This window comes from Amphiura filiformis, unplaced genomic scaffold (assembly GCF_039555335.1).
Source record: "Amphiura filiformis unplaced genomic scaffold, Afil_fr2py scaffold_35, whole genome shotgun sequence".
NCBI classification, from domain to species: Eukaryota; Metazoa; Echinodermata; class Ophiuroidea; order Amphilepidida; family Amphiuridae; genus Amphiura; species Amphiura filiformis.
The window spans coordinates 726,612-798,700 of NW_027305499.1; the positions used below are offsets into that span (position 1 = coordinate 726,612).

General features: G+C 36.0%; 1 protein-coding gene across 1 annotated transcript; it reads left to right on the plus strand.

Annotated features, from left to right (window-relative positions):
• Positions 1–1,195: 1,195 nt before the first annotated feature.
• LOC140143974 (uncharacterized) lies at positions 1,196–40,835 on the plus strand. The gene is given in 40 exon segments (XM_072165807.1): positions 1,196–1,211; positions 2,607–2,798; positions 3,424–3,563; positions 5,232–5,376; positions 8,801–8,979; positions 9,811–9,954; positions 10,955–11,099; positions 12,243–12,583; positions 13,171–13,318; positions 14,525–14,944; positions 15,832–15,957; positions 16,149–16,430; positions 17,246–17,423; positions 18,009–18,250; positions 18,532–18,927; positions 19,457–19,497; positions 19,499–19,883; positions 20,245–20,454; positions 21,268–21,355; positions 21,483–21,637; positions 22,319–22,363; positions 23,230–23,598; positions 23,963–24,079; positions 24,611–24,739; positions 25,307–25,435; positions 25,886–26,005; positions 28,007–28,147; positions 28,857–28,973; positions 29,878–29,994; positions 32,834–32,942; positions 33,946–34,068; positions 35,119–35,190; positions 35,408–35,479; positions 35,582–35,653; positions 36,052–36,123; positions 36,349–36,420; positions 36,682–36,756; positions 37,265–38,343; positions 38,922–39,154; positions 39,538–40,835. Coding segments are annotated over 40 exon segments (7,431 nt in total). The 3' UTR covers positions 39,733–40,835.
• Positions 40,836–72,089: the final 31,254 nt, after the last annotated feature.

Consider the following 72,089-nt stretch of genomic DNA (forward strand, 5'->3'; position numbering starts at 1 on the left):
TGGACGGTCACCTATTATAAAATTTGGTAGTTATACAATACATTATTATTATGTTATACTGCAATCGTACTGCCCATACGAATAGATGGTATCCACAAGTTTTTAATGTTATTTGACCTGACCGGCTTTGCCCATCACCCAACCGATATCTGCACATTTTCCAGTGAATTCAATTACTCGCACCTGGAAACACATATTGTAGTTAGGTTCCAGACTTGCTCTAGCGGGTACAATTCAGATGATCAGATTCGTTAAATAGGCTATCCCTATTGTTATAAACAGAAAACGTTAGGCCTATGTACGTACTATATGTTCATCTTTTTGTTAAATTCGAAATATGATTAACAGCTCTCTTTCGGGCCTAGAATTTTGCCTTATAGCCCTTTTGTCAAAACCAGATTACCCCTATAACTACCACCCCAATTGTTTTTATTTGTCATAAAAAAAACGCGCGTGTTTACGCCCTAACGACCTAAGATCGTAGATCCCCTCATTATTTAATGAATAACGTTACCATACAGTCAAATCGAACAAATGTTTGTCCAACAACATGGCCAACAATGGTTATCAACCATTTTGAATTACATTTCTCTTGTTAAATGCACCATTTTCGCTATATTGTTGTAACCCCTTTTGTGAAATTCGTAATGTGATTGTCAGCTCCTTTTCACGCCTAGAGTTTTGCTTGATATCCCTTTTGTAAAAACAGATTAGATAACGAAAAGCGTTGTTATTTAATGAATACAATTACCATAAATTTGAATTGAACAACTTTTTAGCAAAACAAGTCAGGCCACCAATGGTTTTCAATCATGATTAAGCACACGTCTCTTGTTAACTACGACATCTTCACCATATGTTTGTAACAATGTTTATTAACTTCGAAATGCGATTGACAGCCGCCTTTCATGCTTAGAATTTTGCTCAATTTGTTTTGTGAAAAACAGATTAAATAAAGGAAAGCTTTGCTTTGCTATTTCAAAAATAAAATTACCATGGAGGTAAACAGTTCCAATTTTGGCACAAAAACCCCATAAAAAATAAAAATCAGGCCACAGATTGTTACCAACCATATATGATTGTCACATCTTTTCTTAAATTCGTAATATGAATGCCATTTCAGGCCTAAAGCTTTGCTTGATGATCCCTTTGTAAAACAGAATAGACGACAAAAATCTTCGATCTCTGTTAGAAGATGCATTTGCAGGATTGTAGGTAAAACAATGTAAACAGTTTTGATTGACAAATTCATTGAAACAATACTCTCGACTTTAGCTTTCGCTGTCTGTGCTGTCTGCTTGATCATAAGTCCACTGCTTTTTTATTTAATTAATAAAATTACCAATGAGTTAAACTGAAACATGTTTGGCTAAAACTTGGCCAACGATTCCGACTCAGAGAGTTGTTTAATAACTCTTTTGTGAAAAAATATAAGATAACAAAAAGCTGGTTTAGTTATTTACTGAATGCGTTTTAATTATTGGAAAAAACAACAGGCCACAGATGGTTACCAATCATTTTGAATTGCACTTCTCTGTTTTATGCACCATTGTCACCATATGTTTGTAACACCTTTTGTTCAATGTTCAATGTGATTGACAACTTTCTAGATTTTGCTTGATATCCGTATTGTAAAAACCGACATAATTACCATGATCATAATGTTTGGCAAATATCAGGCAACTGATGGGTATGTTTACTTCCAATCTTTTGTTACCATCTTTGCCAGTCTTCTTTTGTCTTGTAATGTCATTTGTTTTCTTTTTGTTTCTCAATTTTTTCCATTGTGAATTAATTTAACTTGAACTTTTGTAACGCTATAGCTTACAATGATTAGTCATTAAATGACATTAAAATAAACTGAGCTCAACAAGAAACTTATAATTTTTCACAACTTGTGATCATATCTTAAAATCCTGTCCATCCAAATGAACCAAAATTACACACAGGATTACTTCAATACTCCTCTCAAAACACATGTCAGTAACCAAGCAGTTGTCCAACTGACACAACAGTAAAATGCTATGACACGAAACAGCTTCCCGGACCACTTTCACAGCACATATTTGGCACCCAGCATAAGAAATCTGTACGCATGCATACAAGATCCTTGCATAGATGATGAAAAGGTGTTGCGTTCTGCTTTTCACGCACTTTCGTCAAGAAAGAGGTCTTGTTCCTTACTATTCAACTTACTCCTTAAGAGTTATCACCTGTGCAAGGATCTTGTAATCATTCTTATTTCATGTCAGTGCATTTTGCTGTTGTGTCAGTTGGATAACTGCTTGGTTACTGACATGTGTTTAGAGTAGAGTATTGAAGTAAACCTGTGCGTAATTTTGGTTCATTTTCATGGACGTTAAGATACGACCTTGTGAAAAATTATAAGTTTCTTTTAAGCCATGGTTATAAAATAGTTTTGATGACAAAAACATTGCATACAAATCACTGATCTTTAGTCACATACACTGCAGACAGAAACACTCACGCTTGTTTGAAGAAGACTCGTCAGACACATCTTGTCTGGTTTGGGAAATAAGACCTCAAATAGTAGCACACAGAGTAATTATTTTGAGCATGATTGCACCTCTGACTTTTGATTTCAGATGATTGTCCCCTACCACTTGGTATGAAATCTGGGATCATCGGTGACTCTCAAGTAACAGCGTCTACCTTTGGCGATTCAAAGCACGCGCCATGGTTCGCTCGACTTCATAATGATTCATTATGGCAGCCTTCAAGTGGAGACAATGCTCCCTGGATACAAGTCTCATTCCAGCAACGGATGATCATTACAGGTATGTCATGTTCCTTTATAGAGACATGATAATTGATCATGTGTCGATTTTTAATAACAACAACCTAAAACAACATAAATAAAAAAAGAAGTCACTCCACACGCGCACTTATGCATACATTGATACAACATTTTGTATAACACTTTTAACTTTAAAAACTTCCATTATGTTTTGATGCTTGGAAAGATACGATCATGTCGTGCCTCCTTTTTCAACCAAATCGACGGTAATAACTCTTGTAGTGAGGGATCAACATTTAACCACATATTGCCACAGGCAAACCTCACTTCCTGGTAACCCAGTACCACACAAGTTTATGTAACTCATTGACCCATTTGTGTTATATACTGCCTCTAGCTATAATGACATCCTTGTGATCTGGTCAACTCATTGACAGATACCAACCTCAGGAAGGAATTCAGTTTTGATCAATTCTCTTCAGGTAGTGAAACGTAATGCCAGCATTGATAATAAAATACACACACAAAAATTAACACCTAAATTGAACCATCTCCGGAGTTTGAAAAAGTATTTAAAAATCAAATGCCTTTATTCAAGAACCTCTTTGTGTGCACTAATTCTTTATGATTTAAATTTGATTTAATATACCTGTGCTTTAAAATAGGAATTATTGTCCAAGGTAATGGAGATACAGCCAATCAAGGGAGCTGGGTCAAAGAATTTTACATATCGTACACCACCAATGAAACTATACCAATGTGGAATTATTCAAACTATGAAACTCTTCCTAAACCTACGACTATCGTGAGTATAAAACATATTACAATGTATTATCCCCGATATTGCTATCGCTGGTCAGGAAGGCTTCATGATTGACGAAGGGTTTTGCCATTTTTGCCAGCGATACATTGCCTAAATGTAGTACATTGACCCACACAATTTTGTTGACGTGTTACTTTTGAGATTTTAGCATTTTATGTTGTGATGTATTTTACTATTAAGCACACAAGTATTTAATTGGAAAAAGAAGACTATTTGATTAATATAATGCCTGTTAACTTTGTCCATCCGTGCACTGTGTATTCTGGGATGTGATACCCATAATACTTATCAGAACACATAGGTATTTCAGAGGAGAATGGTTTATTAATGTTTACCTTTGTTAATTCGCACTTTGTATCACTATAAAAACGGAGTGGTATAATATTTCGATACCAAGTGCACACACATTCACTTATTAGGACAAATAATATATTGTCATAGAGTTTTGGATGAAGTGTTTTGTGTTAACTTTGCTTCATTGATACGAATTGCAATTGTGTATCAGCTGATATTAAGAGGGTATTATAGAGGTTGCGATTTCCAAACATGCGTATCGTACGCCCTTTTATATAATATTCAAAATCACTCTCCTGTGACGGGATTTTGAATAGATCTACGGGCGTACGTACGTTTGGAAATCGAAACCTTTCTAATATATAGCAGTTAAAAGACGTGCGTCTCTCTATTCTCAAACCTTACAACAACAAACATTCAACGATTTCAATATGTTCGGTACAATTCTGGCGATACGTAAACGTTAAAGATACTCCTATACTTATATTAGGATTCTAATTTTAGTGCGTCTCGGATTTTTCATAAACTGAACTATTTATATCATATCATAGTAAACAGGCTATCAGATAACATCAATATAAACCATGTCATGACCACTTGTCGCTTATCGACAATGTATATTAGCTTTGGAACATCCTTTATTAATTTTGTTTCGCCATTGGTACATTTTGTAATATTGGCGTAGTACGCCTAGCGGATATGGTATAATGTTTCTGAAGCCTCACGAAAACAATTGAGTTAAAGTGTATGGTAAAAGCTCGCAGATAAAAGTTTCAAATGTGTATACAATAATTATTTGAAAATATTTGAAGGTAGTAGTAGGCTTAATATGTGGTGTGATCAAGCAAATCAGTCTGGCACATTTAATTTCGGGCATATTTAATTTACAGTGTTTATAGGATTATGAACAATATTTGCAAAGCTACATTTTACAGAAAACCCCATCAAATTTGGACAATAAAGTCCTTTGTTTAGCTATATCTCAAAATCAATATTTCCGACTTCCAACTGATTTTCCTTGATCACATCACATATTAATCACTACTACCTTCAAATATTTTCAAATAATTATTGACAATCAATAACAAAGCTGTGTACATTTTCTGCGGACATCCAATAATATTGACAAAAAAGTACCTCAGCAGCTGCAGTCATTCTATTAAAAATATTTTATACTTCAAATTAGCGTAATGAAGAAAATAAATGTCGTGTAAATACTTTTGATTCAACACTTTTGCATACAAGATATCATCAGTTTAGATAGTTTCATTCTAATTATCAATTGATTGGTTGGCTGACTTACATTTCAAACTATTTTTAATTTATGTACTTAATGTGTATTTTCCTGTTTTTCAGCAATTTAAAGCCAATGGCGAACCAACATGTTCACATCCGGTGCTTTTTCAGCCACCTATACGTGCAACCATGCTACGTATCCATCCATTGCAATGGCGCACCAGAGTTGCCTTGCGGCTTGAGATCTTAGGATGTCGGGATAACGGTTGGTTTCATTTGCTTGTATATCCGGATTCAGATATGAAATCTGTAAAGCACTTGTATGCTCATTGATTTTTATTACATTAGCTAGCAATCGTATAAGCCTTTCCCTGCTGTTTTCTATAGATCAACAAATTTATAAAGAACTCAGAAAAGATATACAAATAATGGGAGATAATAGAGTAGATCAACAGCATACAATAAAGACTTAGCTCTTAAGAACATAAAAATTAATTCAGCTGACTCGTACAACGTGGCAAATGCAATTAAATGAATTCAATCTACGTTTTAGCATTTCACACTTTTCATGTGAATATATATAGTAAAGCGCGCTTCAGACTCCGTATTGCACGTACAATATTGTATGTACAATACTTTTCGTGACGTCAAAAAGTATTACACGTGCAATAAATAGTATGTACCGGGAAAATATATATTGTGCTACAATCATTGCTTGCTTAATTGATACGTAGTTGCCAAATTTCTAAGAGTGGTAAATTTAGTGAGTGTTCGTGCACCGAATGATGAACATCTTTTTATGTCTTTTTGTATTCAACTTTTGTACTTAATATTAAAAGGCCTATTAATACTAACGATATTAATAATATTAAAATTGTAATAATAATATAAATGGCGCATTCAGTTCTTATTTATTTATTTATAGATTTATTTATTTAGGCCTATTTGTTTATTGATTGATTAATTGATTTAGCGATTCATTTATACTGACATTTAGTCATATATTGATTTAGTCAGTTTTTTAAGTATTATTTGTAGGCCTATGTATTTATTATGGTTTTGATCTGATTGATACTGATATTTTTATTGTTTTTTAAAGTGTTGGCATATAACATTATACATTATAACACGTTGTGTTATGAATTTGCAACAGCTTTTTACATGTTGATATCGTTGAGGCATGTTATGATAGTGTATGTTATAGACCTACTTATGATCATCCCAATACATCCATAAACATGTTAATGTGAAACGAGATTACTTGAAATATATAAAGAGTTTCAACTATACGCCGTAGAAGTGACGTAGTTAATCGGATTAACTACCATAGCAATAGATGAATACAATTTTGAATATATCGCCCTGCACTACAACGTTCACGCGGTACCTATGCATTGAACCCAGAGAAGATGTAAACGAAGGAGATAGATCCAGCTATCCTCAAACAAAATATGTGTGTTGCCGCTCATTCAAAAGCAATCACGCTATTTAGGTTTAACAATAAAATACAACAAAAGGGTTCGAACCCATGACGGGTGTGATACACAAGTTGCTGCTTACTGGTTTTAGGGAAAGGTCAGTGTCTGTATACCATCAATACCATGCATACCATGCATGCAGATCCTAACATCCAGTTTATTTCAAATAAAATATGACCGAAGTTCCATGGCAAATAATAATTTTGCACGCTTGGTTACGCTTTCAACCTCTACGATTTATGATACAGACTATTTTCAATTATCAAAATATCTTTATTAGGTTTGCAGGAAATGACAGGAAAATACATTAAAACAATAAAATATAGATGATCAAAAATCATCCCGTTTCTAACAAAATCCTAAAACACTCTCCTAAATAATTAATATATATTCCAAAATGGGCGGATTTTTTTGGAATCTTATCTCAAGGATATAATTCCGTTCTTCCTCCTTCTTTTTCAACTTTCCTGATTGAACCATAGATGTCAAAGAAAGGCTGATCACTTGCACCTGTAAGATAAGTATGTTTGAAAAGAGCGGTATTGTATTCAATCTATGTTTGCTGACATACACAGGTGATCAGTGCAATCTGCTTGCAGTGCAGGGCGGTCTATTCAAAAATTGTATTCATCTATTGCTATGGTAGTTAACCAGATTATGACGTCACTTCTACGGCGTATACGAACATAATTCTGAAATATGTCTCTCTGATTGGTTGATTGTCAAGAGGATTACGGCATCCTCAAAGCCTCTTGCTGTAATTCTCTAATCGATATCTATTATAGGACCGATCTTTTGAAATCCATACAACCGTGTCAAATGAAATAGTCTCGGATCATAGTTTGTGGACGATACAACATTGATACGTCAGATTTCGGAATTGTATTAAAAATAGGCACAAATCACATTGAACAGGTTGATTGCTGGCAAAAGTAGATAAAATAACTATGGGTCGAATTTACATTAATCAGTGTCCTGGGCCAGGATAACATTTAGGACTCCTTCGCATTCTAAAACAATACTTTGAACACCAAATGTCCTTGCTTTCATTTTCTCATTTAATTTGTTTTAATTGTAATTAATTTCTTTGTCCACTGGCTCTGTGGTAAATCCGGTATTGCCAAATATTTATCGTCCATTACCCGTGTTAATCTATTTATTTATTAAAATGCACCATCTATTAAATGCCTGTAATACAATGTATACGCCTAGTGTATTTGATAACAAATTTGTTTTTATTTTTTATTGGAATTTGGGTGCCATTACACGATTTCATATATATAAAATATGTTTGGGCATGGCGGAATTAGTATATGATTAAAGATAGACATACTCTTAGGCCCCCTTTTTTCATGTTTGTACATTATTAATATTAATATTTATGTACAAAATGCAAACGAATGTATATATATTTGATTGTTTTGTAAACATTAAATTTGATGTTTACTCATAATTATGTCTGGAAAGTCAGGGAAAAACTAAGGAGCATCGGTATTTAGTTTCCTGGGAAAGTGGATCAGATGAGCAGTGAGTAAAAGCATTCGCCCTAAATCTGTATTTGATTTTTATTTTTTTATGAATTTATTAGGCCTACTGGTAAAGTGCAGAAAAAACCTCAAAACGCACTCTAGGATTTTTCATCAGCAGCAGTAGAAATTTATCTTGCATAGATTTTCTGGTGACTTCGCTTGGATTTAGCAAACAATGAACCGTCAGGGTTATAGCGCGTTATTTAATCTGATTCAACTAGTCGTGGCACGTATATTTATTGCACGTGTAATACTTTTTGACGTCACGAAAAGTATTGTACATACAATATTGTACGTACAATACGGAGTCTGAAGCTCGCTTAAGAGTGTATTACAATTTAAAAAACAATAGCGGTAAAAAACTTCCAAAAACGACACGCATAGATAAAGGGAACTTTTACGTAAACGAAACGACCGAGTACGTTTTAACCTTGGATATGTTATACTTTCAACACACAACAACGTGCAGGTGAATTAATAGAAAACATTGCATTTCAAGACAGGATGTTCTTATGCATTATAAATGTGCCTTCAAGGTTAATGTTCTTCATGTTAAGCTATGCTGAAAATCAAAAGTTAATTCGGTCTTTACTTCAAAATCTGTCTCATGTAACTAAACAATCTGTTGAATTGGCTACTAAAGTATGAACGTTAAATCGCATTTGCAATATTTTCTTTCCAGATTGTGATTACGCTCTTGGAGTAGCTTCGGGTAGAATTCACGATAGTCAGCTCACCGCGTCAAGCAGGGATAGTAACGTTAATCATGACGCTCACAAGGCTAGACTAAACTCATATGGCACCCCTTTAATGTATGGATGGATGCCACGTATCAGTAGCGAACGAGATGAATGGCTCCAGGTGAGATTTATTGACTAAAAATTGTATTACATAAAGTATTAAATGTATTAGATATTCATAGTTTTAGGAAATACCTGTATCATTGTAAGAAATTATTGAGGGACTGTATAGGTTATTGCCAAAGGTGAGGTAGGGAGAATCAAAAGTTATATAATACTTTATTTTCTGTTGTGTCGTCTGCAAAGGTTGTGGAACTGTACATGACATTTTTGTTCCAGACGAGATGTGTAATGATGCTAATTTTGTATGTCCGGGCAATTTTTGTTGCTTGTATGTAAACAATTTGAAATCGGATTGGTGTGTGTTTTTGGTAATTATTGAAAACAAAAACTATGACCTGCATTCATGCGAGTGTAACAACGGTACACTTACGATAGCTGCCTTTGCTTATTCTTATTCTTCGTCATTTTCTTCATTTCACCTCCTCCTCCTTCTCACTCTGCTCCTCCTCCTCCTCCTCCTCCTCCTCCTCCTCCTCCTCCTCCTCCTCCTCCTCCTCCTCCTCCTCCTCTTCCTCTTCCTCTTCCTCCTCCTCATTATCTTCCTCTGCCTCCTCCTTACCTTTTTTATTCGGCCATGCTCTTTACTTCTTCTTGTCTCCTTTTTTCCCACTTCTATTGTATTAAAGATACGCTGAAGCAAGAAAGTGTACAGTAGACTTTCATCCTTAATGGATAGGTACAACTATTGAAGGGGGTTATATACAGTAATAATGCTTCATGTTTTAATAAATGGTTTGCCATTACATTTTATAAAACTTGTCACAATTTTGCAATTAAAATAACTTTGAATTTGTATTAACATAATTGAACATTTATTCTCTTATTCTAGGTTGATTTTCAGCAACTTCACATTGTACACAATGTTATTACCCAGGGTTGTGGTCAGAATAAGTGGATGGAGAATTTTGCTTTGCAGTTTTTTGATGTCAAAAATAATATGCTCGCAAATTATAGTAACTACCGTGGACAGGTCGTGAGTATCATAACAAAATAACAGATACATAATGAAGCAATCAAAACACTTCGCGTCTTTTCTTATTATCACAAAAAGGTTGTCATGTTATAAGATTCTTTTTAGTCGAGAATAGTGTTAACTTTTAAACCGTTCATGTCATATTTTGTTACCTTAAAAGAAGTCTCCGGCAATCACAACATTATGTTAGAAAAATAATTATCAAACACGAATCACGTGGTGTTATTTCAAACAAACTCATATTTTCTTTAAAATAACAAAAAAACAACCGTCTCTCACCACGCGATATTCTATATAATTTCCCGGGCACCGAAATTGCCTGTAACAATGATGTCCAAGTAACACACTGAAGGCTGACGACAATTGACCACAAATAAACATGAAGTCATTGCAACAGGCAATTCCGGCCCGGGAATTTTGAATATCGCGTGGTGAGAGATGGCTGTTTTTATTCATTTTCATGGTCAATATGAGTTTGTTTTAAATAAAACCACGTGATTCATACTTGATAATTGTTTTTCTTATATATAAGGCATAATGTTGTGATTGCCGGAGTGTTCCTTTAAATAGGGTAACTAAAACCCTATCATGAGTGCACATGAAATTAGCCTTATGTAACCATGGTGAGTGCGACGGACAATGGGGCTCTACGGTTAACGTTCACGGAAAGTGAAAAGTTTGAATTTTGAGTCCTTCCATTGAATATAGTTATTTCCGCATCATTTGACGTCATTAAAATCTAAAATTAAGGACCAAAGTCGTCCTTGCGGACATTATGGTAACCCTGATTTTCGATTTCGACTTACACTTTGGCTATAAGAGCATTAACGGCAACATCATTATTATCGTGATAACTATATTAGTTATAGTTTTAGAGAAAAGTGAAACATCTTAGAATATTTTTTTTAAAGAATTTATTCATGCATTAAAAATAAATCAATTTCCAAAGCTCTCACTTACTTTGTTTCTTTGTTTCATTCTGGTTTATTTCTGTTTTCAGGAGTTTCCTGCTAATAATGACGCAAGTAATATGGCTATTATCTCCCTTGAACCTGCTATAAAATCAACAATAATTAGAATATATCCAAGAAGTGTAAACAAGAGTATGTGTCTAGCAGTTGAATTTGTTGGTTGTTTGTGGAAAGGTAAGCAAACAATTTTGCTTTTAAAAAATCATCTTTTCAAATTGTAAGTCAATTTAAACCACGCGAAAGAATATAATAAATTAAAATATTTCTCCAAATGAGTACGATATAGTTTTGCCTAGGGAAGTCTTAAGTGCTTTTCAGAGTTCTCTGAAAATGACTTTTCTATGGAAAGATTGAATTTTACTCATAGAGTACCAAATTGTACTTCTCCAAACTTGAAATATATATAGTTTTGTTGATATACCTGAAGTGATGGTGACAAATGCAATTGTGTGGCTATTATGGTAAACCATAGACAGTCGAAAGCTGTTAAAATGGCTGTCGAAAGATAAAAAGATAACCTTTTTAAATATGCTAAAAATTCAACAGTCAGATAGAAGCTTTGCGTTTATAAGGTTAGTTCCACAGCACAGCAGCAAATCTAACTTGATATTAGGTAAACGACAACACTTAATTAACAGGTTGGGGAGAACATTACATACACAACTGTTGTGGGTTACATTTTACTCTTTTCGGGATTTCCTACTTCACTCATCACTGAGTAAATTCTTTATCCAACAAGTTTTGCAACACTTTACCCAACAACAATCATGTTCCATGACTACTTTTTTTTTCAATTGGGTTTAATCAAATAAGGTTTGAATAAGCGTTTGCTTCATTTATTGGGTACTTTTTAGCATGGAAATTGAGTTCTTATTTTGTCGTGTTTACTTAAGCTAATAAATAAGATTGTCCATTAAAATGACATAAAATGTTCTTAAACAAATCCAAATAAAGGTGATCGATGTTGACATACCTCAATGACGTTTCGTGCTGTAACACAGCACTTTCTCAATTCGAATGACCAGCTTTTGACCTTTCTTGTCGGCTGCTTCCTATTGACAGCTGACGTAGATGGCGCTGTCAATAACCGATCATGTATGTGCGGAAGGAAACAATTACCATAATCCCTGTTGAGAGTATTAACTTGCCCATCTTTCTTATCCATATTGATTCCTTCCGCACATATATGATTAGTTACTGACAGTGCTATCTACGTCAGCTACCAGGACTCAGTCGACTAGAAAGGTTAAAGCTGGTCATTCAATTTGAGAAAGTGCAATTTTTTTTCAATCTACATTTATGTTAAATTTCTTGCAGCTTGTGGAAACCGTCTTGGCATGGAATCAAGGCAAATTACACATAAACAAATCAATTTTTCACATGGAGTTGTTAGCGATGATTTCAGTAACGTAACCAAGATCGACGCTGGGCGTCTTTACAGCCCCGTGTGTTGGATGCCTGATTCCGGAAGTAATCATTGGATTGAGGTCAATCTGAATGATCTTTACACTATAACGGGCATTATTACCCAGGGAGGCTTTTCGTGGAATACTAATGAGGCGACGAATATGTTCATGTGGCCAAAGAGTTACAAGGTACTCCATACAAGGCATACAGACTCTTGGTCAGTGTATCGGCAGATAGATTGGATACCAATGGTACGTGTTGCTTTGTGGTTGTGTGTAGGGGTGTAAAGGGTGTAAAGGGTGTGTATGGTTAAAATATGCAAGAAACTTGCATGTAATGAGTTCTTATTTTGTAAAGCGCAATGAACATGTTTGGTATTGCGCTATAGTAAGCGCCGTATATTATTATAACTTGAGTCCTAAAGGAACTAGAAATTAACACATCTTCAACGCTTGAAAGTTGAATTTACTGAGCAAGCATTGACATTTGCAATCAATTGAACAACATGAAAATCAAATAGACATAATTGCAGCAGCTTTTCTCAATTGAATTGTAAATTGGTTTCTTCAAGAGTTTTTGTAATAAATGTACACTCTAAGAAAGCAATGTTCCATTAGGGTTCTAATGTACCCTGTAGGAAGAAGCGTCAGTGTGTACCGCTTTTACCTGTACCAGTTCAAAATTTAAAACGCTTTTAAAACATTACATGTTCTTCTACTTGTTTAGAGAACCGCAAAAGGTTCATATAAGTGACCAAATATATCTTTATGGGTCCTTTTAAGAACCATCAAAATTTATGCTCAGAAGACATATGAAAAACTTTTTTTCCCCTTTGCAGGAGTTTGAGGCTTACCCTGACCCAGTCACAGAGAAACGTTATGATTTTGATCGACCCTTCATCGCCAGAAAAGTCAGAATACAACCCCAACCATCACACAGGGACGCAAACTGCCTTCGATTTGAGTTAATCGGCTGCAATTTACAAGGTAATTAAACATTAAACAAGTTTATCTAAAGCTTTAACAGTTTCTGTCTACAAGAACCAGAGGATCAAGAATTACCAGCTTACACATGGTTGATGCCATTGATGGTATATTACCCTCAATGGCCACAACCTCCATTGCAGTTGATGTTTTGTAAACACACATGTATACATGTATATGTCAGTAAATCATGGCCTGTTCTTGAAATTACACAAAATGTTCTCTAAGCAATAAAGATAACAGAATTAAAGGGTGTTCAAGAATTGACATACCCCTTCACATGATGACATATTACTTGATACATATATCAATGGAAAATGATTTAAAATGAGTTTAGAATGAAAATTATTTTCTCCATTTTTTTCAAAGACGCCCTTCGGTCCAGTAATAATAATCAATCAATAATAAACAACATCAATTAGTGTTTTGACTCCACCAGTATTTTTATTACATTTCAGTCCGTCCAAGTGTCTCAGCCACTTTCTTGTGTTTTTCCCATCTCGTTAAGCTTAATTGCAATTCTTCTTTCATTTGCCCAGTGCCGTCTTTAAATGTGGGTTAGGGTTAGGATAATATTTGTGCGCTGGGTAAACCAGAATTATTCTCCATTTTATCATTATATGACATATTCATTTCCAGTAGCTTCTTTCCAGGCACTTTATGCATCTTAGGCATGTTTTGATCGATTTCATTCAGCTGGCTTAATATTACAACCAAAGAAATGTTTGTTTGGTCAAATAGAAGTGAAATAATTGGGTCATTTTGTCGATGGAAACGGAGTCGTGACAGATCCTGACAAACTGAAAATTTTAAGAGTGTACAGCTACTGCTATAGTGAGGTTTGCTGAGGTTTGTAAGTTGTGTAGGATTAGATATTACATATTCACGCCTTGAACGAATGTAACATGTTGAGACAAAATATCGCCGGGTATTCAAATCATTTTACTAACCAAGGCTTTTCCTCAGATAAGCAAATGGTGATGTAGTATTGAAGTCATTTTCTTACGTTTTCAGTTTTATGTTTTGTGAGTGTATGCCAATACAAGCATTAAGGACTACATTTAGCATTTAAACATAGTAAAGACTGCCCGATCCGTTAACAAACATGGCGTTATTTTCATAGTATGAAGTCTTTGAACAACTTGAACGTACATTATGAATGAGCTTTGATAACATTTGAAAAACTAATCATTCTTTTTCTTCACATAGATGAGGGTCAAATCTGTGGGAGCCGAGCTGTGGAATATAACGGCTACTGCATCGCATCAGTCGACCACGAGAAGCCAAACGCCTGCCATGACATATTCGCTGAAAATAGTAAACCACTAATCATACACTCTAAAGATATGCAGAACATTCTGAACACTTACAAAGAGCATTTTGAAATCGATTACCGATATCAGTATGCTATTGGATTAAAAAACAAAATTGTGTATAATATTTCCCAAGAATTTCATTGGAGGGATTCCACTCCGCTAACTTTTGAAAACTTTCGGATTAAACGGGAGGCTACGGATTTAAGTAATGAAGCAGAAACGTGTGTGTATGTTGACATGAATGACAAGCTATCATGGCGTACATATGAGTGCGAGCAGGATATGCTTGGAAGAGCGTCCATCTGTCAGCTCGGTAAGATAATATCATAAGGACATTATAGCATACGGTATTTAAATATATGTTCATTTTGACTTGAGAGGTGTTTTGGTATGAACCAATTTGCTCCTATTCGCCGTAGAAGTGATGTAATAATCGGATTAACTACCACAGCAATAGATGAAAACAATGTTTGAATATATCGCCCGGCGCTACAACGTTCACGCGGTATCTATACATTCAACCACATTATGTCAAAGAACAGGGATACAGACCTGGATTGTAATTCTATAGAATGATTAGTATGTTTGAAAAAATGGTATTGTATTCAACCAATGATTGCAGACATACGAGTACACAGGTGATGCGTGCAACCTGCTTGTAGTGCAAGGCGATATATTCAAAAATTGTATTAATCTATTACTGTGGTAATTAATCCTGTTACATCATCAATACTACGCGAATTCATATAAAACAACGTATTTTTAAACAAATTGCATAAAGTAGCTTTAGATTAAATTAGATTGTTACCAAAGCACATTATGCGATTTATTGACAATAAGCTACATGATACAAGTTATTCACGAGGCAATTTTGAATAGCACACTTCTATTTTGTGCGTCGATATATTGGTAATAATTTATTGGAATATTCAGTCTACTGGTTTTACGCGGCACATCAATGGCAATATACCATCTGACATAATCAATCTTAATAGGCTCCATTTGAGTTTTTTCTTCATTGCGGCAATCTTAATGCTTCTTTTGAAAATATGTATATATTTACAGAGATGGAGTGCGAGAGATGGGGCGGGCGGAGAGAGGTAGAAAGAGATGGGGAGAGTGAGAGATAATAGGTGCAATAAAATACTATGAAATTGTAAACTGAAGCGCCAATACCTTTACTATTATATATAATTGCAGATATCGATGAGTGTGTGGGACACACTCATGGCTGTTCACATTTCTGCGTTAACTTTCCCGGTGGATATCACTGCGCATGCCCAACCGGATATCATCTAGATAGGCTTGATGGGAAACATTGTATCAGTAAGTTATTGCGTATAACTACCAAATTGTAACAAAACGTTGTAATCACTTTGTAAATATGTTAAGAAGAAAGAAGATAAACAATGTTTAGAATTCCCAATTAGCAATTTGCGATTACTAAGTAACATAATCCGTCAGCTTGTATTGTCTTAAATAATAGTGTTTAATATTTATTATTTATTATATTTTAGAGTTTTCTGAGTGTTCTACGGACAACATTCAAGACAGCTGTAGTGATCTTCTGTATTGTCTCAAAACTGACTCTATCACTGATGCTACTAACTGCAACGAAGATGGCAATTATAATCTTATCGAAAATAACCCACCAAAATATGAAGAACATTACCCGCGAAATTATTATCCAGGTTCTAGCGACTTTAATCCAACTCATTTGGGTCAACAGGAGGACGAACTCGAAGCTACCACTACAAGACCTGGAGAAAACTCATTTGACTATATGGAATGCAACAATGGTGTGTAAATTTTAAATAAAAAATATCACTTTGCCGTAAATTAGGTTTTGGTTCAAGTTAATCTGTTAAATTCAACTTTAAATCACGTTAAAATATTTAAAATGAATGACGTTTTGTTTTATGTACGAGGATGAACTAAATGATAGGTTAATTTCCTCTTCTTCATAAAGACCTCTTATTAATTAAACCTAGTATACTACGAGTGGGTTGATGTTTTACCCCCACCCCCCCCCCCCCCCCCCCGCCAACCCATTCTTTCCTCCGGCATAAAATAAGCCCTTGTGTTCTCACCCAAATGACTTAAGGTAATCCTAGGTCCATCCTTTTCGCTCATTTAAGTGTTATAATTTATCCGACCGACCATCAAAGGTGATCATATAGGGATGATGTTGAGGCTACCATAATGTTCTCTAATATTCAAGATTTCCATGTTGGTCTTGAAACATTATTCCAAGAGATGTTGACTTTTAAATATGTAGTTAGGTTGATACAGTTATTAACTTCCATATTTAGGAGAAAGGTTCGTAGAAGTTTAGCTAAAACCATCATAGCAACATTATGAGAGAAATCTTTGTTCTTATTTTGGTATCATTGGAAAGCGGAGACGAGACGATAAAAATTAGAACTTGTTGCAACAACCTCGTTCTTCGTAGTTTTTTTTAAGTGACTCACTGCAATTGCTGTCTTGTTATCAAAAGTTCATGCCAGACAGTAATTATGCTTAATATTTTAAAGAAGACCAGCTTTCAATGCTATATAATTCCTTGCCTCTTTCTAATCATAATTTGCATGTTGTTGTTTCTGATTATTGTCAGCGATGGCGGATTTGCGTTGTGAATGTATGTGGGAAAGTAAAACCTCTGGCAGAAGCAGCCACCACAAAGAAACGAACAAACACACTGGACTTATTCAAGCATTAGCCTTTCCGCCATTGTATAAAACTGGATATTGGTGTGAATTCAATATTCGTGTTTCTGATGGATACTTCGTGAGGTAAATATCGCAAATCGTCTTTCGCGGAGTTTGTCAATTCAGGGAGTCTACTTTTACTTCATGATAAATGTTACGAGACGAGAATCCTGGGTGTGTGGTCCTAAGTTAATACAGGAATTGGATACATAAATGCGTCTTTTGTCAATGCATTTTGAATCTTAGGATTACACACCCCAGGATTCTCGAATGCAACATTGAAATGGACTGAATTGTGCACTCAAAATTTTTGGAGTGTTCTACGCGGCAGACTATTTCCTGCCGAAAGTCGCCATAATTACCCACACTTCCCAGAGAACACGCTATCCCCTAGATTGTGTATTGTCGTATCACAGTTTACTCCAAAGCATCTATTCGGCTTAGAAGTAAATGTATCTAAAATTAGTCTCATGCATTTAGTGGTTTATTTAAAGTTAAAGTTTAAAGGGAAATGGTAAGACATTGTTATACCAATCGTTCTTTAGTAATTAGAAGACATAGCAACATATCACTCTTAGAGCTAAATTTTCAAATAATTATATTATTATTGTTATTGAATGATTTTAATTCTGGTATTCACTTATTATTGATGATTCCTTTAATGTTCAGATTTTTATTCCATGAAATTAATCTGCGACGGAGACATGATTCATCGGCATGTGTGGACACATTTAACATAACTGATCATTTTGGTGCACTTGGGTCTCAGCTTCGAGGTTCCTTTTGCGGAAACCAGACTGACCTGGTGATCACCTGTCGATCTAACAACGTTACTGTACGACTTGATATTGGTGAATATACGTCTGATATGCCGCCGAAACTTGGATTCATTGCGACGTACAACACAAGTAGTAAGTTATTTAAAATATTCTGCCTCTGTAAACTTTGAATAACTTTGGCTCTGTAAAGGGCACCTCTTTAAAACAGAACATGCTAATACACTAGAATGGCATCTATAAATGAGAACAAATACATACTGATACCTTTGTAACATCAGAACCAAAATAAGAGTTGCCACACAAATATTTTGTTTGGTTTCATATTGCTTAGTCATTTTTTACCAACGTTATAACCCTTTCAAATATACAAGTAATATGTGCAGTTTTCTTTTTTCACTTATGTTCCTTCGTAGATTGCTCATTTTCAACAGACGAATGTGACCCTGCTTGTGGCGCTAGAAAAACAATGACGAATTCTAGTGGCGAATTTTCCACCGTAAACTTTCCTTCTCGAGGACTTCCTTTCTCTGTGTGTGTATGGAACATCACATTACCACCGGACAAATATATTTCACTTAACTTTCCTGAATTCAATATAACACAAGATCCTAATACGGGGGACTGTGAAGATTATATAGAACTACTTTCTGAAGCTACAAGTCAGCTTTCTTATGGTTCCCGCTTGGGACATGTGCTATGTGGAGAGGCACCCCCGTTGATTTTGCTAAATACCTCAACTGTAGTTTTATCTTATAAAACCGGATTAGATGCCAAGTCACTTGGGTTTCGTGCAATATATGAAAGTAGAGGTACATTTTCTTTCATTTGCTAACTTTATTTCGCTACTTGAGTGTTCCTTATAACTTAATCCTAATTACCGAATTACTCTGCTTATCTCAACGCTAACCAGCATTCTACCCTAAAACATAACGATAACCCTAGTTTTAAATCCTTTTTTGCACGACCATTATTCTACATAATGCTTTCCACGTTACAGATCAGAAGTATATTTGGCATTCGTTTTAAATAATTTTAATCATATCAACTATTTATCTGTTACATTTATTCTAGTGAAGTTTTATTATCAATTTTCTGTTATGATATGGTTTCGGAAATAAGACTGTTTCAGTGTGTACTAGCATATGTTGCTCCATATTTGGTAGTAGTACAAGGTATAACAGCCTGTTATTATTTTAGCCACCTTTATATGAAAACAAATCATCACAAATTTTATTTTCTGCGCCAATCCGAAATCAATATTATGGAGGAGTTTTCCTTATTAGTACGTAGAGTAAAAGCGTTTAACGAATTCATGATTTATTTTTCCACAATAAATAGATGTACCTGGTTGTGGCATCGGATCATACACAGGAGAAGGAAATTCAAAAATGTAATTACGATAAAGCCGCCATTGCAACTGTGAATTACCCAAGGCAGTATCACTACAAGTCGCATTATGAATGGCACATTGAAACTCGCAAAGGAACATTCATCGAACTTGTTTTCCACGACTTTGATATACCGTCTGATGACGTCACATGCATGAACAATTACGTCAAAGTTGTGGATGATAGTAACAAGGAGTCATTAAAGTATTGTGATAATCATTCTCCTGGAAAGGAACCAATCAGATCGAGTTTTAACAGGATGAAAGTTGTTTTTCGTACTGGAACTACTGTTTTTGGAAAAGGGTTTTATGCCGAGTACAAGTCTATGACCTTTGACCTGAAAATGGAGGATGGAATAACACCAACCATGCGACCAAGTAAGATTGCTTTATATGTACCTTTCTGTCATGTCTATAATTAAACGAGAATAGATCACAAAATACATTTTGGTGAAATATCACATAAAAAATCATTTTAAAAATCCGATTTTACATTCAAAGTCCACTCCCGCCTCAAATATTGGGATAAGTCCCGATTTACAATCAAAAAGGCATATCCCCTTTTGTCAGTTTGTGTAGCAAATACATATAGATTATTTTCTACAATACCCAGTCTTTACAAATATACAAAAATGTCCTCCAAAAATATTCGCTACGTAATAATTAAATTGTTATCATAGGATGATGTTTTCCAGAGGTCAAAATAACCATGTTTTTGACCACTTATTTATTTTGAAAGGATCACAGTGCGGCAAAGGTTGGTCTTATTACAAAAACAACTGTTACAAATTAAAGACCACGTCAAGAAACATTCGATGGACTAAAGCTGAACGACTTTGTGATAATGATGACGCCCATCTTGTCAGCGTTCTAGACACCAATGAAATGAACTTCTTACACTACATGTTGGTTAATGTTTGGCATACAGAGGAAAATGAGACTTACCTCGGTAAGTCATTATTATTTTAAACAGAGACGACATAGAGTACCGAAGTGATGACGTCACAGAAAACTTTTTTTGCATTTCAGCGTTTTGAATACCATGTATCGGTGGAGCATGGTGAAAAACATCCACAGTCCAAATGCGTGTAATCAGTGTAAATTGGCCTGGTTCCAAACAGTTATGAACCAGGCCAATTTACACTGATTTCAATGGGGCTAATTAGGTATTCATGCGGCCATATCTCGGGCCCTCATGATCCGATTCCCACCAGATTTGGACTGTGGATGTTTTTCATCATGTTCTACTGAAATACTAAAAAGTTTTTGAAAATTTCGTGGCTGTTTGTTAGTCTTTTTCTGATGTTTTAATTTCATTATACCAGTGTCTACCCCTTGTGAAACTGAAGACACGATTTAAGATAAATAGCACCATCAGTGTTCTTTTCTTTAAAAGGACACAGATTATATGCTATCAAACATCCGTGTCCAGAAAGACAGAGTGTTTGTCTATAAATGTCCAATTTGAATTTAGGCCAATCATTTCGGCCATAAAATGTATTGATCTATTCACATTAGTATTGATCAGCAAAATTAATCAGATGCACTAACAACAATATTTCTCTGGACGTTGGCTGAGCAAAATCAATATCAGTATATGTACACACGTATGTTAATTGGAATACATGTCTGGATTGTTTTATGCTTGACTTTGTGTAACTGCAGTATGATGTCAAAGAACATAATTTGTTAATATATTCCACGTAGATGAAAGGATATAAGTGTTTAGTGACAATTACATGGTCTCATGTTTACTTTCTAGGTCTAACCTATGATATTCAATCAAGAAAAAGGCGATGGGTAGATGGTGCTCCTCTTACTTATACCGATTGGTTTGTCGTCAAAGATGAGTAAGGAAATTATGTAATGAAAATAATTATATTACTGTTAATAACCGAAATTTCGTGATGGTTAAGGATTAGGTTACAAAGAGTTTATTATTATTATTATTATCATCATTATTATTATTCACTCCAGAAATGACCGATTAGGACAGTCACAGCCTGATGGTGGCGCACTTGAGCAATGTTCTAAATATTGGTTACGTAATCTTCACTCAACCAACCAATGGCATGATGTCCCTTGTGCATCACCTTCTGCTCGACAGTTTGTGTGTGAACGACCGCTTAGAGGTAAATAAATATCCAGAGGCCGATTAAAGTACCTCCCATAATCCATTCCAAAAGTGTTTTCACCAGAGTTTGCAACTACTACTTGAAGTAGAAAATTGTAATTGTACCTGAAATTATGGTAAGGGCTAGGGTTAGTTTAAGGTTAGCATTATGCTAGGATTAGGCTTAGGCTTAGTCTTAGAGTTAGGATTAGCTTACATGAAATGAAATAACTAAGGATCGACCCAAATTCTATTGAATTCTAATAAAAATGGTAGACTAGGAAAGTTATCGGAGTTGGGGTACACCCTCCCGATTCCAGAAAATTGCAACATTATTCTTTTTTCGATTGAAAAGAAAATCGCGTAAAGGTAGTTTCAGTCGAGAATATTAATTATCGTGTTCAGATTTCCATGCATAATGGCTGTGCTTTGATTTCGGAATAGTGTGAAAGCTCTTGTATATTTACATGCAGGTTGAAGATGTCCAAAAAGTAACCACACCCCATTTATTTTGAGATTTTAAAAATGAAATTAACATGCATCTTTTAATTAAAGGAGTCGCCATGCTACAAACTTTTTTAAATCCAACAATTTTTTGTGTCGTAATAAAGAGGGTATTTACTTTTTGTTATGTGTTCATTTTTCACTGACTATAAAAAACTTCTTGAATTTATGATGTACAATGTAATTATTATTGCAGGTCGACCTGAAACCAAAACTGGAATAAGTAAACAGTCATACACTGGTAGGTATGAGTTGGAATTTAATTTGCATTTGGATTAAAGCAAGTATAAGATCAACTTGTCAAGAGTGATTTGATAAAATATATATGTACAATTGAAATGAATGAAAAAGTTAAGATAACAATTAACCTCTACTTTCCTATGAAACTTTATATATATTTCAGGTAAAGGATTCTATTACAGCAATTATTTGTTAATATCATGTTTTTTAACAAAAAGCCATACATACTATATCAACGATGTTAGAAAAAAGAAATCAGCTACATAATTCTGATAATTTGCAATTTTGTAATTCACAAAGAGTGCAAATTATTTAATATATCTTGTCTAAATAAAAGCACTTCCATCTTTGTTATTCACACAAGTCTTCAATGCAGCCATTATAATACGCCTACGCTTCAGAACTAAAAACCGTATTCACAATAATTTTACATAAAGAGAACGATGGTTTATGTGCATTTGAATGCATCATACGTCCAATGTCGTTCAATATTAGCATCGCGCTGGTGTTTTTTTAAGAGAAAACTACGAAATTTAAAATTTGCAGTAAATTGGTTTGGTTTGCTTTTAATTCAGCGCGAAGATAATAGTGGGTTTAACTGCTACAATGCTTGCGTAAATCATCATTGGTCGCTGTAACATGCAACTTTTAAATTTGGGTATCTTGATTTATAAACAGTACTTTGTTGCAAATATTGAATGACATTGGAAAATGTATAAACTATCAGTCTTCTGTGTTCAATTATTATGCATACGATAAATAATTATGAAGCTATGTATAAACGTATTATAACGGCTCCTTTACTTGTTGTGAAAGTTTTACATAACAAACGTATTAATATAAATGTACATGTTGTTGCATCCGCAGCATGTGAAGAAGGTTGGAATATTCTAAACAACAAATACTGTGTAACCTATATGATGTTGACAAACTCGTCAACATCTGGTGAAGCATACGCTCTGTGTCCCAAAAATTCGCACATGCGTAGCTCTAAAATAAATGACGTCACTGAGCAATTGTTATTCTACGTCAAACACGTGTGGAGGTTGCATACGGATATACGGTTACTGTTTAAGATGGCGCTAACAACTGCCCCGAAACGGCGACGAAAAGCCATAGATGAAGGCAGCGAGGGAGAGTGTGTCTCGGTAGTGCATACCAGCGAAGGGTGGGTGATTTTGGCTTCCTTTTGTCAAGATCCTGTTGACGGCGTCGTTTGTGTTAGTGAGGCTGAAGGTAAATTTGAATCAATGCTATCCTGTTGTAATGTTTTGTGTTTAATAATGAATGTCGTATTGAAATACAAAGTCAAGTTCGTATCGTGATTTTACTCCTGTCCATGTGGCCAATATGGTAACAAATTAGGTAATGTGGTATAGGCATGTCTTAGTAGTATGCCTGCTATTTTGGGTTAAGTATAATTTCGGCGACTTTCTGAGTCCAAGATCTACAAACAAGTAGGCTATATTTAGAACATAATGCGTGACGTACTTTTAAAAGTCTAAATATCTCAATATGGAAATGGCCACGTTCTACTTCTGTCATAATCTTTTATATGTATATATGTATATTGTGATTATGTTTTTGTGCTTGTCTCTAGTTGTCTCACAGGCATGCTCCGATAAGCAATTTACATGTGGATCCGGTGAATGTATACAACAGATCTATGTGTGTGACGATCATCAAAACTGTAATGACAACAGCGACGAAAATAATTGTGAGTTACATTTTTCTAATCTCATTTTCCTCTTAAAAGTCGATGTGGATATTATTTTATTCTTGTCCCCTGATGTCTAAATACGTGACATCGTAAACGAATAAACTGATATATCTTAATGGATACCATTATTTATAACTATTTGTAATTTATTTATAATTTATAATTTATTTATAATTGATAATACATAGATACCATTATAGATCATTTGAAGGATATACTTATATGTTAGATTTCGAGAGAAAAAATAAACATATGTGGTTTTTATAAACTATACAGTTTTTACACAATACATTTATAATAAGGAAAATGCCACTTTACGGGCATAATTGGAATAAATTTGACCAAGCCTGACTTTGTGTTGGAAGAAAATAAAGGTATATAGCTGATCAGGAAAAGAAGGACATCGCGACACCTTCCGATTCCCAGCCGTGTGATTAAAAAAAAGAGTAATACTGCCTCAGCTTTCACGAAAGTTTGCATGTAACTTTCGTCCTGACTGTTTGCAGTTTGTTCTGGCTTAATTTTAAGGTCCCGTCACTGATGACAGTGGATGTCCAGCAGGCAGTTTCCTATGTGATTCGGGAGAGTGTATACCCATATCGAATTATTGTAACTTTAAACCTGACTGCATTGACCAAAGTGATGAGAGACGCTGTGGTAAGCATTAAGTCATAAATAATTATGTAGTACCAATTATGAAACAATCAAGTGTGCAAAATAAGGTAACAAAGTGAAACAAAGTGTGTGATTATTATTTATCATTGTGATGTGGGGAGAAAGGGAAATTTAGCTTACTACTACTACTGTGGGGGGTGTTGAACGACCCGAAGATTTTCATCATGAAAAACGCATGTGATTACGCCCAAAAGTCTTCAGCTAATCGTAGAGCCATCATTTGCGCTCATTTTAGTGATACAATGTATTACCCAGCACCTTCCACGGGGGTAGCACCGACCATCAAAATTGACCATATTGAGTAATGATACGTTGGTTCCTACAATATAATCCATTAGTTTGTTCTTGTATAATCATTCCAAGATATATCAACTTATAACATAGTTGAACCAAAATCCCAGGAAAATCACATGTTCGTAGAACTTTAAGCCGAGAATGAAAAGACATTCGTTATTGTATAGTGACAAAATTGTTTTGCTGTGTTAGACTTCTTTATTCTCTCTCTCCTTACATTAAACAATTTAAAACAATGGCTATTGTATTTCACAGCATATCCAAATTGTACCAATGAGCAGTTCATGTGTAATGATGGCCGATGCATAGATAGAGGCAAACAATGTGATCTGAATCCCGATTGTATGGACTATCCAGGACAGTCATCTGATGAGCTGAATTGTGGTAATTCGCATATGTTTCTAAAATAAATATTATTTTCTAAAAGTAATCATAGTTTACAGATTATGTTGTATATATCAGATAAAACAGAAGATAAAAGTAGTCAGCCTCAATTGGTCGTAATTCTTTAATTTAACATGTTAGATACATGATGGTGATTGGTGAATTGTTGATACATTAAAGTACATACACTAGCTACGAGGTCAGCTATCAGAAAGGAGTTTGTTTGTGATATTTAAACATTTATGAAATAAGCCTAATACATAGAATATAGCTACAAATCCATCAATTAAACATATTTTATTTCAAGAATTATCAATTCAACTTCAGAATTACACCTCTAGTGTTTCAGTTTCATTACCTTATTTTAATGTTAACAAAAACATAGTTGTATTTGTCTGAGTTGATAGTAGGTACTAGGCACTCCCCAATGTTCACTTTGCTTTCTTACAGAGTCAGCTGTAGGTGGCTTTCAATGTTATGATGGTACATGGTTACCCTCGTACGCTTACTGTGATGGTATCAAAGACTGTCCGGGTAATACCAGAGAAGATGAACCAGCTACCTGTGATGGTGAGTATTAAAAGATTGACTCCAAATATAACTGGTTTTACAATTCAGGGGATAGAAAAGCAAAGGGGTAGACATAGACAGAAAGAGACAGAGAGAGATGGGAACACAGAGACAAAGAAAGCAAAGAAAGAGGTAGAGCGACAAATAGACAGATAAAAAAGAGATAAGAAGAAAGTCAAAGAGACACCGGATAAAGAAACAGAGGAGACAGAAAGACATACAGAGGCGCAAGAGAAAACATAGACAGGCATAGGGATGAAGGGAACAGGCATTCAAACAAACCACGAGTATTGCGCTTCTTGACCACTGATAAGCATTGGTAGTTACATTTAAAATCTTGTAGAGGGAACATCTGTTCGCCCCCGGTTCTTCTTGTCATTTAATAGCTCAAGATCGGGTGTTATTTTGGCATGATCAATAATTACAAGATTTATACCTTTGCCATGTTGTTGATTCTGATACATTCTATCCGAAGCTATCTTGTATTTCGATGTTTTGGCCTTCGAAGTCGGCATATTGAAAACGCGTCCCTAAAAGCTTGTCGGTAACGAAAGTTTGTAACAGTGTACACGAGTGGATTAATAGAGGCATTTAACCCTATCGCCAATTCCTCAAATGCAAAAAATATATAGGTGTCATATGGTGAAATTGTCCTCAACCCAAACAAAGGTAATGTTTTCAAAATGCGCCCTCCCAATTTTACAGAGCATAATAGAAAGAAAATTGACCCGTTTGCTATTAACATGACAGCAACTTGACGATTTTGAATTTCTAGATTATTTGACATTTTTTGCAGCGACGTGTTGTGCAATCTATCATTCAATGTTAACATGATACGGCGATACATGTAAAATACAAAACCACAAAGAGAGGGCCATGTTGTAAGGTAGCAAAATGCAAATATCTTCAAGTAAATGATATTTGAGTCACTTGATGATGATTCCGGCGAAAATGGTATCTGACTACTTGCACCCAGGAAGCTGGTGATCCAAGAAAAGCAGATTAATTTTATTGTCCTTCGAGAACCTTTCAGATATCGGTGCTTTAACGGATAACATATAGCCAAAAAACGCTCTCCAGAAACAAGAGAAATACAATTTATGGAACATAAGAAGCACCAGGTCCTTAAAGTATAAAACACCGCCGTCAAAGCTGCGGTCCCATCATTACCATTTAAAATATTGGCAATTAAAATGGTGTAACTCAATAACGTCAACAAATCTGAACAAGCTAGATTGATTAAATAGATGTAACTTGGCGTGTGCAGAGAAGGAGTGTGCGCAAATGTCCAGATGAAAGAAGTGTTGCTGAGGAATCCAAATAGAATGACGCATGGCCAAATAATCTGGTGTAGAATCCATTCACCAGGCAGATAAATAAAGTCAATTGTTGAGTTGGTTGCATTTGATGCATTGTTTGAACTCATATTAATTATTCTGTACTCGATTTCAAAAATCACAACTTTCACATATGATTAGATTTAATACAAAGATGGTAGTGCACCATCTTCAAGATCATAGTAATATAAATTTCATTAGCTGTATTAAACTGTTTGCTTCTTCAAATGTTTTAACACGTCGTTTGGATGTTCCAAGTATCTCGCATATATGTCTGAATCCAAGTGGTCTGAATCCAAGATGCACTAAGCACTTTGGTATAATACTCCGGAAAACCGCTCTATACTATAAAGTCAAAACGGAATACTAGAACTAATTGACGTCACCCATTTATATATTGGATCACTTTTTAATTGTTCGTTATTGGTAAGAGAGGTGTGTATATATACAAATGATATTGGATTTAGGCGGATCTTACAATATTAAAATTCAATGAATAGTTGTAGCGTGTTCTCCATTAACAGTATACACAAATATGCTATAGTTGACAAAGTTAGTGCTTAAGGGTTCGTATAGCTAAGATGAAGATTCTGATTATGATTGTACTATGACTCATGAAAGTTTTTTGATTTTTCATAATATTTATATCTACAATTCTTTGAAGATCTTTCCCGAAATTCAACCAATTGTGATTTGGAATGTTTAAACGGAGCATGCGCAGACAAGAAACATATGTGCCTCTATGACTTCGATCCGTATGGCTTTCCGACTGGTTGTAGAGATCTGACACACCTACGTTATTGTGGTGAGTAAAATTAAAAGCACGACTTTTAATATGGTACTTTTGCGTGTTTGCACTTGAACAAACATGACAAAGCCTTCATTACATTAGAATATTACTTTCCTTTATTTCACTATAAAATATATATGTCAACCTAAATACCGCTTGCGATGCATGCAAATTGACGGACTACTGTTAATGAAATTTGTGGACCAATTGACAAAATTAGATTTAGGCAAACTTTTTATTTTCATAGACATGACATAATGCAATATGCCTTCATTACCAGTGTTAACTCTCAGCCTGGATGGGGAACTGCTACTTCAAGGGTATCTGAGGTCCGGTTATTTAAAAAATAAAACTCCCAAGTCCATTATTTTGGACATCATGGATCCAAAACTCTAGTTTTAATCTGATATAGATACTAATATAAGTAAAAAATATTATACACAGCACAAGAAATGAGTCCCCCTCTGAACATTTCGTCATAACATTGTAAGGTTTCGTTTTGTACCAATAAAACTAACTTTGAAATAATTATATGTCTGTTTACTAAGTGTTGTGTAAAAATGTGGGATTTCCATGACTTTAGGGCTGAAAGAGCCTAAATTGAAGGCAAGAACTGACCCTTTCAAAAGTCACTTTACTTTACGATGTTATGACGACATTTTCAGAGGGGGACTTATTTCTTGTGATGGGTTTATTAAAACACTTTGCAGTACTTTCTTTCCAGAACTCTTTGACTGTCCAGCATTTACTTTCAAATGCCCCTCTTCTTACTGCATCCCTTTGAAGCGAAGATGCGATGATGTTACAGATTGTCCAAGAGGAGAAGATGAAGTGGGTTGTGGTAAGAAATATATTGGCATTAGTTGTTGTTCAAATCACATGCCATCACAAGTGAAACATGTGCTTTCTTATGTCAAAGCAAGCAAATAGCGATGCGCAAACCAGCAAAGACGAAACAGGATATACAATTCAGGTCCTAGTTTGAACCCTTTATTGAATTTTGAATATATATTCCATGGTGTTTTGTAAAACATTTCTTTCTCACTTGTTTTTCATTCAAATTGTGATCTTGTTTCATAGAATAATTAGCTAACTCTTATATTAACTTGTACATGTAAAAGCAAATAATATTTGAAATTTAGAATATCGCAGAATCTGAAAAAAGAGACAAAAAATTGATGGGAGCCCTATGTTGACCAAACTGAGAAAAGATGGAGCGCTCCATATGAATTTAGTAACCGTTGGTCTCTGTCCTTAAGAATAACGCAGATAATGAGTTGTATTAATATAACGGAGTTATAACAATTAACAAACACTTATATTAACTTGTTCATGTACAAGCAAATATTATAATTTGAAATTAAGAATATCGCAGAATCTGAAAAAAGAGACAAAAAATTGATGGGAGCCCTTTGTTGACCAAACTGAGAAAAGATGGAGTGCTCTATATGAATGTAGTAACCGTTGGACCCTGTCTTTAAGGATAACGTAGCTAATAAGTTGTATTAATATAACGGAGTTATAACACTTTGTATTTGAAATTAAAAATATCGCAGAATCTAAAAAGACGTAAAAAATTGATTGGAGCCCTCTGTTGACCAAACTGAGAAAAGATGGAGTACTCTATATGAATTTAGTAACCGTTGGATCTTGTCTTTGAGGTTATGTGGTTAACGTAGATAATAAGTTGTATTAATATAACGAAGGCGATGCATATATTCTGTCGTGTTCTTACTTTTTTGTAGGTAACTACAGCTGTCCCGGGGCGTATCGATGTCATGACTATAATTACTGTGTAACTCAAAGTCAGATATGTGATGGAAATCGCGACTGTATACTAGGCGATGATGAGCTATTCTGCGGTTAGTATTGAAAATTAAAGTAAACATTTAAAACCCGGCATTGTTGTTTTCTTTATCTTCCTCGTATGTGCGTACATGAATGTAAAATTTTCCTGTCGCCGGATTTCATCAACATATGGTTAAAAACCGCTAATTAGAGTCACGCGGTAGCATGACCAGCAAGTTTTAAAAAAAACGACTGATAAAGAAGAATAAGAAGATGCACCGCGGGACTATATTTACACGAAACAAAACGCTATTGTTCTATGATATTTTTCGCTGGGTACAAAATATATCTAAAACCATGCTAAATCGTATTTACTATCCAAAGTGTAATATTTTAATAACTCATTAATTCAAAAGTTACACCAATCATACAGTCAATCCGATTGTTTGATAATAAATAAACATTCTTGCTTTATTTCACGCGGTATTTCATAGCCAAAATTAGTGGAAAATCATAGCTAATCATACTGATATCCACAATCTTTCGTCACTGCTACAGCCATACATGGCTGTCACTGTCACTACCTTTTGAGATTCACTTTCAAATATACCCTAGTATATTCCTGGATACCCTACATACAAATTCTGGATCCCATTCGCCAAAAAATCAAGTTTTCGCAATTCTTTTATTCTTTCCGGACCACAGCATACATTCATATTAATAAATACTCCACTTTCACACGTCGTTATAACGGGTCGTCCCCGTGGCGAAGCGGTTAAGGTCCTGGACTTCTAATCCATTTATGAATTTTTGCTCAGGTTCGAAACTTCCCACCACTTTTTTTTCTTAATGTTTTATTAACCAATGTATTGTCATAAATCAAGAATAACACCATCTCGAACATCCATTGCTATTATGATATTATTTTTTTTTTCATCAAACAAACATGTCTGATTTGTTATTCTCATCTAGGCCTAGGCCTAGGCCTACTTTCACCATCCAGATGCTTTCACCATGCCTGACTATCATGACATCTTCGTTATTTAAAACACATTTATCATTGGCTCTGTTCACAGTTCAATCTGAAATTATATTTGCAATAAATATTATAAATTGTCACAAATTAAAATCACAAACCGCGAAAGATCGCCAACAACTGCCGCTGAATATTGATATCAAACTAGATTTCACCGCAGGGCTATAAAGAACCACAAACCGCGACATTTGGATATCCAACTAGATAGCCAGCAGGGCTACAAAGAATCACACACCACGAAATATGGATATCCAACAGGCTTAAACTATAAATTAGCTCCCGATAGAGGGCAGGGCCTGATAAGGGTAATTAAAATCACAAACCGCGAAAGATCGCTGACAACCGCCGCTTAATAGGGATATCCAACTAGATTGCCCCGCAGGGCTACAAAGAACCACAAACCGCGAAATTTGCATATCCAACAAGATTGCCCGCAGGCTTATCGATTATAAAGAACCACAAACCGTGAAATATGGATATCCAACAAATTAAGACCACAAACCGCGAAAGATCGCCAACAACTGCCGTTAAATTTGGATATCCAACTAGATTGCCTCGCAGGGCTATAAAGAACCACAAACCGCGAAATTTGGATATCCAACAAGCTTAAACTAATTAACTGCCGATAGAGGGCTTGATAAGGAAATTAAAATCACAAACCGCGAAAGATCGCCGACAACCTCCGCTTAATAGGGATATCCAACTAGATTGCCCGCAGGGCTACAAAGAACCAAAAACCGCGAAATGTGGATATCCAACAAATTAAGACCACAAACCGCGATAAAATGAAATGAAATGAAATGAAGAGCCACAAACCGCGAAATTTGGATTGCGTGACGAGCAAGTTTTAAAAATAAACGACTGATAAAGTTTTGTTTAATTATTTATTGTCATAAATCATGAACAGCAACTTCAAACATCTATTTTTCGTTTTATGGAGCACTTTGTAACCTGATGACTTTCCAAGCTTGGAGCTACTTGGTTACATTCATAAAAAGAAAAGAAATCTACCAAAAAAACGTTGACAACGTAAAGAAATCAGCAAGTTTAAAAAAACCCACCTCGGCTCACTTTTTGAAACTTGGTCCCATTTTGAATACCAACAGGAAATCAGTGTTTTTATTTTATTTCAACAGAATACAGCGTTTCCAACAAGATTACAAGCCTACTACACTTCTGGAAATGTTTTAAATTTATATAAATATGATGAAGTTTAAATTAATACCTTTTACAAATGGGACCAAGTTTCAAAAAGTGAGCCGAGGTGGGTTTTTTAAACTTGCTGATTTCTTTACGTTGTCAACGTTTTTTGGTAGATTATGTATTACACGGGTTTCAATGGGAAAATGGCTAATTTCGGGTGGAATTTTCTCATATTCAGAACTCTCACAGTTAAATGTCACTAATATCAGTTGAAACTATATGATTTAGATGCCAAATGGTCATAAACTCAACATAGGTTGATCTGAGACTTTTCTTGTTTTAACGCACTGAACCGTAAACACCTTAAAATAGCAGTGCGCCCTCGAAGCTGAAAGTTACAATATGGTAGGGCGAATATTTACTAAAAACCGAAGCCGTGCGTATGAATTTTGGTACTATTACAACAAAAATGTCATATAATGAGAGAAAATATACCATTTTGAAACATCAAAACCTAAAAAGTACTTTTTTGGCAATATAACTTGATCAATTTCAGCGATTTTAATACAGTCTTTTCATGCAAACAAATAGTTACTCGTCGTATTTCCATGTATCACCCATGCCTATTAGTGGTATGTAACCTATATATACACAAAAGTGCTCCAATGTGGTATGTAACCATATAGATTTTTCTATGCTATGTTTTTAGATTAATTTTTATTTCATATAAACAGAGGTTTCATGTCCGAAGGGTTGCTCTTGCTCTGGATTTTCTTTTACCTGTGAAGGTGTTGTTTGGAACAGGATTGCCGCCCAGTCGCTGCCAAAAGACTCAAGAAAACTGTAAGTTTCTTAGTTATGTTTTTTAAATTATTGTTGAAGGCATGCTTAATAGTTTTAGTAGCGAATCACACTGATCATTCGTAGGTAATTGTTTTATATATAGTCATAATGATGAATAAGAGAAAAGTATTGGATCCATAAATAATCTACAAGTTAGGGAGCCTGATATTAATGATTTAACAGTGAGTTATATCCAGCGTGGAACGTGAGCTACATAGGGCGACACACATTGTTAGCTAATAATTGTGCTGTCTCATTTCAATGTTCTGTAACTCAAGAAACTATATGTATAACATTATTTGAACAAACAGACGAATGTCTATTCTACACAAGTGACACAACTATATAACGATATAACACTTAAGAGATCTTCATTGGCTAACAGTTCATGAGAGAATCAAGTTCAAGACACTCACGCTTGTGTATAAGTCCCTGAATGGGATCTCTCCTCCGTACATTTCCAACTGTCGTACGGTCAAGAACTCCATACATGCTATGAGCACAAGGTCTAGTGAGAGTGTTAATTTTATCATTCCTCGCACCAGGAAATGTGCTGGGGATAGAGCATTTTCTGTGACTGCTCCAAAGTTTTGCAATGGCTTATCATCTACAATCAAGAATGCTATCAGCCTGAACTCATTTAAGTCATTGATCAAAACTCACTTAATTTTTTGCTGCCATTGCTCTCTGTATTCTTTTTTACATTTTTTGGGTTTTCTTTTCTCTTGCGCCTTGAATCCCTAGGCAAAGGCGCATATAAATACTTGTTGTTATGTTATGTTATGTTATGTTATGTTATGTTATGTTATGTTATGTTATGTTATGTTATGTTATGTTATTTGAAATGTATTGTTTATTAAACAAGTGAAGGACTGAGCGCAAGAAGACCGTAAGTCCACTTGGCCCTTCAACATGTATACACTAAAGTTACGTATAGTTTCTTAGGGTTCAGCTCAGGTCTTCAAGTATTTATAACAAATGTAACATATTGTTATGTTTCTAGGAACCTTACAGGATTGATAATCCCAACACGGCGTCGACGAAGCGTAGAAGCTGTCAATCAGAATGTCACTCTCAAACAAATTGTATTTATCGATCTAGTGGAGTTTCCATTTCTTGCAGAATTGTAAGTAAAGTAAAGGAAACAGTAATCTACAACTAATGTCTGTTTCAGCTTGGATGTCAACTCTGTTATAAACATACAGCAGAGTGTTGTGATATGACTATATGCCCTGTTTAATTCTTAGCAAATCAAGGTTGTATCGATTTTAGATTCAGTTGATGAATTGCATTCACACGTCTCCTCCCGTACGCCAAACCTCCAATAGTCTAGAGGGAAGTCTTAAATATATGGTGTGATGAAGCGCAATCAGTCTGAAATCTGGCATATTCAATGTTCAGTTTTTACATAATTGTATAAAGCTACATTTTGCAGAAAACCACATTGAAATTGAAAATTTAGTTTCAAAGATATAAACAGTTAAAGTGTTTCCAACACAATCCATATCCGACTTCCGACTGATTTTGCTAGATCACATCACATATATAAAATGGTTGAAGCAGTTGTGGGTGGAAGTTGATATCTTATCTAATGTGTACCCTCTCAAGCCCCGCTTCCCCTTTCAGTCATGACCCTCAAAACGACCCCTAAAATGACCCATAGGGTTATATAGGGTTCAAAAATTAAACATGCTAAAATAAAACCTGTATACGCCATTTGATTGATTGATTGATTAATTGATTGATTAATTGATTGATTGATTGATTGATTGATTGATTGATTGATTGATAATCCATTAGGTCCAAATTTGGTAAGATTATGTAGGATATCAATTTTTACTCACAAATTCCATGTAAAATCTGATTTTATTGAAATCGTATCTATTCTGCTCTGCCAGCGAATGGATTATTTTCACCGTGCCTTCATAAGGTGACACCCTATCAGGAACATGTTATAATATATAATATTATTTATACAAAGTTGGTGTTTATTATACGCCACTCAATAAAGTGGGCTTCTTAAGTCTGTTTATGTTTGTTTAACACGGTTGTCCATAAGTTCTTGACACGTAGTTTTAGTTTTTGTCATGTGCTTTCTCATTACTATTACCTAATAAAAACACTTTGTCATATGCTTTTGTCACCCACCGAAAACCTGTTGTTTACTTTTCTACAGAGATATATCAAACCTTGGTATTACTATTCTCATCCCAGGAATGTTTCTTAAACAGGGAAACCTTTACAAATTGTAAGTCTTAAGTAATCTAAACAATCATATTTTTATCATTTAAGTTTTCTTTTATCATTTCTTTATTGATTTATTTGATTTATTTTTGCTCATATCTATCTAGCTTTAACGATTATTTTAAAATGGTTAACTAATTTAATTATTTTCTTTAAAATTGCCTTTAAATCATTGCCATGTAATACATCTGGTACATAAAATATATGTTGTATGTTTTCAGAATCTTGGCAAATAACCAAATTGGAGTTCTTTTAGCTGATACTTTTCTTGGTCTTAATCAACTCGCATACCTGTAAGTACAAATTATACATTTTACTTACACAAATTTAAACATTTTTAGTCTAAATACTTTTGGTTTTTAATAATTAACTGTATCGTTTGGTTTGTGTTTCAGTGACCTTAGCGGTAACCCATTGACTACAATACAACCTGGAGCATTTCATCATCTTGAGAAACTCCCTAAGCTGTAAGTCATTTGAATAAAAAAATTACAATTATATAGCGTTTTTGATGTGAGTTCACAAAATTATTACATTTTGGCTTATTTTGGAGAAGCCATCAACCCCTATACAATTCCATTTACCATTAATTATTGCAACATGGCTTTCCACTTTGGAGTGTTGTAAGCTTTATAAAAAGTACATTATGGTTCATCATTGTTCTGTACAAATGAAAGGGTTTGTGCTAGTTGTCATTTAAACTACAACAAATTCACACGTAGTCATTAACTTCCCTAAATTTTAGAAAATTTTAACAATTTTAGAAATGGAATTCAGTTCCCGACATAACAAGTGGACAAATTTGCTCTAAGCCTTTTGTAAAAATAGAAAGGTGAATTACATCTTTTTTTAAACTTTCTTACAGAGATTTGTCAAGACTACAGATAAATGAACTTCAAGCAAATACATTTAATGGGTTATCGTCAGTGGAGCAATTGTAAGTACTTACTTAGTACCTTGTTATGGCGTATTAATTGCATTGATTTATAGGTTCAGTATTGTATTGTTTTGTATAATCATGCATCAAATCGTATTTTATCATCATAGCTTGACTCCGCTGTGTAAATCTGTGCATTTTAGCATACAAGTTTAGATTTCTAGTAAGGTTCATCAACAGTACAGCATTTTTATATATATTTATGTTTTCAAATACTTTCTGTAGGTGGTTAATGGATAATCCAATGAGGTCCATTGAAAGCGGCGCCTTTGAAGGTCTTAACGTTACAGATGAACTGTAAGTATCATTCACCATCAGGAAGAGGATGGTTCAGGTTAAATGTCAAACGAAGGATTGAACCTGGGATAAAAACAGGTCATTTGAGGTCGTTTTGTGTGAGTTCCTGCAACACAGCCCCGCAAGACTTAAATCGTTTAGTCAATATTTTTGCTCATAAAGTGTAACGTGCTATATTTAACAAAGTGTATATGCAGTAGTCAAGTGTATCACTTAAGAAACTTCGATTCAACGTATCCTTTATTTTGTTTTATTTATTAGAGACATCCGTGATAATAAAGAACTTCGGAACTTCAATATGGACATTTTCAAAGGTCTGGACCAACTACAGATTATGTAAGTATAATTTACTAGATTTCGCGGTTCTCGGGTTGGGTGGTTCTCATTATAGGCCTATCTCTAATTACCAAATACCCGTTACCCATATACCCGCCCTGACCTTTTAAACTACAATGATATAGGCCTGCGTCTTTAATAGTGATCAATATAATGGGCTATAGGCCTTACCTGGTTCTGGTCCGATGAGATGCACCTGTAAATTAGTCACATGCACACTGTAATGCTTTGCGATACCCGATACTCGCTCTGCGCCCGTCGGTACTCCGCGCACACGCCCGTTGATACTCCGCGTACTCGCTCTGCGAGCACGCGATAGCGCGCGGACAGACGGACAAACTCTCTATAATTAGTATTAAGATTAGTGTCATAAAAAATTGCATATTAAATTTAAATTGAAGCAATAAAAGCGTCCTTTTAATTGAAGATACTCATATTATTTGCTGAAGAGAATTTTAATCCAAAAACGTGAACATTGTTTATGTTTGTTTTTTTAATAATTTTCCAGATATGCCGATAAATACCTTTTCTGTTGCTTAGCGGAAAACGCGGAATGCATCGCACCAACCGATCAACTATCGTCATGTGAAGATCTGTTGCGAAACAGAGTTCTTCGTGTAGCTATCTGGATGCTTGGATTCAGTGCGTTCATTGGAAACATGTTTGTTATTATATGGCGGTACAAAAGTCAAGAAAGGGAACCATCAAAGAAAGTACAAACATGCCTCATTTTAAATCTTGCGATTGCTGACTTTTTGATGGGTGTATATATGTTGATAATCGCATCTGCAGATATGTATTTTCGCGATGTGTACATGATACATGCCGAAAATTGGCAAGCAAGCACACTATGTCAAATTGCTGGTTTTTTATCAGTTTTATCGAGTGAATCGTCAGTGTTTCTACTCACTCTTATTACCACCGATAGGTTTTTGGGTGTAGTCTTTCCCTTCAGTCGCTTTCGTTTGCACACCAAATCATCTCGAGTGGCGGCTGGAATTGTATGGGCGATTGCCTTTTTGCTCAGTCTTCTACCAGTCACTCTGCAGGATGTATTTGGTGATCGCTTCTATGGACGGTCCAGTGTTTGCCTTGCTCTGCCTCTAACTCACGAAAGAACTCCAGGATGGGAATACTCCGTCATTGTATTTCTCGGCCTAAACCTTTTGCTTTTTACAATTATATTTATTTGCTATTTCCTAATGTACATGGCTATTAAACGAGCCTCAAGACAATGCACGAGAAAGCGCGAGAGCTTAGAAGAAATCAAAATGGCGACGAAAATGGCCATCATTGTGGGAACAGACTTTTGTTGTTGGATGCCAATCATCATTATGGGATTATTGTCATTATCAACTAATGTTATCATCCCGCATGAGATGTATGCATGGGCAGCAGTGTTTATTTTGCCGGTAAACTCATCAGCTAATCCATATCTGTACACTATTTCAACACTTGAATTGAAGAGAAAACGACACCGAAGTCCAGTCTCGACAGCATCGACACAGAATGTGAATGCGTGGAAGACTGAGCCGTCTCGAGATTACAGCGAGATTGAAATGATCAAATGTTCTACTAATGACAAGGGTGAGTTTGACGTAGTATTATTTTGTTGATCGCAGTATTGGTTGATTTTAACAACAGATATCGTTAAAAACATAATATCTTGATCTTTTATCAATCTCCGTTTTGTTCGTTTAAACAGTAATAATAAAAACAAAACATAGAATAACGTGGCGAGTAGGATGGCAGGGGCCACATTTGTCCAGTTTGGGCGATTAACTAAAAACCTGCAGTGCTAATCTTAATATTAAAACATTGGACCTGTAGAGGCTAGCAATATATCAAAACGACAGTTTGGGATGTTTTCACCCCTCATAAGCAAAATCGTACACTTGAGGCTAAGAGCACACACGAGAGAAGTTTCCATGGCTGTAGTTTGATATTTATGACTGAAACCACATTTGCTGACGTTGCAACATTTTAAACATCATATTTCCAAATTTCAGGATCATAAGTATATTTCCCATGTAAATAGAATATTATGTAATTATACGCATGACATACACATTTGATACATGTTTTTTTTTCATTTTACACCCATCGAATAGGGCAGTAATACCTTATAAGTCCAAATTAATAATCTTGTGATTTTTGTTTTACAGAAAATATTTTATACCATATTCAAATCGAGCTTCAAAACCGCCGCGTGCTGCCTGTACTTAGCCACAAATGCAGTGCCTTTTTACTCTCATATTACCTTGCAACACAGTGTTCAATGTTTACGTTTAAAGACGTTGACATAATTGACGTGGACCTGAGAACTGCCCTAGACTTCTTACATGCGCATGATATTGCACACGGAAAGTTGGATGAGCGGCACGTAATAATAGATAAGGTAAACATTGTGTTTGTTTTATGACATATTTTCAGAATAATGACAACTGGATGCATTTTTTACAAGATAAACGGAGTTTCATGCTTTACACCAATTGAGGCCTAATTTAGAAACTTCTTAGAAAGTCTGAAGTTGAACATACCTCGTCATGGCTCCACTCGTGCTGGGCACGTTAATGTAGAAGACCGTACCTTCGGACTAGTCCTTGGACATTTTTTCTGAATTCTTCTTCTTGGTTGTTCTTTCGTGTGTTTTAATTGCCAAAAACGTTTTATTTATGTAAATGAAATGCAACGAAATTATTAATGTGCTCTTACATATTTAATCCTTAAATAGTGTTTATCACCCACCTGTAACGAGAATTGCTTTGTGTCTTGTTTCAGGAGCGACGGGGTGGCAGACTCGCCTACCTAGTTATGCACGGCTCACCCCTTCGACCTCAAGATGTTGATGAAGGTGTATCACACTATGAAAATAATTCCATGGAATTGCAAATGATTGAAGAAGAGCCAATGCTTCAGAGGGATTTTAGGCAGCTGCAGGAGTTGATAAAGAGATTGCGAGATATCTTATCATAAAGTATTGTGTACTTTAATATACTCAGACAATTACAACGATTTCCCGAAAAGATGTCACTGGAAGTAGTTGTTATTTCTATACACATGTTGTGCTATAACTTTCATGCCTAAAAAAAGCAGACACCTTGGTGCAAACAAATGAAATTTTTTATATAACATCTTGTTTATTCCGATGGAATGCCTGAGCATCTGACATTGATACATCGTACATTTTGGCTTTAATCGCACAGTACCACAGTCATGAATTGTGTACACTACACGAATCACGTAAGCCACTCCACGGTTTATATTTATCATGATTTCGTCGTTGCATGATGTCTACAACATAAGTATTTTTATACGATTTGCATAACTCATATTGTGTTCTTCTTCACGCACATTTGTGATATAGCGTGTAGATTAAAGTCTTACTGCATAGAAACACTATCAACAATTTGAAGATAAACAACTGGGTTTATTACTACATTGTTCATAGACTTAAGAGACATAGAAATATAGGAATTTATCTTTCACTGGAAATCCTGATTAGGGTTGATAATGTATTCAAAAGAAATTGGTAACAATCCGCCATAAAATGAGACATGACTTGATAATATTTAAACTGTTACCAGAAAAACGTCTCTCAGCTAGGCAGTTGCTCATCTTGTTACTATCTATTATACAGAAAAATATGTTAAAAAAATTTCTAAATAGACCAAATTTAAAATGAGCTAGGTACCACACATAAAAGGAGATATTCGCACATGAAAGATTTACATGGCTAGAGTTTGGATTAGTATTGATGGCAGTAATGTATAAATAAAGTATTAATAGGAAGGTGAATATTGATATAATTCCAAAAAGAAAAAATTAAGAAAAACACAATTAGGACAGAATGTTTATTAAACAACTGCATTTCTAAAAGGTTTCTGTATTTACAAACATTTCTTTTAACTTCCAGTTTTCCTTTATTTGGTGAATACTGAATGTTGTTACATTTTTAGCCTTGTAAAAGTGCCGAAATAGTCCAAAACATGTCATGTTGATGTTTGGCCATTGCTATGGTAACAAACGTGCAGTGATGAAATAATTTTGAATTTTGTAGACATAAAGAAGGAAATTTTGTTGAAAGAATTTTTTAAGTCTGTCAACTGTTTTTGGTTTTCTTTGACTGTAACGCATTACTACTCTTAAGCGTTGCAAATTCGTCTTATGTTGAAATAACTATTATATCTCATAGTTAGTTTTTTGGCCAGATGAGAATTTAAATAATTATGCAAAACTTATGCACATTATGACAAATCTTAGCCCCAAACCCACCATATGTACTTGCCATTACACAAATTATTTTGGATAAACAAAAATCTATTGGTAGTTTTTTATCAGCAATTTTAAGAATTAATGAAAACGGGTAATGATTTTAATATGCAAATACGAGGTTTTGTTTAGATAACTTTCAACGATATAAATATTTCTGGGGATGATTAATTTTTCTTGTATGCATATTTAATGCAATGAATTTGTATTATATCGTGTTTACACATCTGTATTCTTTATAACATGTATTACCTTCCTCACCTTCAACGTTTTACAATGTTTATTTTCTTACTTTACTTATCCTTCTGCTTGTACCGTGAAGTGTCGCGGGCTGATGTAACTTCATGTGCATTAATTTGTAATTGTAGTCTATAAGACGTTGAAATTATACACTTTCAAAACTATTTATGACAATATATGTTCTTCAATTGTTATAGAGAGTTAGTAATGTGTTATAGTTTTTTACATGTCTGTTTGTATGTTTTTGCTATGAAATTAGTTTGTAAATGTACAATTCTTTTTGATGTAGAGTCCATGTATTGCATATCAAAATTATAATCACAATGTTCTAGCTAAAACCTTGTATTAAGCATTTGTTAAGTGCAATATAATTATATTTCAAATATGCATGAGTATGTCAATTGATTTGTAAGAAAATAAATCTAACTTGAATCTACAAGCTTAAGTATACATTCCCGTTTATTTTTTATATATACAAGCGATCACAAATTGTACTACATCAAAATGTCATTTAGGAAAGAAGCGAAACTTAGTGAATAGTGTTTCAAGCGGATATTTTATAATTTAAAGCACACATCTTAAAATACCGTTATATTTGAACAACATAATGTATAGTTTTTAAGAAATATCAGTATTTACATGCAAGTGTATGGAGAGAGTGGTCATTGAGGGCGCTATCACCTCATTTTAATACAGTTTTGGGCCGAGAGGAAGAAAGAGAGGGAGAGTATTCCACAAGCGGGCTGTAAATCTTTGATAGCTGACAATGTTTGATCGTGTTCTTAAAACATAGGGATGTGTTATGCAGTAGTTCTCTTATACCTTGTTCTAAAAAAATCATGACATTCTAATCATGATATTTACAGCAAGACCTTTGTTTGAAAATATTTAGTCTGCAGCAAAAAGACGCATAACGTAAGTATTAAATACCTAAAACAATTGAGTAAATTGATATCATGATAGCCAACTTGCCGGGTTTACAAAGGTACTAGGGAAGGAAACATATTTCGCTTTATTATGCAAATTATTGTTCTTTATCTTGTATAGGTTTAGAAGAAGTGATTTAACATGATTAATTACCATAGCGATAGATAAAAAAAAGTTATTTATTGCCCTGCACTAGACGTACGCCAGAACTCTGCAACCCACCACTGATCATCAAAGAACAGACATAAAGACCTGTGTCGTAATTCTATGCAAATTTCACATTATGCTGTGTCACTGTACGTTTCACTCCAACCCAGGCGCGTAGCAAGCGGGGGGACAGGGTGGACGAAGTCCATGGGCCCCGAGGGTTCAGGGGGCCCGAGCACAAAAGCGAAAATTAAAGGGTACATAACACAAAATAGCCTTCCATAGACTTTACGTGCAAAATAGGCGTCACGTTTTAGGCCATAAGTCGAGTTGCCTCTAGTTTTGAAATATATTTTTGGGAAAATTGGCGCTATATAAAAAGGCCCGATTTTCTATAAAAAGGCCCGATTTTCCCGTGTTTACGTCCGACTGCTAACCGCGTTTTGACCTCGTGTGTTCATGCGCTCAACATCACTCCAATTTTTGCGTTTTCTTTTCAAATTAGTAGAGATCACATTAGTAAAACACGATTTTCAACACTAAAATGGTTAATATTGCTCCCATTTGCACAATTTGTATGCAAAGTTGGGACTATAGGCGTGATAAACTTTTGCCGGAAACCGCTTCACAGGCGGATTTAGTGGTATGAACCCTTAAATAAGGGCTGATAATGGAGAGCAGGGTCGGATTTTTATACCATTGGGCCAGATGTGCCCGGGTCCAGGGCAATTTTGGGCCCCCAAATTTGCCATATGCATCTTTCTTTTAACCCCAATAACAGCATGTTTTTGGTCAAAATAGGGCAAAATTGACAATTTCAAATATCAAAGATGTTGATCTGGGGCCAAAATAGTCTGAAATTATTTAATTGAACAAAATATGTTAGCCCCCCTTTAGTTAAACCAAAACTTGGCCACTGACTTGAGTGCACATGCCTTCCTCGGCACGTGAGTTTGGGGCCTCCAAATTTTGGCCTGGCCCTGGGCCCCATAAGGTAGGCTAAATCCCGCCCTGGTTAAAAGGGCCCGTACTTCTCCTTGGCCCGTACTTCTTGTCCATGGGCCCCTGATGCTCTTGCTACGCCCCTGCTCCAACCTGATCTCCCAACTAAACTGCCGTGCTATATAGACTAAGAAGTGATAGCGCCCTCTGTTGTTATTAAATAAGTGCGCGTATTTAATGATATTTTGACACCAAAAATGAGTAATTTGATTTGTAAAATTCCTCTATGAGATATGGCTTTAGATGTATCGGCCGTAAAAAAACAATAGCGCTAAAAGGCAATAGTGTTCAAAGTTGTCCCGGAGGGCTACAAAGAATCAATTAGCGCTCAAAAACAATGGCGATAAAGCTTAAATAAATAATACAGTCATGGACAAAAGTTTGGAATATTTCTATTTTTGTATCAGATGCAGTTTTCAATCATATTAGGAACAGGTTTAGTGTTCTGGAGTAGTGCTCAGTTGAATTTAATTACAGTGGAAGGATCACACAATCGCAACACTTTTGGGCCATCTCTTTGTTTCACAAAATGACAGTAAACTTTATTTTTTGCAGAAGTATCGGCTTTCTTATTGTTCGGCTTGCGCGAAAACCTGCACTAACCAGTCTATTGGTCACAAGTTTCCTGGTAACATGCGCGTTTATGGACCTCAGCCATTCTGTTCATAGCCGAGATGCATGCTTCTTGCGGCCATTGCGGCAAAGTTTCAGGAGAGATCGGTCTTCCATGGCGGTTGTCTTTCTGTGCCGACGTGACCTTGATTTAGGTGTAGTAGTTCCGGTCTCTCTCTAAGCGGCACCAATATCCTTCTGTTTGTTGCCGCAATTACGTAAGTCAATGACGCGGGCGTATAAATCTGCCCTCAACTCGCACCACATGATCAGATGCAACAAAGTAAAGATGGTTTCTTCACACCGTAATGCAAAAGTCAATGTAACATTATGAATCATATCGCTAAAATAACTACGAAAAGGATGCCCGATGGTTCATTGGTCAGGCATAAGAAGCCATTGTCTGTAATAATAAGAAATAAATACGATACGGCCAATATTTTTTTGATATAGCATTTTAAGGTTTATGTGGTAACGGTCACAAACTGCATACGTCAGTCAACAGAAATATCTATTTTAAAAAAATGGCCAATTCTGTAAAAAAAAATCCGGACAATTCTGTACAAAACGAATAATTTTTTTTGTAGGCTAGTACCTTCAATTACAGTTTTCTATGTTCCTTGTTCCGATATATGCTATTTGCAGCTGTTTTTGCGACGTTTTGGTACCCTAAGACGACACCTTGAGAACGCCTTTTTGAAGGCTTGTCGGTAACGCGAATTTGCAATAGTGTACACCAATGGATTTATTGAAGCGTTTAAACCTAGCGAAAGTTCATCAAATCGACGAATGAACCAAGTTCCATACGATGTCGTCAATTTCAACCCAAATAAGCGCATCGCCTCTATAGCTTCTCTCATAAACATGACAGAGCATAATAGAAAGAATACTGTCCCGTTGGCGATAAGCATGACCGAAACCTGACGATATTGCAATTCTAAATTGATCGATGTATTTTGCAGAGATTTGTTATGTAGTCTGTTTCTGATGGCTGACATTATGCGAGAATAAAAATATAGGTTAATAAGAACAAGTGAAATCCACATTGCTACATAACCAAAAGAATATATTTTTGCGTATCCGCCATCTTTTGCGGCATTCACGTAGAAGGGTATTTCAGCGCATAAAACTCCGATGCTGCAGATCCATGAACAGCATATTATTTTAATTGTCCGCTGGGAACTTTTCAGAAATCGGTGCTTAATAGGATAGCATATTGCTAGGAAACGATCTCCAGAAACAAGACTTACGCAAATTATTGAATTCGCGATGCACAATTTCTTTACAAAACCCAGAATCACTGCAAGTATAGCTCCTTTGAAAATTGAAAGGACATTGAGCAATAAGGTCACTGTGTCCGAGAAAGCGATATTTAATAAATAAATATACGTTGCAGTGTGCATAGATGGACTATGTGCAAATGTCCAGATGAAAGATGCATTGCTCAGGAATCCAAAGACAATGAGACATGGCCAAACTAGTGTGTAAAGAATCCATTCGATGTCAGTAGTGAATGTTTCCGAATTGTTGGTAGCATTTGTTACATAGGATGAATTCATATCTATACCAGGGGGTATTTTGACGATATGATCAGATATAGGTTTGCTAGTAAACTGTACAACATTAAAGACTTGATTAGGATCCGGATAGTTGCTGATTAAATGATATTTGCAAAAATGTACCGTGCATGGAGAATGTATCGTTTTATTGCAAAACACCACAGCGCAATTTAACATTTGAAATTATGTCACTGATATGCAACTTCATATTTTTATCTACCATTTCCAAAATGTGTAAACAATGCAAGTATTAGTAGTGGAACTGATATTGCTTCGCACGTCAGTCATCTTTTCATGTGAGTATTAGCCATTTGTTGCATTTGTTGAGATTGGTTTCAATATAAAACACAATATTGTATGAATTGGCTACTGAGGTATTATGCCAGCCAGCCAATATAGGCGGATAGTGGGGGAAAAACGTTTTTCATATTAACTAACAGCTAGTATTATATCCTGATAAAAAGAACAGTTTAATGCAAACCTAATATAAATACTTGTCAATGTTTCAATGTTTACCAACTAGTCATGTACAGTGGCTTGATTTCTTTCTCCTGCTGCCAGATTGGCTGTCAAGATCATATCAATAACGACAGTTTTATTACAGTGAATCTTATTAAAACCCTCGGTCTTGTGCTATAGTTGATAACGCGTGTTTTAACTTTGTAACGCCCACGCTAACTTTCGTTTTCAAAATTTGCCGACAACTTTGAAGAGAGTCCGTTTGAGCCCTACTTGACCCTCCAATGCTTACTTACATACTTAAGCGAGTGTCCTCGATCTAAAATAGCTTTCAATACCTTCTGTTTTCTGTCTTGTATTGGTGTCTCAGTGTCTGTAATTTTGAGGCAATAATCATGCTTAAGAATATGCAATAACAGGATATTTTTCTAACCATCATTGTATGCAACAATGTTGAGACCAACTGCTCTGTCATTGTGTCTAAGTCAACTTGATAATGAGGAAAATACATTGAATATCATAAAGATCAATGAAGTACAGTTTTGTCGTGTTCTTTTCTCTGACCCTCTCTATCTAACGCTGTCTTTTACCCATAACGCTAAACGTGGTTTTTGGCTATCGGATAGGAGAGGAGGAACGAAAAAGGAGGGAAGATGAACAAAGAAGTCACTTGGCACCCCGGACAATATTAGCGTCACGGCATCGTGCATGTATGCGAAGTAACTTTCTTTGTAAAATTTTGTAAGATTTTATAGAGTAAGTGTTAAGCATGCTTCAATGACTCTTCATTCAATGGGCTCATTCAATGGACTCTGTTTTCTTTTCTAGAAGATTTATAATTCGCTGGTGACCTTACTTTGCTGTCTTCAAGCTTGATCATTTTCAAGAGAAATCTTTTTTGTTTTGTTTTGGAAAAGAAATTGGTTCATCTGTAAATGCTAAGACAACATAAGTTTGGGAAGAAGTTTGGGAATTCACGTATTTGGGAAGTGTAATCAGTACAGAAGAAGCCACAACCAAGGAACCAAGAACATTAAATCAAGACTCAGCAAGGCAAGAAGTGCTTTCTGTACATGTAGACTTCGTCCAATTTGGAACTCAAAACAATACAGTTTAAAAACCAAAATCAAACTTTACAACAGCAATGTTAAATCAGTACTTCTTTATGGCTCAGAATGTTGGTGCGTCACAAAAGCAGACATGAACAAACTCTCAGCATTTCACGATTGGATGTTTAAGAAAAAGTAAGAAATGCCTCAATGAAGGAAACTATAGGCATTTAAGCCTAATGCTAAACGTGGTTTTGGGCTTTCGGAAAGGAAAGAAGGAATGTAAGAGGAGGGAGGATGAATTCATATCTATACCAGGGGGTATTTTGACGATATGATCAGATATAGGTTTGCTAGTAAACTGTACAACATTAAAGACTTGATTAGGATCCGGATAGTTGCTGATTAAATGATATTTGCAAAAATGTACCGTGCATGGAGAATGTATCGTTTTATTGCAAAACACCACAGCGCAATTTAACATTTGAAATTATGTCACTGATATGCAACTTCATATTTTTATCTACCATTTCCAAAATGTGTAAACAATGCAAGTATTAGTAGTGGAACTGATATTGCTTCGCACGTCAGTCATCTTTTCATGTGAGTATTAGCCATTTGTTGCATTTGTTGAGATTGGTTTCAATATAAAACACAATATTGTATGAATTGGCTACTGAGGTATTATGCCAGCCAGCCAATATAGGCGGATAGTGGGGGAAAAACGTTTTTCATATTAACTAACAGCTAGTATTATATCCTGATAAAAAGAACAGTTTAATGCAAACCTGATATAAATACTTGTCAATGTTTCAATGTTTACCAACTAGTCATGTACAGTGGCTTGATTTCTTTCTCCTGCTGCCAGATTGGCTGTCAAGATCATATCAATAACGACAGTTTTATTACAGTGAATCTTATTAAAACCCTCGGTCTTGTGCTATAGTTGATAACGCGTGTTTTAACTTTGTAACGCCCACGCTAACTTTCGTTTTCAAAATTTGCCGACAACTTTGAAGAGAGTCCGTTTGAGCCCTACTTGACCCTCCAATGCTTACTTACATACTTAAGCGAGTGTCCTCGATCTAAAATAGCTTTCAATACCTTCTGTTTTCTGTCTTGTATTGGTGTCTCAGTGTCTGTAATTTTGAGGCAATAATCATGCTTAAGAATATGCAATAACAGGATATTTTTCTAACCATCATTGTATGCAACAATGTTGAGACCAACTGCTCTGTCCTTGTGTCTAAGTCAACTTGATAATGAGGAAAATACATTGAATATCATAAAGATCAATGAAGTACAGTTTTGTCGTGTTGTTTTCTCTGACCCTCTCTATCTAACGCTGTCTTTTACCCATAACGCTAAACGTGGTTTTTGGCTATCGGATAGGAGAGGAGGAACGAAAAAGGAGGGAAGATGAACAAAGAAGTCACTTGGCACCCCGGACAATATTAGCGTCACGGCATCGTGCATGTATGCGAAGTAACTTTCTTTGTAAAATTTTGTAAGATTTTATAGAGTAAGTGTTAAGCATGCTTCAATGACTCTTCATTCAATGGGCTCATTCAATGGACTCTGTTTTCTTTTCTAGAAGATTTATAATTCGCTGGTGACCTTACTTTGCTGTCTTCAAGCTTGATCATTTTCAAGAGAAATCTTTTTTTTTTTGTTTTTGAAAAGAAATTGGTTCATCTGTAAATGCTAAGACAACATAAGTTTGGGAAGAAGTTTGGGAATTCACGTATTTGGGAAGTGTAATCAGTACAGAAGAAGCCACAACCAAGGAACCAAGAACATTAAATCAAGACTCAGCAAGGCAAGAAGTGCTTTCTGTACATGTAGACTTCGTCCAATTTGGAACTCAAAACAATACAGTTTAAAAACCAAAATCAAACTTTACAACAGCAATGTTAAATCAGTACTTCTTTATGGCTCAGAATGTTGGTGCGTCACAAAAGCAGACATGAACAAACTCTCAGCATTTCACGATTGGATGTTTAAGAAAAAGTAAGAAATGCCTCAATGAAGGAAACTATAGGCATTTAAGCCTAATGCTAAACGTGGTTTTGGGCTTTCGGAAAGGAAAGAAGGAATGTAAGAGGAGGGAAGATGAACAAAGAAATTACTTGGCACCCCCGGGATTCGAACCTCGGGTGCCCCATATAAGATCACCTACTTATAGCCAATGGGGTTTTCGCTTGCCCGGCTACAACTTAGGCTGATTGCATTATGGCATCACGTGTAATGTAAGCATGCCCGCTTGTTTGTAAGATTTTATAGAGCTAGGATTAACTTCGCCTCTTAGCTTTCTAACGCAACAGCTTGAAACGCCTGTCTGTAATGGGTACACGTAGTACAATAATAATAGGGTTTAACCCCACTACAAATTTCTCAAAATTCAAACAGAGTGAATATAGAGTCTTCAGGATTTGTTTTTTAATTTTACACAAAAGGTAGAATAAAGACCCGCTGGTAATTAACACTAGAGACCTCGGTCGATATTATGTTTATAAATTGTTTTTCGGACGTAACAGTGTTCGTCACGTTCCACACAAAATTAAATAGTGTTGTATGTTTCTGGAAGTGGGAGTATACGTTGCATTTGGGACCAATGACTCACAACCATTAAGAAAACTGCAACACAAGTTTCACTTTGGTAGTAATTAGTATACCCTTTGCAAAGGCGTTTCAATTTCCAAAATTACGACCATCAAATTTATAAGATTTCACACACTATAATGCCCAAGCAAGACCAACGTGTACTTTTCAATTCTCATTTCTTAAGAACATTGAGTTCCCTAAACTGGTTTCAATCCGACAATTGCAATTGATATCTAACCTGCAATTGATATCTAAGAGGAGCAATGGAATCACGGAGTTTCATTCATCTCTCGGCATCTTACAGACAATTCTATAAAAAACGTCGTTGTTTGCCGTTTTGGACAGAAATGTTTTAACAGTGCAAGGTACCCCTACCGAAAATAAGGAGTTTGTTCACCGTCAATGAGTTACGATGTACATAAGCTCTACACGTACGAATTAAACAATGTGTGCAGTGTCAGGAATTGTGCCGATTGTTAGCCCAATTTATCTGACTTTGTTTGCTACTTTTCTGAATAGCTCATGAAGTACAGTTATTACGCTTAATATAACTAAAGGTCATGTCTAACACATATAATAGATTTCATTGGTCGAGGATAGTTACACGTAAGATGCTTGGTCGTTTGGAATTTCTTACCATGTGATTCGTCAATTTAAGTATCCCGGAAGATTCCAAGGCGTATAAGGCAATCCTACACAATGCAATGATAATAATGAATAATTATAAAACGAAATTTTTAAAGGGCGCTTAGAAGCTGCATTTGCGTGTATCAGTACACACAAATGCAGCCTCTAAGCGCCAGAAATACATTAAAATGTAACTAACAAAATTCGTTACAAATACAAGCAATATAAAAATACACAATATCAAGCAATTGAAAACAAATGTAAAATACTAGTATACAATAGTTACCAAATACATAATTATTATTTTTTGTATTTGTTTTTTCTTCTTGGTCCATTTGGTCATTCATAAACTACACTTTTGTCATGTTCTTGTTCTCATAGTATGCTATCTGCAGCTGTCGGCGTGATGGTACTCACAGACGGCACCTTGAGAATGCCTTTTTGAAGGCCTCTCGGTAACGGGAATTTACAATAGTATATACCAATGGATTTATTGACGCGTTTAAACCGAACGACAGTTCCTCAAATCGACGGATGATATAGATTTCATACGTTGTCATCAATTTCAATCCAAACAAGTGCATTGCCTCTAAAGTTTGCTCAGTAAACATGACAGAGCATAAAAGAAAGAATACTGTTCCGTTGGCAATTAACATGACCGAGACCTGTCGATATTGCAATTCTAAATTGATCGATGTATTTTGCAGAGACTTGTTTTGTAGCCTGTTACTCAGGGTTGACCATATACGTGAATAAAAATATAGATTGATTAGAACCAGTAAAATCCATAATGGTATATAAAACAGGTACCATATTTTGGCGTATCCGTCATCTCTTTGGATCTTGGCGTAAAAGGGTATTACAGTGCACACAACTCCGTTGCTGCAGATCCAGGAACAGCAGACTATTTTAATTGTCCTTTGAGTACTTTTCAGAAATCGGTGCTTAATAGGATGGCATATCGCTAGAAAACGATCTCCAGAAACAAGACTTACACAAATGATTGAATTTGCGATGCATAATTTCCTCATATAATACAGAATCGCCGACTGCAGTGTGATGTCAATGTTAACGAATCGTTCAAGCCTGGTTCCTTTGAAAATTGAAACAGCATACAGCAATAAGGTCACTGTGTCCGAGAAAGCGATATTTAACAAATAAATATACGTTGCAGTGTGCATAGATGGACTATGTGCAAATGTCCACATGAAAGATGCATTGCTCAGGAAACCAAAGACAATGAGACATGGCCAAACAAGCTTATAAAGGAGCCATTCATTAGGTAGATATAAAAAGTCAGTTGTGAATGTTTCCGAATTGTTGGTAGTATTTGACACAAATGATGAATTCATATCTATTTCAGGAGGTATTTTGATGATATGATATGATATGATATGATATGATATGATATGATATGATATGATATGATATGATATGATATGAGATAGGTTTGCTAGTAAACTGTACAAGATTAAAGACTTGACGCAATGTTATTGGGATGTAGATAGTTGCTGTTCAAATGATATTTGCAAAAATGTACCGAACATGGAGAAAATTTCATTGCAAAACACTGTCTACCATTTCCATCTATGTGTAAACAATGCAAGTATTAGTAGTGGAACTAATATTGTTTCGCACGTCAGTCATCTTTTCATTTGCGTATTAGCCATATCTTGCATTTGTTAAGATTAGTTTCAATATAAAAACAAAATTGCATGAATTATGTATTCAGGTAAAGGCGTATGCCAGGCAGCCAATATAGGCGGATAGTGGCGGAAAAACGTTTTTCATATTAACTAACAGCTAGTATTATCTCCTTGATTGGTTAGAATCGTGTTTGCGTGTTTCCACTTAAACATGTTTTTGTTTTGTCCCTGATTTTGGAACACGTTTGTCAGTCTTGAATATCGGAGTAAGCATAGGCTGGGGAGTGGGGGTGGAGGGGGGGGGCATGTGCAGTGGTTTTCTTTGTAAGATTTTATAGAGTAAGGGCTAAGCATACCTCAATGAAGAGAAATATAGACATATTAACTTCGCCTCTTAGCTTTCTAAAGCAACACCTGGAACATATGGAAAGGTTTCTATACAATAAACGATTCTCTTATTAACCATGCGCACAGTTCCCCCCTCAATACACCTAAGCACACATTTTCCTCCAAGAGCTTCCAAGCAGAGAACAACAAGCAGTGAATGTCTCCACCCTAGTCTTTGATTACACTACACGATTTTTTTATATCAAACGAAAGCTAACCGACTTCCCCCTAAAAACACTTTCAGTCACTAGGTCAACAGATAACGCAATTCAATGGTATAGCAAGGCGAATGTGGAAAATCTGTTGAAAACTACCAATCCAAGCACATTTTTTGACCAAAATGTTGGTTTTAAAGGTCAAAACCTCAAGTGTTCCTTACAATATTTTTTCAAATTTTATGTCATTAAATGAAAAAGCACACTTATATTGTCCATATACTAGAGTCACTAGAATTCTCTTTAAATTTCAAATCTTGTGCAAAAAGTTAGTATTTTCGCCTGTTTTGTCATACGGTTGTAAATTCAATGAACTATGACTTTTAAAAAGAGCGCTTACAAATTGATATGAAGCCTGTCTGTAAAGGGTATACGTAGTATAACTAATAGAGAAAAATAATAGGATTTAACCAAATTACAAATTTCTCAAAGTTCAAACAGAGTCAATTTAGAGCCTTTAGAATCCGTCAATTCAATTTTACAGAACACAAAAGGTAGAATGAAGACCCGTTAGCAATGGATATTATGGTTTTGAATTGTTATTCGGACGTAACAATGTCCATAAGTCACCATACCGTGTTCAACGATGTAAGGTACCCGGATGTACACAAATTCCACACGCAAAAGTATAGGCGAAAATGACAGGTTACAAGGAAAATTGCTTTTGCAAAATAGTGGCATTGATTGCAAAGGGCAAAATAATTTGAGCGAAACATACACTCTTTATTTAGATTTTCCATTACGGACAAAAAAATTGATGACGGAAAAGCTGGATAGAGCTGATTTAAAAACTTGTATTTCAGTATTTCCGTGCTAAATGGGCGTGGCAATTGGCCATATTGATGACGAAATGTGATTCTTACTGGCATTAAGGTCAGAACTTAGTAGCTGCCGATGATGTTATTTGATCATTTTTGCACGTGATGATAGGGAACTTAGGGGGCTGTCATTTTCTTCTGGAGGAATGGGTCATGGATTTATTTATTTGGGAGTCAAGATAAGTATTTCCACTACCCCCCCGTAGTGCCGCCACTATATATTGACCATAATTTTAACTCTAATTTTAACGTAAATTGACGAAACTATATATAACTTTAGCCCTTTTCGGAATAATGACCCTCTCGAACTTAATAGGCTAGATGTCCCCGCCCGACCTCCTCAACCCCAACATACTCATTCAATTAAGTAAGCATCAAAATGGACAAAAAAACAAATTCAAACTGTGTTTTTAAGCACATTTTTGTGTCCCCCATGCTAAATCGGTAATCTGTACACCCTTTGTCACCCTTTGACGTACAATTTAGAGTATAAACACGTAGATGACTGTATATGATCTAATCATCCCGGCTGGAAGATGTTGAGGAAGACTCGTATACAATACATCTCGCTCATACGTTATATGACAATTTGACGTACAATCACGTATGTGATGCATGGTTTGAGGTTTATTCAGCTAGTAAGTTAGATCTCGTTATACACATTATTGTTATGGTATTATATTGTAATTGTATACGTCAATTTTGTTCAGTTTGATTCAACCGGCTTATAAAGTTAGCAAAAAAACAATTAATTTATGAGTGTAAAAGGGGGGAGGGGTGGTTTTGGGGGAATGGGGGGACAAATAATATTTATAAAATTATAAGTAAGGCGAGAAAGAGAGAAACCCTGTTCTACGGGCGAACGGACCTTTCAAGTAGGGTCGGTCGGTCGGTTGGTATTTAAAAAAAAAATTTAAATAACCCAAAAAATCACAAAAATCTGTAAATAAATTTCAATTTGAGAAAATACAAAAAAAAATTGTCCTGAAATTTCCGAAATTTGGGGTCGGCATTCATTTGTACAGGAAAAAAAATGTTTCCCAATTTGTTCAAAATAGAACAGGGTTTTCGTTTTTCGTCGCATAAATAAATAAATAAATAAATAAATAAATAAATAAATAAATAAATAAATAAATAAATAAATAAATAAATAAATAAATAAATAAATAAATAAATAAATAAAAAAAATAAATAAATAAACATTAGTTATATTTGTACATGGGGGTGCTGTGCAATAATCATGATCCTTTGATATCCATGATTTATCCTTGCAAATTTATAGCATCGAACCTCCAGCCAATGTTCCTTGCCAGTGCTAGCCACGAAACAAGGTCACAACTGTGGCCACTCCTTCAATGGTCGTCATTTCAGTGATTGACAGTGATGTAATGCAAATATGGCGCTGGCCATCTGGTCACGTGCGCATTTATAAAAGCGCATTTATATATACAACCGAAGTCTACTGATCACGTTCCAAACAAAAATAGTCCTGTATGTTTCTGGAAGTGGGAGTAGATGTTGCATTTGAGACTCCACTTACGTAATTAAGCAGCAAGATGTTGCAAAGTTACTTTGTTTTCTTAAGATGACCATTGACTCACAACCATTAAGAAAACTTTCACTTTGCCAGTAATTAAGAAATAAAGGGTGCAGCATTATCCTTTACACCCAAATAATGTGTCCGAGGCAGTAAAAACGTAAATAATGGGTGAGGCGCAGCCGAACCCATTATTTAAACGTTTTTACTGCCGAGGACACATTATTTGCGTGTAGAGGATAATGCTGCACCCTTTATTTCTATTCTATTACCAGAAAATAGTGCGATTTAAAGAGAAAATATCATTTTTGGCACAAATATTTCAAGTTGTTTACTTCCAATGTGGAGCGCGTACGCGTAAGTGACATCGCATTTCGCGGAAATATTGCACGCGTAACCAAGCGTGATGCTGTGCGTAGAATGTGTTACGGCGCTTGACCCATTATTGCAGAATAATGGGATCTCACGTGATGTATTTTAACAAATCACAGTGCGCGATTTTGAATAATGGGTTGTAAGAGTAATATAATTTGGTATAAACCTTCCGCAGAGGCGTTTCAATTTCCAAATGGCGCACAAAATCAAAAATGCATAATTAAAATAATAAACCATTATTACAAAGACAAGAAAACCCTTTAGCTCTTCCTAGCATTGTTATACAATACAAACCCTCATCTGGGACTACACCCGAAGTTCCAGATAGATGATTAAGAAATAAAGGGTAATGCATTATCCTTTACACCCAAATAATGTGTCCGAGGCAGTAAAAGGTAAATAATGGGTGAGGCGCAGCCGAACCCATTATTTAAACGTTTTAACGTTTAAACGTTTTTACTGCCGAGTTACTGCGCCTCACCCATTATTTAAACGTTTTAACGTTTAAACGTTTTTACTGCCGAGTTACTGCGCCTCACCCATTATTTAAACGTTTTTACTGCCGAGGACACATTATTTGCGTGTAAAGGATAATGCTGCACCCTTTATTTCTATTCTATTACCAGAAAACAGTGCAATTTAAAGAGAAAATGTCATTTGTTGGCACAAATATTTTAAGTTGTTTACTTCAAGGTGGAGCGCGTACGCGTAAGTGACAGCGCGTATCGCGGAAATATTGCACGCGTAACCAAGCGTAATGCTGTGCGTAGAATGTGTTACGGCGCTTGACCCATTATTGCAGAATAATGGGCTCTCACGTGACGCGTTTCAACAAATCACAGTGCGCGATTTTGAATAATGGGTCGTGGAGGTAATAGAATTGGTATTAAACATTCTTCTGCAAGAAATTAGAGTGCACACCAGTAAATAAAAGTCTCGTACACCCTGGGATTAAAAAATCAGTGTTTCAAACGAGGAAACGTGCAATACGACTGAATTAAATCCATTAGAAAAGGCTTAAAACCCAACTATATTAGGCACTGATTTATATTTAATCCTCATTTAGGCCTGGGAAATAGATTGTCTGTGAAAAATGAGCAGGATCTGACTTTTTATTACAATTTGGCTATACTTTCAAAATGTGTTACATTACAGAAACACCAAGCTATTCGTAAGGTGGCGTACGCTGTATGGGCTATAGGGTGATCTAGTCGGCATTTTTCTGGAAAAAAATGCTGGACTCCGTATATAATTTCTACAATAGATGACTTCATATGACCTTTGACTTGCAGAAAGGGTAAGTTTTGAAGAACTGAGTCGCTCTGGAGTCAAGAAAACGACGTTTTCCTGGACCCTGTTTGTACAGAAAGTCAGTGGGAGCTATTTACTGGTGTGCACCCTGTACAATTTTGACCTTTTGACCTCGGTCACAATGTTTTCCTTCGAGTTTTAAATTGTTATCGATAAAATCCTTCAAAGCCAAGCTACAAATGACTGTGTAGCATATCAATTAAATGGTTTCTAGCTTGTTTAGCAAACTACCTGCAGATATTTGACTATTGAAGGAGTATAAAGGTAAGATTTGCGTACAAATAAGGCCTAAATCAGTGGAAATGCATACTCGGATCACTCAGATCACTGACATAGCATTGTTTACAAGACGATGCATGATCATGCATTGCGAGACTTCCAAATTTGGCACTGCTGTCATTCTCTATCATATAGAACTGCAAAAGCTTAAGAAAATCATTCCCACCATGGTTCGAGCATGCATTTAGAAGGCTGTGATTGGCTGAATGGAACCTGCATTGGACACAATGTTGGTAAGCTTAACAATTACACTAACCATCAGCTTTAACATGTTTTAGGCAAGCTAATTTTCATCACTGTACCCAGGCTCTACTCCCAGGGCTTATGTTATATAGCTACTAGCCATGTACAGTGGTGTAGCATGAGATATCCTGGGGGTGGGGAGGGTGGCACAGACCACTATGGGGGAGGGAGGGAGCATCACCAGGCCCTAGGGGCACCCAAGCACCTTTTCTGCAAATTTCCTCAGGGATTTTCAAAATTTTAAATCGATTGACAGGGGACATGATGCCTTTCACCCCCCCCCCCCCACCCCTGCAACCACCCCACCCCACCCCTATGATGTTGCACCACTGGCCTTGTATTTTCTCCTCATTTGCTTTTGCAATTTGCTTATCTTCATGTTTGCTTGCTCTTATTTAGAGAGATTAAAATGGGAAATCATGAAATTAGAATTTTTGTCATTGCTATCAGCAGTAGATAGCAAAATATTCTAAAAATAGTACCATGCCAATTAGCTGATTTGCATAGTAAAAACCCCTTCAAACTGAAAGAAACCAGTCTGATTAAGTTTACCAATACCAATTTTATGATTTATTAAATAAACATAAAAACATGAAAATTCTTTAGAGTGCACACCAGTAAATAAAAGTCTCCTACACCCTGGGATTAAAAAATCAGTGTTTCAAACGAGGAAACGTGCAATACGACTGAATTAAATCCATTAGAAAAGGCTTAAAACCCAACTATTAGGCACTGATTTATATTTAATCCTCATTTAGGCCTGGGAAATAGATTGTCTGTGAAAAATGAGCAGGATCTGACTTTTTATTACAATTTGGCTATACTTTCAAAATGTGTTACATTACAGAAACACCAAGCTATTCGTAAGGTGGCGTACGCTGTATGGGCTATAGGGTGATCTAGTCGGCATTTTTCTGGAAAAAAATGCTGGACTCCGTATATAATTTCTACAATAGATGACTTTATATGACCTTTGACTTGCAGAAAGGGTAAGTTTTGAAGAACTGAGTCGCTCTGGAGTCAAGAAAACGACGTTTTCCTGGACCCTGTTTGTACAGAAAGTCAATGAGAGCTATTTACTGGTGTGCACCCTGTACAATTTTGACCTTTTGACCTCGGTCACAATGTTTTCCTTCGAGTTTTAAATTGTTATCGATAAAATCCTTCAAAGCCAAGCTACAAATGACTGTGTAGCATATCAATTAAATGGTTTCTAGCTTGTTTAGCAAACTACCTGCAGATATTTGACTATTGAAGAAGTATAAAGGTAAGATTTGTGTACAAATAAGGCCTAAATCAGTGGAAATGCATACTCGGATCACTCAGATCACTGACATAGCATTGTTTACAAGACGATGCATGATCATGCATTGCGAGACTTCCAAATTTGGCACTGCTGTCATTCTCTATCATATAGAACTGCAAAAGCTTAAGAAAATCATTCCCACCATGGTTCGAGCATGCATTTAGAAGGCTGTGATTGGCTGAATGGAACCTGCATTGGACACAATGTTGGTAAGCTTAAAAATTACACTGACCATCAGCTTTAACATGTTTTAGGCAAGCTAATTTTCATCACTGTACCCAGGCTCTACTCCCAGGGCTTATGTTATATAGTTACTAGCCATGTACAGTGGTGTAGCATGAGATATCCTGGGGGTGGGGTGGCACAGACCACTATGGGGGAGGGAGGGAGCATCACCAGGCCCTAGGGGCACCCAAGCACCTTTTCTGCAAATTTCCTCAGGGATTTTCAAAATTGTAAATCGATTGACAGGGGACATGATGCCTTTCACCCCCCCACCCCTGCAACCACCCCACCCCACCCCTATGATGTTACACCACTGGCCATGTATTTTCTCCTCATTTGCTTTTGCAATTTGCTTATCTTCATGTTTGCTTGCTCTTATTTAGAGAGATTAAAATGGGAAATCATGAAATTAGAATTTTTGTCATTGCTATCAGCAGTAGATAGCAAAATATTCTAAAAATAGTACCATGCCAATTAGCTGATTTGCATAGTAAAAAACCCTTCAAACTGAAAGAAACCAGTCTGATTAAGTTTACCAATACCAATTTTATGATTTATTAAATAAACATAAAAACATGACAATTCTTTAGAGTGCACACCAGTAAATAAAAGTCTCCTACACCCTGGGATTAAAAAATCAGTGTTTCAAACGAGGAAACGTGCAATACGACTGAATTAAATCCATTAGAAAAGGCTTAAAACCCAACTATTAGGCACTGATTTATATTTAATCCTCATTTAGGCCTGGGAAATAGATTGACAGAAAAAAATGAGCAGGATCTGACTTTTTATTACAATTTGGCTATACTTTCAAAATGTGTTACATTACAGAAACACCAAGCTATTCGTAAGGTGGCGTACGCTGTATGGGCTATAGGGTGATCTAGTCGGCATTTTTCTGGAAAAAAATGCTGGACTCCGTATATAATTTCTACAATAGATGACTTTATATGACCTTTGACTTGCAGAAAGGGTAAGTTTTGAAGAACTGAGTCGCTCTGGAGTCAAGAAAACGACGTTTTCCTGGACCCTGTTTGTACAGAAAGTCAATGAGAGCTATTTACTGGTGTGCACCCTGTACAATTTTGACCTTTTGACCTCGGTCACAATGTTTTCCTTCGAGTTTTAAATTGTTATCGATAAAATCCTTCAAAGCCAAGCTACAAATGACTGTGTAGCATATCAATTAAATGGTTTCTAGCTTGTTTAGCAAACTACCTGCAGATATTTGACTATTGAAGAAGTATAAAGGTAAGATTTGTGTACAAATAAGGCCTAAATCAGTGGAAATGCATACTCGGATCACTCAGATCACTGACATAGCATTGTTTACAAGACGATGCATGATCATGCATTGCGAGACTTCCAAATTTGGCACTGCTGTCATTCTCTATCATATAGAACTGCAAAAGCTTAAGAAAATCATTCCCACCATGGTTCGAGCATGCATTTAGAAGGCTGTGATTGGCTGAATGGAACCTGCATTGGACACAATGTTGGTAAGCTTAAAAATTACACTGACCATCAGCTTTAACATGTTTTAGGCAAGCTAATTTTCATCACTGTACCCAGGCTCTACTCCCAGGGCTTATGTTATATAGTTACTAGCCATGTACAGTGGTGTAGCATGAGATATCCTGGGGTGGGGTGGCACAGACCACTATGGGGAGGAGGGAGCATCACCAGGCCCTAGGGGCACCCAAGCACCTTTTCTGCAAATTTCCTCAGGGATTTTCAAAATTGTAAATCGATTGACAGGGGACATGATGCCTTTCACCCCCCCCCCCCCCCACCCCTATGATGTTACACCACTGGCCATGTATTTTCTCCTCATTTGCTTTTGCAATTTGCTTATCTTCATGTTTGCTTGCTCTTATTTAGAGAGATTAAAATGGGAAATCATGAAATTAGAATTTTGTCATTGCTATCAGCAGTAGATAGCAAAATATTCTAAAAATAGTACCATGCCAATTAGCTGATTTGCATAGTAAAAACCCTTCAAACTGAAAGAAACCAGTCTGATTAAGTTTACTAATACCAATTTTATGATTTATTAAATAAACATAAAAACATGCCAATTCTTTAGAGTGCACACCAGTAAATAAAAGTCTCCTACACCCTGGGATTAAACAATCAGTGTTTCAAACGAGGAAACGTGCAATACGACTGAATTAAATCCATTAGAAAAGGCTTAAAACCCAACTATTAGGCACTGATTTATATTTAATCCTCATTTAGGCCTGGGAAATAGATTGTCTGTGAAAAATGAGCAGGATCTGACTTTTTATTACAATTTGGCTATACTTTCAAAATGTGTTACATTACAGAAACACCAAGCTATTCGTAAGGTGGCGTACGCTGTATGGGCTATAGGGTGATCTAGTCGGCATTTTTCTGGAAAAAAATGCTGGACTCCGTATATAATTTCTACAATAGATGACTTTATATGACCTTTGACTTGCAGAAAGGGTAAGTTTTGAAGAACTGAGTCGCTCTGGAGTCAAGAAAACGACGTTTTCCTGGACCCTGTTTGTACAGAAAGTCAATGAGAGCTATTTACTGGTGTGCACCCTGTACAATTTTGACCTTTTGACCTCGGTCACAATGTTTTCCTTCGAGTTTTAAATTGTTATCGATAAAATCCTTCAAAGCCAAGCTACAAATGACTGTGTAGCATATCAATTAAATGGTTTCTAGCTTGTTTAGCAAACTACCTGCAGATATTTGACTATTGAAGAAGTATAAAGGTAAGATTTGTGTACAAATAAGGCCTAAATCAGTGGAAATGCATACTCGGATCACTCAGATCACTGACATAGCATTGTTTACAAGACGATGCATGATCATGCATTGCGAGACTTCCAAATTTGGCACTGCTGTCATTCTCTATCATATAGAACTGCAAAAGCTTAAGAAAATCATTCCCACCATGGTTCGAGCATGCATTTAGAAGGCTGTGATTGGCTGAATGGAACCTGCATTGGACACAATGTTGGTAAGCTTAAAAATTACACTGACCATCAGCTTTAACATGTTTTAGGCAAGCTAATTTTCATCACTGTACCCAGGCTCTACTCCCAGGGCTTATGTTATATAGTTACTAGCCATGTACAGTGGTGTAGCATGAGATATCCTGGGGGTGGGGTGGCACAGACCACTATGGGGGAGGGAGGGAGCATCACCAGGCCCTAGGGGCACCCAAGCACCTTTTCTGCAAATTTCCTCAGGGATTTTCAAAATTGTAAATCGATTGACAGGGGACATGATGCCTTTCACCCCCCCCCCCCCCACCCCTATGATGTTACACCACTGGCCATGTATTTTCTCCTCATTTGCTTTTGCAATTTGCTTATCTTCATGTTTGCTTGCTCTTATTTAGAGAGATTAAAATGGGAAATCATGAAATTAGAATTTTTGTCATTGCTATCAGCAGTAGATAGCAAAATATTCTAAAAATAGTACCATGCCAATTAGCTGATTTGCATAGTAAAAAACCCTTCAAACTGAAAGAAACCAGTCTGATTAAGTTTACCAATACCAATTTTATGATTTATTAAATAAACATAAAAACATGACAATTCTTTAGAGTGCACACCAGTAAATAAAAGTCTCCTACACCCTGGGATTAAAAAATCAGTGTTTCAAACGAGGAAACGTGCAATACGACTGAATTAAATCCATTAGAAAAGGCTTAAAACCCAACTATTAGGCACTGATTTATATTTAATCCTCATTTAGGCCTGGGAAATAGATTGTCTGTGAAAAATGAGCAGGATCTGACTTTTTATTACAATTTGGCTATACTTTCAAAATGTGTTACATTACAGAAACACCAAGCTATTCGTAAGGTGGCGTACGCTGTATGGGCTATAGGGTGATCTAGTCGGCATTTTTCTGGAAAAAAATGCTGGACTCCGTATATAATTTCTACAATAGATGACTTTATATGACCTTTGACTTGCAGAAAGGGTAAGTTTTGAAGAACTGAGTCGCTCTGGAGTCAAGAAAACGACGTTTTCCTGGACCCTGTTTGTACAGAAAGTCAATGAGAGCTATTTACTGGTGTGCACCCTGTACAATTTTGACCTTTTGACCTCGGTCACAATGTTTTCCTTCGAGTTTTAAATTGTTATCGATAAAATCCTTCAAAGCCAAGCTACAAATGACTGTGTAGCATATCAATTAAATGGTTTCTAGCTTGTTTAGCAAACTACCTGCAGATATTTGACTATTGAAGAAGTATAAAGGTAAGATTTGTGTACAAATAAGGCCTAAATCAGTGGAAATGCATACTCGGATCACTCAGATCACTGACATAGCATTGTTTACAAGACGATGCATGATCATGCATTGCGAGACTTCCAAATTTGGCACTGCTGTCATTCTCTATCATATAGAACTGCAAAAGCTTAAGAAAATCATTCCCACCATGGTTCGAGCATGCATTTAGAAGACTGTGATTGGCTGAATGGAACCTGCATTGGACACAATGTTGGTAAGCTTAAAAATTACACTGACCATCAGCTTTAACATGTTTTAGGCAAGCTAATTTTCATCACTGTACCCAGGCTCTACTCCCAGGGCTTATGTTATATAGTTACTAGCCATGTACAGTGGTGTAGCATGAGATATCCTGGGGTGGGGTGGCACAGACCACTATGGGGGAGGAGGGAGCATCACCAGGCCCTAGGGGCACCCAAGCACCTTTTCTGCAAATTTCCTCAGGGATTTTCAAAATTGTAAATCGATTGACAGGGGACATGATGCCTTTCACCCCCCCCCCCCCTATGATGTTACACCACTGGCCATGTATTTTCTCCTCATTTGCTTTTGCAATTTGCTTATCTTCATGTTTGCTTGCTCTTATTTAGAGAGATTAAAATGGGAAATCATGAAATTAGAATTTTTGTCATTGCTATCAGCAGTAGATAGCAAAATATTCTAAAAATAGTACCATGCCAATTAGCTGATTTGCATAGTAAAAAACCCTTCAAACTGAAAGAAACCAGTCTGATTAAGTTTACCAATACCAATTTTATGATTTATTAAATAAACATAAAAACATGACAATTCTTTAGAGTGCACACCAGTAAATAAAAGTCTCCTACACCCTGGGATTAAAAAATCAGTGTTTCAAACGAGGAAACGTGCAATACGACTGAATTAAATCCATTAGAAAAGGCTTAAAACCCAACTATTAGGCACTGATTTATATTTAATCCTCATTTAGGCCTGGGAAATAGATTGTCTGTGAAAAATGAGCAGGATCTGACTTTTTATTACAATTTGGCTATACTTTCAAAATGTGTTACATTACAGAAACACCAAGCTATTCGTAAGGTGGCGTACGCTGTATGGGCTATAGGGTGATCTAGTCGGCATTTTCTGGAAAAAATGCTGGACTCCGTATATAATTTCTACAATAGATGACTTTATATGACCTTTGACTTGCAGAAAGGGTAAGTTTTGAAGAACTGAGTCGCTCTGGAGTCAAGAAAACGACGTTTTCCTGGACCCTGTTTGTACAGAAAGTCAATGAGAGCTATTTACTGGTGTGCACCCTGTACAATTTTGACCTTTTGACCTCGGTCACAATGTTTTCCTTCGAGTTTTAAATTGTTATCGATAAAATCCTTCAAAGCCAAGCTACAAATGACTGTGTAGCATATCAATTAAATGGTTTCTAGCTTGTTTAGCAAACTACCTGCAGATATTTGACTATTGAAGAAGTATAAAGGTAAGATTTGTGTACAAATAAGGCCTAAATCAGTGGAAATGCATACTCGGATCACTCAGATCACTGACATAGCATTGTTTACAAGACGATGCATGATCATGCATTGCGAGACTTCCAAATTTGGCACTGCTGTCATTCTCTATCATATAGAACTGCAAAAGCTTAAGAAAATCATTCCCACCATGGTTCGAGCATGCATTTAGAAGGCTGTGATTGGCTGAATGGAACCTGCATTGGACACAATGTTGGTAAGCTTAAAAATTACACTGACCATCAGCTTTAACATGTTTTAGGCAAGCTAATTTTCATCACTGTACCCAGGCTCTACTCCCAGGGCTTATGTTATATAGTTACTAGCCATGTACAGTGGTGTAGCATGAGATATCCTGGGGTTGGGGTGGCACAGACCACTATGGGGGAGGGAGGGAGCATCACCAGGCCCTAGGGGCACCCAAGCACCTTTTCTGCAAATTTCCTCAGGGATTTTCAAAATTGTAAATCGATTGACAGGGGACATGATGCCTTTCCCCCCCCCCCCCCCCACCCCTGCAACCACCCCACCCCACCCCTATGATGTTACACCACTGGCCATGTATTTTCTCCTCATTTGCTTTTTGCAATTTGCTTATCTTCATGTTTGCTTGCTCTTATTTAGAGAGATTAAAATGGGAAATCATGAAATTAGAATTTTTGTCATTGCTATCAGCAGTAGATAGCAAAATATTCTAAAAATAGTACCATGCCAATTAGCTGATTTGCATAGTAAAAACCCCTTCAAACTGAAAGAAACCAGTCTGATTAAGTTTACCAATACCAATTTTATGATTTATTAAATAAACATAAAAACATGAAAATTCTTTAGAGTGCACACCAGTAAATAAAAGTCTCCTACACCCTGGGATTTAAAAATCAGTGTTTCAAACGAGGAAACGTGCAATACGACTGAATTAAATCCATTAGAAAAGGCTTAAAACCCAACTATTAGGCACTGATTTATATTTAATCCTCATTTAGGCCTGGGAAATAGATTGTCTGTGAAAAATGAGCAGGATCTGACTTTTTATTACAATTTGGCTATACTTTCAAAATGTGTTACATTACAGAAACACCAAGCTATTCGTAAGGTGGCGTACGCTGTATGGGCTATAGGGTGATCTAGTCGGCATTTTTCTGGAAAAAAATGCTGGACGCCGTATATAATTTCTACAATAGATGACTTTATATGACCTTTGACTTGCAGAAAGGGTAAGTTTTGAAGAACTGAGTCGCTCTGGAGTCAAGAAAACGACGTTTTCCTGGACCCTGTTTGTACAGAAAGTCAATGGGAGCTATTTACTGGTGTGCACCCTGTACAATTTTGACCTTTTGACCTCGGTCACAATGTTTTCCTTCGAGTTTTAAATTGTTATCGATAAAATCCTTCAAAGCCAAGCTACAAATGACTGTGTAGCATATCAATTAAATGGTTTCTAGCTTGTTTAGCAAACTACCTGCAGATATTTGACTATTGAAGAAGTATAAAGGTAAGATTTGTGTACAAATAAGGCCTAAATCAGTGGAAATGCATACTCGGATCACTCAGATCACTGACATAGCATTGTTTACAAGACGATGCATGATCATGCATTGCGAGACTTCCAAATTTGGCACTGCTGTCATTCTCTATCATATAGAACTGCAAAAGCTTAAGAAAATCATTCCCACCATGGTTCGAGCATGCATTTAGAAGGCTGTGATTGGCTGAATGGAACCTGCATTGGACACAATGTTGGTAAGCTTAAACATTACACTGACCATCAGCTTTAACATGTTTTAGGCAAGCTAATTTTCATCACTGTACCCAGGCTCTACTCCCAGGGCTTATGTTATATAGTTACTAGCCATGTACAGTGGTGTAGCATGAGATATCCTGGGGTGGGGTGGCACAGACCACTATGGGGGAGGGAGGGAGCATCACCAGGCCCTAGGGGCACCCAAGCACCTTTTCTGCAAATTTCCTCAGGGATTTTCAAAATTTTAAATCGATTGACAGGGGACATGATGCCTTTCACCCCCCCCCTGGACCCTGTTTGTACAGAAAGTCAATGGGAGCTATTTACTGGTGTGCACCCTGTAAGACATATTTCGTGGGGGAATTTACCTGGTCTCGTTGAATCTGGCGAGACGAGTTATGATATTCTTAAGGCTACTGCATTTTGGTAGTAAAGGGAGGTGAAGGATAAACGGATATTAGTGTGACCTTCGTAAGTTTACAGTTGACATAACCACATTACACATAAAAATAAACAAGCAATTGGTTTGGCCGCTACTATCATCGATTTTTAATCAGCATATTGTTATAAGCCAGTAACACAATTATGCACAGAGGTAAATATGGAGAGGTAAGCAATGAAATTCCAATCGTAAGGTTGCGTTGTTATTTTACAATAATATTTTTACTTCACCGTCAAATTGCATTCTTTGTCACTGAATTAAGTTTGGAGGTAATATAATTTGCTCTTGTTGCCCGTCCAGGGAAGTGAGTTTATTAAATTACTTTAGTTTTGGCATGTCATATTTACAATACAGAAAAGTTTTCATCAAAACTTAACTTAGAGGTCAATATTCTCTCTATTTCTCTCACTTATTGTCTCTCTTAAACTATCTTCTTTACTCTCTAGGCTGCCAGGTAACTCTTTGTCAGCCCATTCACTTTATTGCGTTTCCAGATTATTACCGATTAATACACAGAACCGTACCGCTGAATTTTGAAGATTCCCCATAGTATATCTGTCACAAGCAAGGACAACGTGTACTTTAAGAAGAAAAACAGGTATTTTCAAGGACAGTCAAGTCTCATTTCTTAAGAACATTTAGTTGCCTCAACTGGTTCTCACTAGGGACCGTTCATTATTTCTACCGGGGGACGGGAACAGACAGAAAGTCACTGCCGAAAACTATATGACCCCCTTCTCCGATAATAAAAACCATATGACCCCCCCTCCGATCTACATGAAAATCATGTAGATCAAAAAAGAAAGGGTATTGTTGCGGAGGAGTGGGGTCTTTGTAATTTTGGTTACAGGGATGTGCCACACATACCAGTGGCGTAGATTTCTTTTTGACATGGGGGGATGGGGATGGAAACAATTTCTTGAAGTATAGTGAATCCAGCAAATTTTGACATATATTGAAGCTAAACTGGTGTAAATGGTGCAAAATTGGAATAAATGCGCGCAAAGCGCACAAAAATTGGCACTTTGGGGGCTAAAATGGCCAAATATGAGGTTAATTTGGCCAGAAACTGACATACACACACAGAAAAATCGGACCTTCATTATGTAAAAAAATACCAAGTATAATGATGTTGTGTATAATTTCGAAAAATTTTTACACAGGTTAAGTAAAATTTCATCAAAATGTTTTACCAGTTGTTATGTAATTTTAAAATGCACCTATTCGAAAGGCAAAACATACATTGGCCAGATATTTTGCCGAGTTTATGTAGTTTTACCTATTTCAGGTAAGAATATAGCGCCGACCGAAAGCAATCATGGCGGACACGACGTGTATGTGATCGTGTAGCGCATGCCTCCTGAAACATCATTCAAATAGGTAGGTTTCGAAGTCATAAGTTGGAACCAAACTGGAGATTCGTTCCATAAGCTCATGTATGGATATCTTTGAGACATTAAAAATGGCTATTTATGGGTTCATTTACTAGATTTATCAACATTGGAATTGACATTGCAGCGTACGTATTGCCGCGATCATGATTACGTGCTACGACATTCATTACAGTACGATACTGTACGTACTGTATACTGCGCCGGACACTGCGTGTATACATGGTATAGCAATGTGTGTGTTGAGATAGATAGCGATGTAATACGGTGTAGACGTGATAATGCATTGAAATGACTTTGGTAGGTAGTCCTACAGTACCAAATATGGGAATTAGGCTTGAAGCATTTCAGTGGCTTAGTGTATTATTATAGCATTGTATCGTACATGTAATACATGCGAGAGAGAAATGCTTTACAAATTACATTGAACATTCACTAGATAGCGGGTTGAACTGATAAAAAGGAAAACAAAAACAAAATAAAATATTTCATGCATGAAATTGTATTGTTGAACGAATCTGACAGTTGACCAAGATCTGATGACTTCAAATCTATCATGAGTTATGTTTCAGCATAAAATAAAACAGAAAGAAAGAAAGAAAGCCCCAATCCTACCTAATAATGAAGTATTTTTTTGCTTAACTGGTATGGTTTTTTTTACAAATTCAAGGTTGTGTGAAAAATACCTATTTGTTATGGGGTTCATATGCTACATAAATGTTATGTATGTTTTACATAAGTTGTGTAAAAAATACATAACAATTATGTAGTAAAATACCTAATAGCCGAGGTAAAAAGATTCTACATAAAAGTTATGTAAATATTTTACTTAATAGCCATAGTATTTTTTTATTTATCTGCTATGTTATTTTTACATAATTCATGGTTATGTAAAAATACCTATTTGTTTGGGAGTTCATATGCTACCTCAACATTGGGAGATGATTGTATGGATCATCCCCCCTGGCAAAATATTAGGGGGAGATTTATTCCCCCACCCCCGGGATCTACGCCTTTGAATGCTGACTTTCTCTGTACCATTTTCACCATGTAGCAGTGACGTCAGTGTGCATTTCATTAGGCACTAGCTTCAAATAGCTAGTGGACGCTTAAAGCGCTGACGTATGCCCAGACGCAATGACGCGCAATAGATGCGCACATGGATTAGCTGCATCAACGTATTACGTCACTGTCGCATATCAGGCTGAAAAATTATGCATTTACTTTTTGCTGTTTATGCCACCCAGCTATCAGCATGATCAGTATACCAATTTGTCACAAAAAAGTACCTACATTTACCCTAATTGCAGTAATTGGGCACTTTTCCCCAAATATTGGTCTCTACTGAATAGCCACCCATCAATATACCAAAATTGCTGAAAAGGACCCCAAAATCGTGGCACATCCTCATATAGGCCCTGCCCTGTAACGGTGAACTTAACAGAGAAATACGTCCAAATCATGTAGTTTTGGTGCAAATTTATGTCAATTCACACCGTGGCAGGTGAAAAACAAGCAGATTCCTTCGAGTGTTGGCCGACACGCAAAGCTTAAATCTAATGGTCATGGGTCATGGGGCAATGTTCCAGATGGGGGTCCAGGGGGCTAAGACCCCGGAAGCTCCAGGATTTTTTAGGTGCAAAACCATCTGACCCCCCCTTTCAATAACTAAAAAAACATCTGACCCCCCCCCCCTTGTTGCCTGACCAAAACCATCTGACCCCCCATGTATTCTCCCGGCCCCCTCCGGTGTAAATAATGAACGGTCCCTTATTCCATTCGACAATAGACCTTTTAAAATCGAGGTTTTCCGAAGTTTGTAATGGATGACCCCGTTTATATTTCCGGGTCATCGACGCTAACGCAAACATAACTATTACGTCTGAACACAAATCTGTGTGAAAGACACAAAACGTCTTAAAACGTTGTGCATGAAAACACACTACAAAAATATTTTTAAATGTTTTCAAAATGTTATTATTGTTTGCAGACATTTTTTGCCAAATTTTTTGTCAATTCATTCATTCATTCATTCATTCATTTATTTTTTTCACTCATCAAATAGCAAAAAACATAGGATACATACAAAATCATAATACAAGTGAGAGTGAAGGAATCACAGGAAAGGCCAAGAAGAGGCCTGAAAGTCTGTGATCCCTTGATTGGTTAATTCATCATTTGACATGGCAGCAGATTGTCATTTCAATGAAGAAGCAACAGTAAGCTGTCATATCTTGATATGGATTAACCTAAATACATGAAAAATAACAGTAAACAATAGTAAATAAGAAAATGCACAACAATAAGTAATATAAAATATAAATATCCAATGTGGTCATATAAATCAGATACAATAGGAATTAATAGTAACTTTGCATAAGATGTTTATAGGTCAGGTCTATTGCAAAACAGATTTATCTCTATTCGAAGAGAATAATTATTACTTTACAAGTTGACACTCGTTGCAATTTTTTATTCGTATTTCTCCTGAAAAAAGAGAAATTGTGTGGGTAATGTTCGGGCTCGTACGTGTTCTTCCCCCGTTTGAAGCGAAATTAATTTTCAAGGCAGCGGGCTATGACGTGGGTAAATGAAGCGGACACATTATCATTCTCTCATTTACTTGTGTGACAAGTTTGACATTAGCAACAATGAGTTGTACTATTATTTACCATAACAATGCTGCATAACAATATGCAGACTATTGTTCTCATTTCGGAAACAAAGCCTACACAGTATTGTTACTATTCGTTTGCTTTGTAATATTTCATCCAACTGAAACCATAATAACTAAATCAGATGAGTTTGTGGACTTAACACGGTTTATATGCTAGTCTCAGATGAAATTCTAAGCTCAAATTATGTATTTATGTTTTAGGCCTAATATTCCTCATGATATTGATATACATATGAATTGTAATATCACAATTTACTAATATATAAAAAAAGAAGCGGCTGATATGTTTAAAAAACATTAAATTTGTAATATTTAATTTAGAGGGTTTTTTTTCTGTGAACAACAACAGTATACGTTCTGTCCATTGAGAGCGTTTATAGTCCCTTTTCTCAAAGCGGGTACATCTCATTTAATGACGTCACCTTTTTTCTAGGCCAAATCTGTCTCGTTCGAAGGAACTCACCGCTTAAGTTGGTTTTTGCGGAATATCAACGTCTTATTTTCTCAAAAAAGGAGTCATTTTCATTGTCCTCATAATATTAGCTTGCCAATGATATGATGTTGTTTTTGCAATAGACCTGCCCTTTAAATAACATTGTGTTAGAATATTAGAAAGTTATAAACAAATGTTTTTGAATGTTATGAAAACGTTTTATACCCTTTACATAACCCGACATTTAAACGTTTTCTGACAACCTTTTCTAAACGTTGGCGAATGATGTCAAGAACGTTTTGGTGTTTGCTGGGTACTTTATCAGAAGGCGGCGTCATTGGTAAATATTTCTTTTCCACTGCTGACCGTCATATTCTGCAATCTATAGCCTTTCTATATGTGATAGATAGGATACCTTCAATGCGTACATTTACCAAACCGTATCTTGCCAATCTGGGAATATGTGATACGGTGTTCATAACTACACATGTCGATATGTTCTTGACTCATACATTAGTCGGGCAACATTAAATATGAAGTCATTCAAAACCGATTTGAGCTGCATTATGACTGCCTTACGCCTCTCTATGACCCACTTACGCCTCTCTATGACCCACTTTACTTCGATTCGTTTACTTCTCCGGCAACAACTTCTCAACCAAAAGATACCTAGAAATATTATAATACAGACCTGTTCAATATCGCTTTATTGCTATTAAAAGAACGCACTGTGGATGTTTTCATCATGTCTTGCATAACAAGTGCCCTCTAGGTTAAACACCGCTAGTTGCGAAAATAGCTAATTTTGAGCGGAATTTTCTCATAATCAGAACTCTCACGAAAACGCCACCAATAATACCAGGTGAGACTACACGATTTAGATGCCAAAAATTGTCAAAAAATTGTTTTAACGCACTGAACACCTTAAAATGGCAGTGCGCCCTCAAATCTGAAAGTTACAATATGGTTTGGTGAATATTTAATAAAAACCGATGCCGTGCGGATGCATTTTGGTTATATTATAACAAATATGTCATATAA